General features: G+C 40.3%; 1 pseudogene; it reads right to left on the reverse strand.

The window, feature by feature from the left end:
* Window positions 1–33,336: 33,336 nt before the first annotated feature.
* On the reverse strand, window positions 33,337–33,740 carry LOC100152412 (large ribosomal subunit protein eL32 pseudogene; annotated as a pseudogene).
* Between the last annotated feature and the right edge of the window lie 38,349 nt (window positions 33,741–72,089).

Below are 72,089 nucleotides of genomic sequence, written 5' to 3' on the forward strand. Positions count from 1 at the left end.
AATAAAATTGACCAGTTAAAAAAGAAAAGAATATAATCCAAACAAATTTGGTGTCTGTGACTTCAATGGAATCTTAACGCAAGTTCCTTGATGCATGGAAAACATAATTTTGGTTTTGATTTTTAACAATAAAGCAATTTTTACTCAAATGGTCACACTTCTGAAAGGCTAGCAAAGCCACGAAGGATCTATCACCTGTGCTGTTGAAGTCAGAAGAGCACTACCTATGGGCATGAATTTTGTTTCTTTGCTGTCCACCTACCTGGTTGGATAGTGATTGAATTTAAAGAAAAAGTAGGATAAAGGCAAACACAAGAATTGTTGGACCGTATATTAGGAAATTTGAATTCATACTTTTTCTAATTTGTAAGCTTCGTAGATTAAGAAAAGCCCTTGCTAGTCTCTTTCTCACTTTGAATGCCACGCTCTGCCCACCTTCTGTGCCTGGCTCTGGGACCTTCCATCTCAGGAATGCTCCCTGATGAAGAGATACAATTATGAATACACAGAGGTATGCATAGAGCTCTCTGATATTCTTTTTTTTCTCTTCTTGGTCTTTTTAGGGCTGCACCCTTGGCATAGGGAGGTTCCCAGGCTAGGGGTCAAATCAGAGCTGCAGCTGCCTGCCCACACCATAGTCACAGCAACACCAGATCTGAGCCATGTCTGCAACCTACACCACAGCTCATGGCAACATTGGATCCTTAATCCACTGAGTGAGGCCAGAGATCGAACCCGCATCCTTATGGATACTAGTCAGATTTGTTTCCACAGAGCCACAATATAAACTCCTCTCTGATATTCTCATTGAGAGAAAAGCTCCCTCACAACTTGAGTTCCTAGGTTTCAATCCAGTGTTAGCTCTCCAGCTGGTCCACAGGTGAGGACTACAGGTCTTCATTCCCAAATTTCAGAGAAGCTTAATAAAAAATTTTAAAAATCAGCAGAAATTTCATCATCTGAGACCTAGAGATCATCACATTAAGTGAAGTCAGGCAGAGAAAGACAAGTATCATATGATACCACTCATATGTAAATCTAAATCTAAAATATGATACAAATGAACTTATTTACAAAAACAGAAACGGACTCACACACATACAAAAAAAAACTTACAGTTACCAAAAGGAAAGGGGGGGGGATAAATTGGGAGTTTGGGAACAACACATATGAACTACTATATAATATATATAAGGTAGATAATCAACAAAGACTTACTGTATAGAACAGGATATTCTACTCAATATTCTGTAATAACCTATAAGAAAAGAATCTGAAAAAAGGAGATGTATATTCTATACACAGGAAACTAAACCAACATGTAAATCAACTATATTTCAATAAAATTGTTTTTAAAAGTTAAAAAATAAAGTCCATCATCTGGAGAGGACCACTGCTAACATTTGCGAGTCCCAAAGGTTAATAATTTTTTTTTTATCTTTTAACTATTTATTACCAAAAGTAATACATGTAGGGTTGCCTTGACAAAATAAAAGATGTCTGGGGGTTCCCGTCATGGGTCAGTGGTTAGCGAACTCAACTAGGATCCATGAGGATGCGGATTCCATCCCTGGCCTCTCTCAGTGGGTTAAGGATCCGGTATGGTTATGGCTGTGGCTGTGGCTGTAGGCTGACAGCTGCCTGGGAACCTCTACATGCCATGGGTGCAGCCCTAAAAGACAAAAAGAACAACAACAACAAAAAAAGTCTACTTAAATTTGAATTTCAGATAAACAGTGAATAATTTTTTTGTGCCCTATGTCCCACGCAATCTTTTTCTGAATTTTATTTTTTTATTTATAATGATTTTTATTTTTTCCATTATAGCTGGTTTACAGTGCTCTGTCAATTTTCTACTGTATATCAAAGTGGCCCAGTTACAGATACATATATACATTCTTTTTTTCTCACATTATCATGCTCCATCATAAGTTTTTTGGGACATACTTATAAAGAAATTTATTCATTGTTTAAAAATCAAATTTAACTGAATAGCCTCTACTTTTATTTGCTAAATCTGGCAACCCTACATGCATTATTGCATAAAAGCAAAAAGAAAGAAACATTAAATCACCAAGATTCTCACATTCTTGATTCTTTTCCTGATCCCTAAATATACTTGGAACTAATCTGGGTGTTTCCCAACCAGATTATTATAAATTAAAATGTATTTTCCATAAATAATATCAGCTTCTTTAACCTCTTTTGGTTTTTTCTTCTTCTCCTGGGGTTGTCTTGTTAAGAAAAATGAAGAAGGAAGAAGCCCAGAGTAACGAAACAAGGAGTTCCCTGGTGGCCTTAGTGGTTAAGGACCTGGCATTGTCACTGCTATGGCATGGGTTTAATCCCTCACCTGGGAACTTCTGCATGCTGTGAGTGGAGTCAAAAAAAAAAAAAAAAAAAAAAAAGAAAGAAAAAAAAAGCAGAAATACCACTAGTTGCCACTATTCATGCTGTTAGGAACCTGCTAGGAAAGCCCAGGTTACAGATAACATATGACCTCATCTTTGGCAGAGGAAGAAAGGCGAGGGCAGGGTGGCAGGCACTCACTGAAGGACAAGAGTGTGCTGGTGTGCATTTATGTCCTTTTACCTGAAATATAATTGACAGAGTGAAAATAAAAAACATACTGTAGCCCCCAAACTTGAGCAAATTTCCCTCATTTCCTTTTTTTGGTGGGGGATTTATCGAAGGAGGTTATCAGTTCACTCTGCTAAGACAAAATGCGAGATTGGGCATCGACTTTCCAAAGGATTTTCAGGCTGTTTCTGATACCAGCATGCTTATATGAGTGGTGAATTGTGTGTGTGTATAAGTGTGAATATGTATGTGGATGAGTGGGTATAGTGTGTAAGCGTGAGCAGGTGGGGGGAAGTACACGCATGGGTGTGTGAATATGTGTGCATGCATGGGTGTGAGAAGTGTGTGAAGGGGCGGGCAGAGAATAACTTGCCGGGTAAAGATGGCTCCTTGGGAAAAAGCAGACCTCCTACACTGTTGGTAGGAAGCTAAATTTCTGCAGCCACTATGGAGAACAGTACAGAGGTTCCTCAAAAAACTAAAAACAGAGCTACCATATATGTGATCCAGCAATCCCACTCCTGGGCATCTATCTGAGCAAAACTATAGTTCAAAAAGATACATGCACCCCAATGTTCACTGTGGCACAATTCACAACAGCCAAGACCTGGAAGCAACCTAAATGCATATGATTCAACTACTAAGCTTTTTTCCTTATCTGCTGACAACTACTCTGGGAACAGCACTGAAAAGACAGACATGGGGAGAGCACAGATCAGTGTGCCTGGAGCAGAAGGAGCGATACATAAACAGGACTCTGGGGACAAGGTGGGGCCAATCATGGGAGCTTAGTGAGCTTTGCTAAAGGGCTTGAGGTTTATACTGAGAACCTTGGCAAGACACTGAAGAATCTGCAGAGACTGTTAAACCCGACTTTGGAAAGATGTCATTGGCAACATCATGGGTGACTAGATGAGGCATAAACAGAAGCAAGAAGATCAATCAGAGGAAACAAGAAATGAACAAAGGTAGTGATAATGAGGGCAGATACAAACATGTCTGTCAGCAGAATTTAGGAGTAAATGATGGGGTGGGATGGTGGGGATCACGGCAGCTCCTTCCCAAGTTTCTGCTGTGTATCCTGGGATGGATGGTGATGCCATTTGCTAACAAAGAAAAAAAAAAGGAGGAAGGACAGACTTTGAGTTAAGTTTTGCTATTCCCCTTGTGGTACTAAAGGAGACAGGCTGGAGGGTGGGGAAGGATGGACTGAGGGTTTGGGATGGAAATGGTCTAAATTAGGTTGTGATGATGGCTGTACAACTACAGATACAATAAAATTCACTGAATTTAAAAAAAAGTTTTGCTATTCTGAGTTTATGGAATTGTCAAGGAAGGCACCTTCTGGGGGGAAAAACAGCTATTTATTGTTGGGTTTTTTTGCTTTTTGTTTTTGTTTTGAAGAACAGCCAACTACATAGGGATTGTGTTGGTCAGAGATGATGGTTTTAGGTCCAAGCTCCCCTAGCGGGTTGGTCACAGATCCCTTGAATTACCAAGAGTGATTGTTTCTCATGTGGGGACTTATTAAAGTCTTTTTAGGTGTTAGGAATCTCTGTGAGGAAAAAAGACCTGATCATTCTATTACAATAGTCCCAAGGAGGATAATAAGGAATTGAATTATGGACATTGAACAAAATCAAAGGTAAGAAAGAGATAGAAATACTAGTGGATTTTGCATTGGAAAGGATCTCAGTGGAAGAATTCATGGGCTCCTGACAATTACACCAACTGAGATAAATTATTAATCATAATTCAATATAATAAAGGCATTATGGTCTCATGTATTTATATATTATCTATGAGCAGAAATTTATTAACCAAAATGTTCAGTGATAGAGAAGTGAGGATGTCAACTATGGCGAGAATGAAAAGTATCCTCTAATGATCTGACTACCTACCTAGACATAGGAAAACCAAAATTTTGTCGTGGAACCCGAGATCCACTCCTTTGTTGAGTTCATGTGATTGGCATTGGTATAGTGCCAAATCCACTAAGATGTCTATCTCTTTCTCCCCTTTGATTTTGTTCAATGTCCGTAATTCTTTATCTTCCTTGGGACTATTGTAATAGAATGATCAGGTCATTTCTCCTTAAAGAGATTCTTAACATCTAAAAAGACTTCTAAAAATCCCCACAGAAGAAATGATCACTCTTGCTAATTCAGGGCATCCATGACTAATCCACTACGGGAGCTTGGACCTAAAGACCATCAACCCTGACAAACACAATCCCTGTGTATCTTGCTCTTCTTCAAAACAAAAACAAAGCCAAAAGCCAAACAAACCAACAACAAACAGCTATTTTTTTCCCCCAAGAAGTTGCCTTCCTAGACAATTCCATAAGCATGAGTCTAAGTAGAGTCAAGTATCTGTGGATTTCCTAGTTTGGTTTGTGTAGCTGAAGTTCCAGACACATCTGATTAGAAGTAATCTCCTCTTGGAGTTCCTGCTGTGGTGCAACGGGATCAGTGGCATCCCTACAGTACCAGGACCTAGGTTCAATCCCTGGCCTGGCAGCATGGGTTAAATGATCTGGCATTGCCGCAGCTTTGATGCAGGTTGCAAGTGCAGCTTGGATCTAATCCCTGGCTCAGGAACTCCATATACCACAGGATGCCCCCCCCCCAAAAAAAGTTCTCTCCCCTACAGGAGGATAGGATGAAGAAGTGCTCCTTTGGGCCAGGTCTTTTAACCACCCAACATCTACTTAGGGCTATCTGACCCCCCCAAATAGCCAAGATAAGGAAACAACCCAAATGTCTATCAACTGATAAATAGATTAAGAAGATGTGGTATACTTATACAATTGAACACTACTCAGCCATAAAAAAAGGACAAAATAATGCTATTTGCAGTAACATGGAGTTAACCAGAGATCTGCATACTAAGTGAAGTAAGTCAGAAAGATAAAGACAAATACCATATGATATGCTTATATGTGGAATCTAAAATACGGCACAAATGAACCTATCTACAAAACAGAAACAGATTCACAGACATAGAGAACAGACTTGTGGTGACCAAGGCGGAGGGGGAAGAAGTGGGATGGATTGGGAGTTTGGGGTTGGTAGATCCAAACTATTACATTTAGAATGGATAAGCAATAGGTCCTACTGTATAGCACAGGGAACTATATACAGTTTCTTGGGACATACTATCTTGATGGAAGATAGTATGAGAAAAAGAATGTATGTATGTGTATGACTGGGTCACTATGTTGTACAGCAGAAATTGACACAATGCTGCAAATCGACTACACCTTAATAAAAATAAAAAAATTTTTAAAAAACAATCAATAAATAGGCAGAAGATCTAGATATTTCTCCAAAGAAGACATACAATGGCCAAAAGGCACATGGAAGGATGCTCAACATCGCTAATTATTAGAGAAATGCAAATCAAAACTGCAATGAGGTATCACCTTACACCAATCAGAATGGCCATCACTGAAAAGTCTACAAATAGTAAATGCTGAAGAGGATGTGGAAAAAAAGGAAGACTCCTACACTGTTGGTAGGAATGTAAATTGGTGCAGCCACCATGAGAACAGCATAGAGGTTCCCAAAAAAACTGAAAATAGAGCTACTATATGATTCTGCAGTCCTACTCCTGGGCTCATATCCAGAGAAAACCATAATTTGAAAATATACATGCACCCATGTATTCATAGCGGCACTATTTATAATATTTATAATCCAAGACATGGAAGCAACCTAAATGTCTAATGACAGAAGAACAGACTAAGAAGATATGGTATATAGATACAATGGAATATTAGCCATAAAAAGAATGAAATAATGCCATTTGCAGCAACATGGATGGACACAGAGATTATTATACTAAGTGAAGTTAGACAAAGACAAATATCGTATTTTATAACTTATATGTGGAATGTGAGAGACAATAATACAAATGAACTATATACAAAACAGAAATGGACCCACAGGCATAGAAAACAAACTTATGTTACCAAAGGGGAAGTAGGGGGAATAAATTAGGAGTTTGGGATTAACATATACACACTACATGTATAAAATAGATAACCACAAAGGACATACTGTATAACACAGGTAACTCTCTCTTACTCAATATTTTATAATAACATATAAAGGAAAATAATCTGAAAAAATAGACATATGTGTGTATAGCTGAATCACTTTGCTATATACTTGAAATTAAAACACTGTAAATCAACTACAATTTAAAAAGATATGCCTCTTTGATCTGTCATTGAATGTTTTGACTCAATTAGGAAATCATGTCAAAAAACACTTTACCAGTGAGTTAAGGCTATTCTGGGATTGTCAGAATGTTAACAGATACCATTATTAGAAGAAATGGATGATTGATGAAAAGCACTGAGCTAGAGTTAAAAACAACTTTTCAAAAAAGTTGTGTCAAACCCCAGACAATTACATTCAGTATTTACAAGGTCACTGTGGTTAGACGCTGTATCTGTTTGCAAGAATGTAATGGTATTTTATAGATGCTGTAGATTTTAGCACAGTAGCATAGCTGATAAGGGAACCTATAACCAATATCTTTTTAAAAAAATGTATTAACAGCTAAATTTAAACTGTCACTACTTCCAGTGACCTAATGGTGCTGAGGTGATGTATGATCACCTAAGAAGTTGTTGGTTTTTTTTTTTTTTTTTTTTTTTTTCTTTTTAGGGCCACACCCAAGACCTATGGAAGCTTCCAGGCAAGGGCTTGAATTGGAACTACAGCTGCCGACCTGCACCACAACTCAGGCAACACCAGATCCCCAACCCACTGAGTGAGGCCAGGGATCAAACCCGCTTCCTCATGGATACTAGTCAGATTTGTTTCTGATGTACCACAGCAAGAACTCCCCTAAGAAGTTATTCTAAAGGAAGATGTTACACCTTTCTAAATATTTCACATCAAAGACAGGTTTCTATGATAGGCCACATCAGAGAAAGGTAAAAATTACAAGATGTACAGAGCTCAAATGAAATAGAACCATAAAACAAATAAATTCACCATGTCCACATTGCTAATTATGAGAGAAACACAAATCAAAACCATAGCCAAGTACCACTTCACACCAGTCAGAATGGCCATCATCAAAAAGTCTACAAATAATTAATGTCAGAGAGGGTGTGGAGAAAAGGGAACCCTCCTACAGTGTTGGTGGAAATGTAAATTGCTACAGCCACTGTAGTGGCTGGTTCCTGAAAAACCTTCTTTCAGTATGGAGTTTCCTGAAAAAAAATGAAAATAGAGCTACCGTATGATTCTCCAATCCCACTCCTGGGCACACATCCAAATAAAACTCTAATTTTAAAAGGCACATGCACCCTGGAGTTCCCATTGCAGCACAGCAGAAACAAATCTGGCTGGTAACCATGAGGTTGAGGGTTTGATCCCTGGCCTCACTCAGTGGGTTAAGTGTCCGGCGTTGCCATGAGCTGTGTGTAGGTCACAGATGTGGCTCCGAGCTTGCATTGCAGTGGCTGTGGTATAGGCTGGCAGGTGTAGCTCCAATTCAACAACTAACCTGGGAGCCTCCATATACCATGGGTGTGGCCCTAAAGACAAAAGACAAAAAAATTAAAAAAATAAAGAGTAAAACAAATAAATAAAAAAAAGAATGAAATAGTGCCATTTTCAACAACATGGGTGCAATTAGAAATGGTCATACTAAGTGAAGTCAGATAGAGAAAGACAAATACCATATGATATCACTAATATGTGGAATCTAAAAAAAATGATACAAATGAATTGGTTTACAAAACAGAAACAGACTCACAGACATAGAAAATGAACTTATGGTTACCAAAGCGGGGGAGAAGGATAAAATTGGGAGTTTGGGATTAACAGATTCATGCTACTAAATATAAAATAGATAAATTGGTCCTATTGCAGAGCACAGGGAACTATATTCAATACCTTATAAGAATGCATATATCCATACATATGTGTATATATATACATATATATATATATATATATATATAAAATCGATTTTTTTTGGTCTTTCCTAGAGCCACACAGATCTCTTGCAGCAGCACCTTTATTTATTTATTTATTTATTAATTATTATTATTATTATTATTTTTCTTTTTAGGGCCATATCCGTGGCACATGGAGGTTCCCAGGCTAGGGGTCTAATTAGAGCTGTAGCCAATGGCCTATGCCACAGCCACAGCAACGCGGCATCCAAGCCGTGTCTGTGACCTACACCGCAGCTCACGGCAATACCAGATCCTTAACCCGCTGAGTGAGGCCAGGGATTGAACCCGAAACCTCATGGTTCCTAGTTGGATTCATTTACCACTGAGACACGATGGGAACTCCTGTGTATATATATATATAATTGAATTACCTTGCTCTATACCTGAAACTAACACAACATTGTAAATCAACTACACTTCAATTAAAAAAAAGTAAATATAGCCCTTCACATACTTTTGCTCCTGCCAAACTGGAGTTGATCCTCTCCTTGCTTTTGCTCCAAGGGTTCTCTTTGCTTGAAATGTCTTTCTTTGCATGACCTCAGTCTCTGGAATACCTGACACCCTGCAGGCCCAGTTCTAAAGCCCTTGTCTTTAGAAAGTTTGCCCTGAACTTCCTTTGTCCTTCCAACCAGCAATGGCAGAATACCCGGGAGCTCCATTCTGAAATCAGAAAGCCAGAGAGGAGAATGCAAAGGGAAACATTTTTAGAAACTTCAGCCATAAGCCAACACCCTAGGTTCCAGGACTCAGTGGAGGAAGCAGTGCCAAGACAGAGAGGTGGAGGGAACATGATCTCTTGCAAAGTAGATGTGGATTTGAACCTTGGCTCAGGTGTGTGGCTTTGGTCAGTTGAGGGGTCCTTGGGCCCCTCACCTGATAAGTGTGGTGAGATGAGTGCATCAGTGAGGGACTGTGTTTGGTTCAAATTATCCAAAGGGCAGTGGCTGAAACACGTAGGTCTAGAAGAAGCAGCCTGGCAACGGGGCAGAGGTTCCATCTGTCTGCCTTGCCCCCTAACCCCTTTTGGCTGGGTGTCTCTTCCTCAAGATTGGAACTGGGCTCCTTTACCTCCAACATAGTGCCTTTAAGAAAGAAGTGGGGACGGGGGAGGTAAAGGCTGCTGAATTTAAGCAGGGTTTCCCAGGGTCCCACTATCAACCACCACTCACATGCCACTGGAGAGAATTGTGTCACTTGGACGCCCTGAGCCTCAAGGAAGCCTGGAAATACAGGGTGTGTGTTCGGCCTGGACACACTGTTTTCCCCAGGCAAAATTAAGTTGCCATCAGTAAGAGGAGGAAATAAATACTGCATAGCAGTGTCTGACACAATGACAGTCATATGGTCCCTTGAGGATGTGGAAATAAGAGTACACAGAAGCCTTTGACTTTTGTTCCTCAACCTTCTCAGTTACTTTGTAACTCAACTTTCTCCTCTATTTCACATTACTTTATATACACTGAGTGACCAGAAAACATCACCACTTCAAATCATATCCCCTTTCCCATAAAGGATGGTGACTTGTTTGAAATTTTCCATGCAAAGTGTGTAAGGCAGAACCATTATGGAGCTTTTGTGCTATTTTTCAGAGTCGTTTTCCTCTAAAATAAAATGAGTTTTTGTTAAGTAACTTGGAAACAGCTTAATCATCAAGTAGGACAAAACTCTGCTTAGTAGTTGTGTTTAGGGGCCACTGAGCCCAGGCTGGAGTGGGTGACATGGCTCAGGGACTCCAGTATTTTCCTACTGACATTCCTGGTGGGGATGGATGAATTCCACCGACTCTTAGCTCTGGATCAGCTGTGGGAGGCCACGAGCCCTGGTGCAAAGGTAGTTGAGGCATCATTATTATGCTTTTTCCTTCCTGGTTCCTCCTTCTACCCTGATGTTCCATCTCTTATCCTTCAATGAAGAAGGTACCAGATCAGGTGCCCCAGAGAAAAAGTGAATCTAAGGATGTTTTAGGGGGATGGGAAGTCAAAGGAGGAAAGAGGGTCAGCCTCAGAACCTCTACTGTGAAGCTGGAGAAGGCTCGGCAGAAACCACAATGGTTGACTTCACAGTGACCTCTGCCCGGGAACCTGCAATAAAGGAAAAACTCTTGTCTGAACCACAGTCATCCGCCCCCTTCAAATTGTATCGTGTTATTTTTAGTTTAACCATAGTCTTTGTGGTGATGGTTTCCCAAAGTTATTTCTAGCTCTAGCTGATAGTGTTTATGGTTGGAAAATTCAGACCTACTCTATCCTCACTGATTTCCCTTCAGATATCATTATGGGATTAACAGCGAATTCCTGTAAAAAGATTACACCTACAAGAGAGAAGGAAAAAAAGGAAAGTACGAATCACATCACATGCCTATTTGAGACACTCTCCTCTGGGAAATGTTAATTCTCATTTAGAATGCAGCAATTTGGCTCCTGCATTCTATGAAAAAAAAATCAGTTTCTATTTCGAAGTTAATTAGAATTTGAAGAATGAATAGAGTCTATTTTCATACAAAGTCAACTTTGCCTAGATACTAACATTAAATAAGCCATTAGGAAAATATTTTCTGTTCCACAGTTTACACTGAAGCCTGAGCAAGAGTTGAAAAAAATCAAAGTGGGTGATAGTTCCACTGAGGATCTCTTCTGAGCTCCTCATGTATTCATTCATGCACAAGAATTCATTCCACGAACATCCTTGAGTATCCAGCCCTTAAGGTGACAATTCCTATTGCTGGTTCTGCAGCTCAGAAGTGGAGGCCCTGAGGGGTGTAATGTTTACTTTCGTCCCTAGAGGGCGATGGCATGGCTGGCCTGAGATCACAAAGGCCATTGAGCAGACACTAGGTCTTTGTATGAATGGGTTCAGTGAACCATGGCCATGGAACTTATTTCCAATGTTAATCACAAGTGAATGTGATATTGTGCCTTCTTTCTGAAGATGGCTGCTAGATTCCATGAAGCTCAAAGTGAGAAAATTGTAGAAAACCACACTCTATCACAGCTCCAAACTTTCACATCTAATTGTGATGAAGGTTTTTCTTTGCCAAGTATGTCACTTTAGGACTGTTTGGTCCACAAGCCAATAAAACAAAGTCTTCTTTTTATTTCATGAAAAAATATAGCCTGAAGAGTAAGAGTGTTTTTGTTCTTGGAAATGATTTTGCCTAATATTTTTGAGTTTGTGGCATTATTGATTTGCCCATCCATAACTTAAATGTAAGCATTTTTAGTTTAAATAGTTTAACTTTGAGAAGGGGTATCACAAGACATAAGCTCATACTAAGACACCCAAGATGACAATTTATGAAAGTGGCTGTAGAACAAGCTTTGACAGACTCTAGCCATGGACCCAGTCTAGACTGTGACCTGTTTTGGTTACAGCTTACAAACAAATAACAGTTTTTAATTTAAAAAAATAGTTTTTACTTAAAGATTGCTAGTGGGCTGCCAAAGCGATGAGAAGGAAGTAGGATTGGGCAGAGGGAGAAACTGAACTACAGTGCCATCATCTGCTAACCCTGTGGGGAGCTCTGGCCTTTCAGAGTCTTCTTGAGTAGGGATGAGTTGTTGTGAACATAAGCTGACTCTGAAGGAGGTGTAACTTTGAGTAGAGAAGCTCTCTCAGCTAAGGCAATAGGAATGATGATTGAAGATCATCTTTCAGCTCTCCCAGCAACTAGCAGAACAAATCCTTCTCTCCCGAGGTTCCAGACTGGCCTAGGGCCTTCCTTAAGAGTTGGCCCACAGTAGGCACATGAAAAGATGCTCATAATCACTAATTATTAACGAAATGCAAATAACCACAATGAGGTACCAGCTCATACCAGTCAGAATGGCCATCATTAAAAAGACCACAAATAAATGCTGGAGAGGGTATGGAGAAAAGGGAACACTTTTACACTGTTGGGAATGTAAATTGGTATAACCACTATGGAAAACAGTATGGGAGTTTCCTCAGAAAACTAAATATAGAACTACCATAGGATCCAGCAATCCCATTCCTGGGCATATATCCAGATAAAATATAATTTGAAAAGATACATGCACCCATATATTCACAGCAGCACTATTTACATCAGATGAATGAATTAAGAAGATTAATTCATATATATATATATATATATATATATATATATATATACACACACACTACTCAGCATAAAAAAGAATGAAATAATGCCATTTGCAGCAACATGGATGCAACTAGAGATTCTCATATTAAGTAAAGTAAGTCAGAAAGAGAAGGACAAATACCATATATCACATATGTGGAATTGAAAATATGGCACAAATGAACCTATCTACAAAACAGAAACAGATTCACGGACACAAAGAACAGATTTGGGGTTGCCAAGGGGGAGGGGGTAGGGAGTGGGACAAACTGGGAGTTTGGGGTTGGTATATGCCAACTATTCCATTTGAAAAGGATAGACAATAATGTCCTACTGGGAGTGCTATCCAATCTCCTGGGATAGACCATGATGGAAAATAATATATAAAAAACAAATATATATATATGTATGACTGAGTTACTTTGCTGTACAGCAGAAATTGGCACAACATTGTAAATAAACTATAATTAAAAAAAAAAAAGATTTGGCCCAGCACAACTTCTGGTGCCTTTTTTCTAGTTCTGCCCTATAGTCCTCTGGTTTCATGACATGAGGCAGCATAGAAAGGAACACCTAAGGAAGAAAACATCTAAGAAGGGAAGGGAAGAACATTTCCTGAGAGCTAGAGCTGAGATAGATATTCTCTAGAGCTGGAGCGTCCAAGTCTGTGGAGGGTGCAGACTTTCTGAGAGAGAAAAAAGTGGCTTATACGTGGGATCTAAAAAAAAAAAAAAAAGGATACAAATAAACTTATATACAAAACAGAAACAGACTCACAGACAGAGAAAACAAATTTAGGATTGCTGAAGAGGAAAGGGAGAGATAAATTAGGAATTTGGGTTTAACAGATACACACTACTATATATAAAAGAGATAAAGAACAAGGATCTACTGTGCAGAACAGGAACTCTATTCAGTATCTTGTAATCATCTATATGGGAAAGGAATCTGAAAAAGGATATATATATATACACACACACACACGTGCATAACTGAATCACGGTGCTGTAAGCCTGAAACTAACAAAACATTGTAAATCAACTATACTTCAATTAAAAAAAAATTAAAAATGTGAAAAAAGTGATTGTCAGTCTCAGATGTAGAAGAGTCACAATAAGAACAGATCCACAAAGGGCACAGTGTAGAGCCTCATATGCTTCCCTCATCGTGAGTATTGCATCCTCTGCAGAGGGCTCTGTTAATGCCTGACCCAGTAACCCACTGGGTGAAGTATATACCAGTCAGGAAGGGGAAGTTTGGACTCTCTTTTAAAGCTGACCACTATTTTTTCCCCATTAACACTAACTCTCTTTGACTAACCCTATGGCTTCCGCCCTCAATCTCTTCTGCTAAGAGAAGGATCTTTTCTCATTCGCTGGCAACTATTTCCTCTCCTGCATAACTCATTTCAGAGTTCATCTCATGTGGTTAGTGGTCAAAATCAAGGCTACTCTCATACTAGTACTGGACTGGACTGGCCTCATCTATCTTCTGCCCTCCTGGAGGTTGTGGAGTAAGTTTACAAAGGTAGAGACAGAACCAACCCTGAGGTGCTGTGTTATCTTGCTTTCAGGGATTGTGCTTTGGGTGTAATATACAGTCAGTAAATATTGAACCAGTACAACAAATATGATTCATAGAAAGATGAATGACTCACTGACATGAATCCAGTGATCCATAAAGGTAGACCAGAGATCTTGGTTCAAACCATTCTCCCACAATACCTAGTTATGGTGGTGGTGTTGTTATTGTTATTTTGATTTCTCTCATTCTTTTATCTTTTTAAAGTCAAGAGCATACCTTTATGGGAACATAGATGTCAACATCAATTTTTTCATTTTATTTTTTTAGTCTTTTTTTTTTTTTAACATCAGTTTTGACTAGAAAACGTACTATAGTGCCCACATTTCTAGTTATTCTTTAGTGTTTAAAATCTAACACTCTTACAGTAGTTTCTGATCAATCTAAGTTTTTTTGGTAGGAGAAATTATTACATCTAGGTGCATAAGGAGATAAAAATGAGGGTTGATTTGAAGTTGTTTATACTTATGGCTCCTCTGTAAAGGAAATTACTCCTCTTACAGTGATGTAAACCCTTGGCAGAAAATAAAGGGGAAATGAAGCAGACCCTCAGGAGAACCAGCAAATTTAGTGCTTGAATTAAAGCCTAATTAAAAGAAACACAACTGTTTCAAACACTGAATAAAATGGGATAAAATGCATAGAAAAAATTTGTGAATTATAATTTACTCTGATTTGACAAGGTGCCAAATAAATCAGAGTTTAAAGTTAAGGCCTCAAAGCACACAAAATAACATTTACTTCAGTGTTCCCTTTACATATAGTGATTATTTGTTGGATAGTTCATCCTCTCCATCAGAGGAAAACCACTTGATGTCAGAAGCTGAGTGTTCTTTATTGTTCCTTTCCCTGCAACAACAATGCTTCCTGGCACCCAGTGCTTATAAGTAAGTGGAGGGATTTTCTGATACCATATTTCCATCAGCAAGTAAATCAGTTTCAAACTAAGATTTCACTGGGATGATTTTGATGGATTCACTTTACACTAAAGATAGAAGTAAATATAGTAAAAGTCAACCTTCTCTCCTCATATAACTGTTACCGACCAGGGTTCTTGACCTTCCTTGATCAATAGAAACTGATAAGAGGACAGAAGAGAAATTCTGGCCAGGTTTTACTGGAGCTCCTACTGCAATAGGGTGGAGCAAAAATAAGAAACAGGTTCCCTTGCTTGCTCCTTGAGGTGGGAGGGCCAGCTGGTTCCTGATACTGGGTGAGGGTGGAGGCAGGACCAGGGTCAGGCCAGAGGGGTGGCTTAGGTGGTCTGCCCACACACCTGGTGGAGCTGTGTGCTGGGAAGCACATAAAGCACACCCTGCTTTTTCTCCCAGCTCTTCAGAAGAGGCGCTTGGGTTATTTTTGGTCTTTCTGTATCTTATTGTCCATAATGTGCCCCAACTAAGCATGCATGCAGTTATTTTTAGTCCTTTATAGTTTCTTTGTAGTTTGTTGCTCTAGGAGACATCTGTACAGGTGCAAGCACTGTGGTTAAGGGTCCCAGGACCCAGGTCTTAGCCTGTCTCACAATGAGTCCATTATTTCAAGTTTTATAGATCCTATATTTTCTGTTTGGTGCCCAAAACAGCATCAAATCTGTCCCCATAAAAATTTATATCAATATAATTTATAGGGAGTTTCGTCGTGGCTCAGTGGTAACAAACATGACTAGTATCCATGAAGACATGGGTTTGATCCCTGGCCTCGCTCAGTGGGTTGAGGATCTGGTGTTGCCATCAGCTGTGGTGTAGGTCATAGACGAGGCTCAGATCTGGCATTGCTATGGCTGTGGCGTATGCTGAAAGCCACAGCTCCAATTTGACCCCTATCCTGGGAACTTCTATATGCCATGGGTGTGGCCTTAAAAAAAAAAAGACAAAAAAAATTTATATCTTACTGTTAATCTTTTGTTTAACCCTCTGAGACTAGGTGAGTGGAGATAGCATTTTCATTTTAAATCTTACTGCAAATGGTAAAACCTAAGCTCCTTTTCCTAACAAAAGTAAACAAGAGTAGTAAGTAAATTTGGGGTGATTTTCATGTCATGCAGGTAACCACTTCTTGTGTTTTTGCAAAAGATTGTCTTTAGACCTTGTAACATCTCTGCATGCAGGCAAGGGTAAGTAAGTTGCTTGAAGACAGACTAGCAAAGTTAGGGGGTGGAAAAAGTAAAAGAAATTTTTGGCTATAGAGTAACAAGTTTGAGCAGATGCTATCATTTATATTTACTGTGAACTGTATTGTATTTTAACATTCACAATTGTCTTAATCCAACCAATGACCCATTATTCTTTTAAGATGAAGAACTTGAATTTAGAGAATTATGTGACTTTTGACTGGCCACACATGCAATAATTAAAAAATCAGTGCTTCAGCTAAAGTTTCACTTCAAAGCTCATGGTTTTAATTATTATGCAATCTTCCATTAAGAAACTTTGATGCTAATTAAAAATCTGGCCAAAAAGCCAATTCTTACAACAGGCCATACTTCACAGCAGACTTTCCTGAAGTGACTGTCTCATGCAGAAATGTTTGCCTACTGCCATACCTCGGCTCAAGAAGCTGTACTTGGGAGTTCCCGTCATGGCTCAGCAGTAACAAACCTGACTAGTAATTATGAGGTTGTGTGTTCAATCCCTGGCCTGTGTTAAGAATCTGGCATTGCTGTGAGCTGCCATGTAAGTCACAGACGCAGCTCTGATCTGGCGTTGCTGTGGCTGTGTCATAGGCCGGCAGCTGTAGCTCTGATTCGACCCCTAGCCTGGGAACACCCATATGCTGCAGGTGCAGACCTAAAAAGCAAAAAGCAAAACAAAAAATAAAGAAGCTATTTTTGAATCGGACACTGTTATTCAACCTGGCTATTCAAAGACCATCACCCTCTGGATCCTGCTAGAAGTACCCTCTTTGTCAGAGTCCTGCCTGCTTTGTATGATCTGCCTTCCTTGATAAGAGACTGTCCTCCTTAACCAACTTGGCTGTGGAAAAAAAGTAACACTGTCCTACAGGGGCAATAGAAAATCCAGGGCTTTGACAATAATATTAGGGAAATATTGTCCATGTTAGGACAACCCTTCTGCAGGAGTTAAGACACAATGTCCCTCCCTTACTCTATGATAATTTTCCTCCATACTGGACCTGTCCGGAGAAATAAAGATTTGGCTTTACGAAAGAAAGATACTAGTAAGGTATTACATTAGAAAAACTAATGTATTTAATTTGAGGCCTGAAGACCTGGGTCTAAGTATTCAGACCTAGAACAAATTGCTTAGATTCCCTAGGCCTTGACTTCCTCTTCTGTGATGTAGAGGCAATAATGTTGACTTTTCGATGTGGCTCAAGGCTGGGGTGCAATGACATAGGTGTTTTTAATTTTTGTGTGTGTGTGTGTTTTAGGGCCACACCTGCGGCATATGGAGGTTTCCAGACTTGGGGTCAAATTGGAGCTGCAGCTGCCAGCCTACACTACAGCCACAGCAACACCAGATCCAAGCTGCATCTGTGACCTACACCACAGCTCATGGCAACGCCGGAGCTTTAACCCACTGAGCAAGGCCAGGGATCGAACCTGCGTTCTCATGGATGTTAGTCAGATTTGCTTCCACTGAGCCATGATGGGAACTCCTAATTCTTTAATTTTTTCTTTTTTTTTTTTTTTTTTTTTTTTTTTTTTGGCTTTTAGGGCCACACCCTCAGCACATGGAGGTATCCAGGCTAGAGGTCAAATCAGAGCTGTAGCTGTCAGCCTACACTATGGCCACAGCAACACAGGATCTGAGCCGTGTCTGTAAACTACACCACAGTTCACGGCAACACCGGATCCTTAACCCACTGAGCAAGGCCAGGGATCAAACCTGCATCCTTATGGATGCCAGTCAGATTCATTAACCACTGAGCCATGACGGGAACACCTCAAAAATTTTTTTAAAATTAAAAAAAGTTTTACTGAAGTATAGCTTATTTACAAAGTTGTGATAATTTCTGCTGTACAACAAAGTGATTCAGTCATTCATATATACACAGCCATCCTCTCTCAGATTCTTTTCCCACATAGATGATTACAGAATACTGGGTAGAGGTCTCTATTCCATATAGCAGGTCCCCATTGGCTAATCATTCTATATACTTCAGTGTGCACATGCCAATCCCAAACCACCAGTCCATTCCTCCCAACTCCTCTCCCCTGACCTGTCCCCTTTGGTAACTATACGTTTTTCAAAGTCTGTGAGTCTGTTTCTGTTCTGCAAATAAGTTCATCTGTATCCTTTTTTTATAGATTCCACATATAAGTGAAGGTGTTTTTAAATGGTACAGAACTAAGCAAATGTTTTACCACTGCAGATAAAAACTTTTATGAGTATATTATTCCCAACCATACTTTACAAATGCACTCCAAAGTATTGTTCTGCTTTGGGAATATATTTAACAAATACTGTGAATTCCAACCAATCATTTCTTAATCTCTTCAAAATTGAGCAGGCTTTGGGTGTGTACCAAAGAACACTTTATTTTTCCATAATTTCCACATTTGGAAAAATCACAAAGATTTATGGAAAACTGGAGATCACATGCTGAGTTTTAAACTAAAATGTCTGACAGAAATGAAATAAATGCAAAACAGTTGTCAGGTTGCCCTGTTTAGATAGAAATTAAGATGTTCAGTCTTAAAAGCAAGACTGAACACAGACTCAGATGCAGCTCTAGATATTTACCTCAATTTTCATTGGTAGTTGAAAATATTAATTTTCTTAATTCATAATAATCACTAATATCTGTAGTCTTATACAGTTGGTTACAGTACTGAATAATTTAAACTGAATATATATATATACAAAGTTATTTTATAATATTTCAGATGCCCCCTAACCTGTTACATTAAATATTCTTTTCCCACCTGTAACATCTGGTTGAGATTCCATAATTTCCTGTCACTTTTCAGTTATTTAAAAGCTCAATCTGGTCAGACCTCAATATAAACCTCTAGTTTCAAATCCAATTTAAAGCTTATCTCTTCCTGATCTCCCAGGCATGCCTATCCCAGGCAAGTCTCCAAAGAAGGCCTTTAATGAACTATGGCCTTGGTTGTCCCTCCTGTATTGTATCTGAGCTGGTCCTCTAACTCCTATTAACCAGTGGAAAGGCTGCTGTACTGGTTTTGAGCCTAAGTCATAAGAGGGCCTGGCAACTTCTGATTTTGCACTTTTGGAAGCCCTGAAATCTGGCACATTAACATGTCATGTGGAGAGGCTACATGGAGAGGGAGGGAGGCTCAGTCTTGCAGCCATCTCTGCCCAGGGGCCAAACATGTGAATGGATCATCCTGGGCAGGAAAGCCTAGTCAAGGCACCAGACTACAGCTCCAGTAGCAGCTCAGGGATCAGAAGAACCACCCAGATAAGCCCAGCTGACCGTCTGAAGCAAGACAGAAAAGCCACTACATCCATCCTGGGTAGTTTATTACACTGCAATGGACAACTGGAATGTTTCCCACTACTATCTCTATCTGGCCAGGGAAGAGGGGGTGTGATTTTTCCTTTCTCTTCTCCACCTTCCTCTTCTGCTTCTAGATTTTGGTGTTGGGACTGGTAAGAGGGATGGTCTTGGCTCTTATCTGCTCCATGGGCTGGAGTTGGCCTATACCAGGTTGTTCGAGCTATTAAACTTTCAGGAATTTTATGGGCCAATTGTTAAATATACCACCATTAAAAATGAGATTACACAACATTATAATGAAAGAAAAAGAAAAAATAAAAATAATTTAATAATAGTAATTTTTAGATTCAGCAGTAAATTTTATTTATTTTTTTATTTTTTATTTTTTTGTCTTTTTGCCATTTCTTGGGCTGCTCCTGCAGCATATGGAGGTTCACAGGCTAGGGGTCTAATCGGAGCTGTAGCCACCAGCCTACACCAGAGCCACAGCAACACGGGATCCGAGCCATGTCTGCAACCTACACCACAGCTCACGGCAACACCGGATCCTCAACCCACCGAGCAAGGACAGGGATGGTACCCGCAACCTCATGGTTCCTAGTTGGATTCGTTAACCACTGTGCCACAACGGAACTCCAGTAATAAATTTTAAAAAGTAATAAATACTCAAAACTTGTCACTTCCTATTCTATTGTATTTTACTCTTATCCTCTTGAGGTTTTTTACCTATTTTGCACCTGTGCAGTGGAGATAACACGGGGTGGTATGCTACTATGTGTTCTTTCCAACTTTACAATCAATAATGTCATGTTAGGAGCTTAGAATCAGCCATAGTGGGAATCTCTACACCATGGAAATGAGCAAACTTTAGAAATCAATGTTATTCTCCCCTCTGGATTGAGTTGGTTGTTCGCTTTGCCAACACACCTCTACCCTCAGGTCTTCTGTTGTACATGTATCATCTTTGGTCCATCCTGGGTAGAGGGTGAGGACTTCTTTGGAGTAGTCATGAAAAGTTGGCCCCCTTAAGGGGGACATGCATGAATTTTTGAAGGTATCCAGTGAGACCTCCTATTACCCCAGCTCCTAACATGGGAAGCTCCTGCTCCACCCACAAAATGAAGTTAATGAAGGATGGTTTTGACAATTAAGGATGGTAGTCCATGCAAAACACTTAGTCTAATGCCGCAGTTATATTTTCAGCGTCAAAAGAGTCCAGAGTTTTTCAAGGTTTACAACCTAGTGAAGATGACATGTGCGCCCTGTTTTGGAAAGAACAAGACCCACAGTTATTCCTTTTGAAGCTTATCTGGATTTTGTTCCATTCCTAGCACAGGGCCATTGTGGTGCTTTTCATTTTGTCTTTCCTTTCTTAATTTTTCTCTCCTAGGATCTTATTTTCAAGGCGCCTAAAGTCTTATTTTCCAGGCTCCCAGAGCTGCTTCTCTGATCATCTGGGTTTTTGGCCCAGCTAATATGATAATGCTTTTTTTTGTTTGTTTGGATTTTCATGACTTGGTGGTTTCTATGCCAATTATCTGATTAGGGCTATATTAACTACCTTCCCTTTAGCTTATCAACAGACAAATTCTGAGTTTTTCTATTTACAAGATCATCCTAGTAATTAGTTAGACATTCTTGAGCCTGAGGCAAAGATTTTAGATCCCTGAACTCATTTTATCTCTGGCTAAATTCAAAATAAGGAGAGCTGCCTCTTGGCAGCACAGTGGCTCTTTGGCTCAAGTTTCTACTGTGGGAGTCTCTTCCTGTATGGGGTTGTTGCTTGCTCTTTTGACAGGCTACTATCACATGACCAAGTCGTTTCTAAACTGAAGAGGTGACCTTGACCAAACCTGTGCTCTGAGGCCACTTGGAGGTTCAGCCAGGCCCTGGGGACCATCCTCCTGGGCATCACTGGTGCCACTGCGCCTGCTCCCTGCTCAGAAGGGCTCCAGGCTTGGGTTTAATGTTCTGTGGTCATGGTCTCAAAATCCTTCAGAATTTTATCCTTGCGTCTATGTTTTGTAAATGAAACCTGCGGGGGCCACAGAGCCTGCGGTGCAGCTTTGGAACCTGTCTCCCACCTGTCCTTCTTCTTGCCATGTGGCTGCCTCCCTAGGACAAGTTCTTGGCTGCCCACTCCCCATCCTGGATCCAACCACCACTTTCTTCCTCTGGCCTCCAGTGGGACGGGATGGGGGCAGGTTTAAGGGTAGTTGGAGGTAATCCCATGTGCTGAGCTGGGGGGAAAGGGTTGGGGAGCTCCATCACGATGAAGGTCTGTACTTGCCCAGCGAGTATCCCTGTGACCAAGAGAGTGCTCCCTTAAATAGCACAAATCAAAACAAACCAATGGAGTTCCCATCGTGGCTCAGCAGTTTAAGAACCCGACCGACATAGTATCCATGAGGATATAGGTTTGATCCCTGGCCTCATTCAGTGGGTTAAGGATCCAGTGTCCATCCAGCTGCAGTGTAGGTTGCAGATGGGGCTCAGATCCCATGTTGTGCTGTGGTTGTGGCATAGGTGGCAACTGTAGTTCCAATTTAATCCCTAGGCAGGGAACTTCCAAATGCTGCAGGTATGGCCATAAGAGGAAAACAAACAAACAAACCAGGAACATAAAAATAGAAAGCACCACAACAGATTGAGAAAGAGATCTCAGAAAAAGAAGGGAAAAAGCTATTTTCTTGCTTTGTGAACAAAAAGCCCTGTGCTTTCTTCTTTCACTGCAAATTATGGAGCTGGTTCTGCAGGTATTCGGGGGTGGGGAGGTAGGGTGCAGTGTTTTACACATCCTGCCATGTGTGCAGTACTCTGAGTGCCCCCATCCTAACAGGCAGAACCTGAGAGCTGGTCAGGGGTCCTAGGGCCTCTGGAGGCTGTGGTGGGAACAGGTCTCTCTCAGCTTTGGTAAGTGGCCCTCAGTTGCTTTTTGACCCGGCCTCTCTCCAGTCCCCTCAAGAAGCTAGTTATGCAGTATAAGCAGTTTCTAACACTGTTCCTCATTCTGAATGCAGGGGAAAGGCAGACATGTCTTTACAGTATTTCTCCAGAAAAGCTGGATTCCAAGAGAATATCCAGTATTATAATAGCAGAGAGAAAAAAAAAAAAAAACTGAAATGTTCGCTGGCATGTTTCTAGATAATTTTCCATGTATTTTCTATGCTAGCTCTATATAAATGGCAACTTACTACTAAGTCAAAACCTCGACTTGCCATTTCAATGAAGAGGTGTGGTGACTGCTTCCAAGAGGTGACTGTTCTGCTCTCTGGAGCAGGGTGGTAAGCCCCACAGGCGGGGGGCCCTTATCCCTCTTCAGATGCTTATAGGTAAATATTTGTGTTCAATTTCATGCAGGTTCTCCCCAGGGAAGTCAAGCTGGGTGGCCGAGTCCAGTTCCCGTGGGAGGGTGTTATCATGAACCTTGGCTTGCTTCTCCTTCTTAAGAAAATAGTTGCCCTGGACAGTTTCAGTGGAGGTTGCTAACACTTCCCCCCTGAGTGAAAAGTGCCATTCTGCTCCATGTAGAAGCTTTTAACTTCACACAATCTCTCCCAAAGAAATTAAAAAGCAAGCTGGTCTCATTCTGAATTTTACCCAATTGGTTCGTCTTACAAAACATTACCTAATGTCTATTCACCAGCCCTAGGAAAGGTTTCCAAAAGAAGGTCACAAAGCCAGTGTGGCACCTGGGTCCCCCCATGCTTGGTTCAGAAAACCTGGGTTCTAAGCCGTGCCCTGTTTATAAGTTGTGGAGAGGAAAAGGTGACGCATGAGAAAGAAACTGGTAGAGTCTGGGGCCAAGGACATATCTAACACATACTTATGGTTAAAGAGATTAAAATCCCTTCTTGCACTTAAAAAAAATCTCACTTAAATTCCTATTATCTACCAGAATGGAAGACGCACGTTTACCTTATAATTTTTTTTTTTTTAATCTTTTTGTCTTTTTTAGGGCCGCACCCACGGCATATGGAGGTTCCCAGGCTAGGGGTCTAATTGGAGCTACAGATGCGGGCCAACACCACAGCCACAGCAATGCCAGATACGAGCCGCATCTGCAACCTACACCACAGCTCAAGGCAACGCCGGGATCTTAACCCACTGAGCGAGGCCAGGGATCTAACCTGCAACCTCATGGTTCCTAGTTGAATTTGTTTCTGCTGCGCCATGACGGGAACTCCAAGGTTACCTTATAATTTGAACAAGATCATATTTAGGATGAGAACTTGAACTCAAGTCAATTTACTTGCTGTGGAATGCTGGTACCCATTGTGCCATTCTCTGTACAAATGTCACAGGTGGAACAAAGGAGAGTGGGACTTCCCACAGCTAAGTTCAGGTCAGCTGTGTGTCTGAGCCTCTTTCTTGCCTTGACTGTGGGGTCCCCATGGCTCCTAAGGAAGCTCTAGGCCTCCGCACCAGCTGTGATTCTTGCCCTGTCATTCGGCAGCAAGCAGAGGTGTTAAACTCAGTGTACACTGACACCAGGGGTCAGGGAGGTCACAAAACGGAGTCAGAACGTGAACATGGCTTCTTTTAGGAAAGGCATTAGGGGTTCCAGGTCTTAAGTGTTTTAGGCACTAGGTGGTTATATATAATCAAAGTATCCAAGTTTGGAGTTCCCATTGTGGTGCGGTGGAAACGAATCCAACTAGGAACCATGAGGTTGCAGGTTTGATCCCTGGCCTTGCTCAGTGGGTTAAGGATCTGGCGTTGCCGTGAGCTGTGGTGTAGGTTGCAGGTGTAGCTTAGATCTGGTGTTGGTGTTGCTGTGGCGTAGGCCGGCAGCTGTAGCTCCAATTAGACCCCTAGCCTGGGGACCTCCATATGCTTCAGGTGGGGCCCTAAAAAAAGACAAAAGACAAAGCATCCAAGCTAAAATTGCTAATATATGGAAGCGACCTAATTGTCCATCAACAGATGATTGGATAAAGGTGTGAAATATATTTTATACACACACACACACACACACACACACAGAATACTACTTAGCCATAAAAAAGAATGAAACAAAACCATTTGCAGCAATATAGATGGACCCAGAGATTATCATCCTAAGTGAAGTCAGACAAAAACAAATTTCATATGATATCACACTTATATGTAGAATCTAAAAAACCAAACATTCAGAAATCATAGGCACAAACATAGGTAACACTATTAACCTGTCTTTAAATGATTAAAAAATTTAAAAAAAAACCAGTGAACATAACAAAAAAGAAATAGACTCACAGATATTGAGAACAAACTAGTGGTTACCAGTGGGGAGATGGGGCAAGAGCGTGGTAGGGGATTAAGAGGTGCAAACTACTATATATAAAATAAGTAAGCTACAAGAATATATTGCAGAGCATAGGGAATACAGTCAGTATTTTCTAATAACTATAAATGGAATACAGTCTTTGAAAATTGTCGAGTCATTATTTTGTACACTTGAAACTTACATAATATTGTAAATCAACTATACCTCAATAAAAAAGAAAAAAAATCAGAAGAAAACCAGTATCCAAGTAAAGCTTCTCATAAAAATTGAGTGTTAATAATAATAAACATCCCACATGTTAAATTGGAACTCTATTAATGTATAGTAGATTAAATAAGATTCTGTTTCTGACCTAAAAAATAGTAGATTGTTATAAGTCTATGATTCTAACATGCACACACTTTTACCAAATAACAATTGGTTTTGCTAATCCCATGTATCAACTGAACCCAAGTATTCATAGTTTTAGTATGATTTTAGTATGAATTACATCCTTGGACAGTAAGTATGCCATTGACTTTTGGGCTGCACTTTGATACCTAGTATTTTTTGCTCACAGGAGGCGTTCAAATCACACTAGTCATTGATTAGCTGAAATGGTTTACAATTTGAAATCCTCATATGGAATTAAGTGCTAACTCCCTCTTATATCTAGAATACTGTCTGTAATTTGGCCAGAACCCTCATTGCCTTGCCTTGCCTTGCCAAATAAGGGATGTTTAGAGAGCTGAAAAGTTCTAAATCCTCAGTGTTTTGAAATGTTCCCAGAGTGATGATTACTTAGCTAAGGGCCAGCTGATTTGAGGCTACACATAAAGCTATTTCCACTTGACTTTGCTACTGATTAAAGAGCCAGGAAAAATGCCACCCATTATCAAAGAATCATGGCCCCATTAGCCAAAAAAAAGCATTGATGGTTTTCAGGATGTTATCCAGGCTCGGGACCCAAAGCAATCTTTGTTTTCTGCCTCTGACATTTCCTTATAGAGACAGTAAATCTTCAACTTCTCTTCCATGCTCAAGTGCATGTCATTCTTCATCCCAAATACTGTGCTGATGTTATCAGTAAGGTTGAAAGAAACTGACAGATGATTTAGCTTCAACTGTTACTCTGGACCAACCATCTGGTTACACAGAGATGAATGACTGTGCTGTTTCATCTGGAAATGGACATATTACATTGTTATTTGTATTGGGAGGTGCATGATAAAAGCTTATATTCCAAAGGAAACAAGAAGAGTTCCTGCCTGCCAGCTTCAGGGAATATGGTCCCCTTTACCCTTTGCTTTCTGTGGCTTGGCTGTCACCAAATGTCTGACCTTGCTCAGTGGGTTAAGGATCCGGCGTTGCCATGAGCTGTGGTGTAGGTTGCAGACGTGGCTTGGATCCCGCGTTGCTGTGGCTCTGGTGTAGGCTGGCGGCTACAGCTCCGATTGGACCCCTAGCCTGGGGACCTCCATATGCCGCGAGTGCGGCCCTAGAAAATGCAAAAAGACAAACAACAACAACAACAACAACTCATTTTAGCCAATTCACGATTACAAAGCTGAATTAAGGAAGTCAATTTCTAACTTTCATCCTGCTAGTTAACAGACCACTATTGTCTATTGATGGAATCTGAGCCTCAGCTGAGACCTACCATGCAGCTGTGGCAGTGTGGGATCCTTTAACCCACTGTGCTGTCCTGGGCTATTTCTGATGCGCACATGGAAACATACAAAACATTGATTACAGAAGAGGATACAGATCTCTCACAGCAGCACATTTATCTATTTATCTATTTATTTATTTGTCTTTTTAGGGCCACACCTGCAGCACATGGAGGTTCCCAGGCTAGGGGTCCAACTGGATCTGGAGCCGCTGGCCTACGCCACAGCCATAGCAACACCAGATCTGAGCCACGTCTGTGACCTACATACATCACAGCTCCTGGCAATGCAGGATCCTTAACCCACTGAGCGAGGCTAGGGATTGAACCTGCAACCTCAAGGTTCCTAGTCAGATTCGTTTCAGTGTGCCATGATGGGAACTCCGCAGCAGCACCTTTTGATTATGGGCTTCCGGATCAGAACATCAGTGTGTCATCCAACCTTGATTAAGGTTTGGTTATGGTGTGGCCTAAATAATTCTCTATGTCACATTGCATATGCTGAAGTATTCACACTAAATTAGAGATGTTGAAAACTGCCTGTTTAGAAAACATATGCTCTGTGTGGTTTGTGTCTCGGCTTGCAAGCTTCTAGAGTTCTACTAACTTTTGTATATGAGTCCTATATTTATCAATTCACAATGGCATTTATGTTTTATATGAAAAAGCATGAAAACATCCAATGATCTTTTAGAAAGGTGGATGATGATTCATCAGTTATTAAAGGGCACCATACCAAACTTTGGACAGGGAATCTATTTTAAAGAACATATCATGCCCTTCTCCAAGGAGGATCTGTTATTATTTCCAAGTATATTTTATATATACCTGTGTGTATTGGGGGCATGGTGGTGAAGGGGGAAGTGGCTGGAGAAAGAAAGATAGTAGAGAAATACCTATTTGAGAAGTGAGACAGTTAAAATTTCATGAGCCAGAAAGGAACATCACAGGAAAAGGAGGAGGGTAGATAGAAAGCCAGGAGATTTCACTGATGCAGAAACAGGCAAATTTTTTTTTAAATAAACTGGAATAGTTTAGACCAGATATATGCATTCATTAGAGATGAATATGTAAGATATTGAAGCTAGAACAGTATGTGGCTGTGTCTGGGACACATGGAAATTCCCAGGGTAGGGACTGAATTCGAGCCTCAAGCTTGCTGTGGCGATGTGGGGTCCTTTAATCCACTGTGCTGGGCTGGGCCAGGGGTCAAACCTACCCTTCTGTAGCGACCCAAGCCTCTGCAGTGGGGTTCTTAACCCACTGCACCACAGTGGGAACTCCATCTCTCTCTTTATTGGCAAGAAATCATCTGGGGGTTTTTTAGAAGCTGCTGGTCATATGATGGAAAGACATGTATCTTATAAATTTACAGAGGCTTATTTCATTATACAATACAAATCATTAAGCCTTTAATTTCATTACAGGCTCTTTGGATTTTATTTTGAAATTCCCATTTCATGTGCAGCAAATCAATATCAACCTCCAATCAAGATCACTTCTTTGCGTGTGAATCCATCATATTATCTTCAAACTGAAACCACTTCATTGTGTGAGAACCCATCCTTTTGTTCCTAAATCAAAATCACTTCTTTCTATGTGACCCCAGCCTATTTACAGAACTCCACACATAGAGAAAACATTCTAACATAACTAGCATCAGCAGCCCACAGAAGGCATGATGGACTTTTCTGAAAGATGTGGGCTGGTACAACTGAGTCACTGACTTGAGCAGAAAACACAGGCTTCACTTCTGGTCCCCAGAGGTGAGTCACAACAGATAAACAGGTGGCCCTGCCAGTCTGACCCTGGGAGTTGACTGTACCTTAGACACAGGTCTGGCGCAAGCAGAGCTAATCTTAGCCAGGAAAATCAATACCCACGAACTTCTCATCTCTTTCACATACAGGAAACTTTAAGCCAAAAGGAGAATATTGGGGAGGTAAACACATGCCAAGCTTTTTCAACCCTTCAACGGTCCTGTTCACAGCTCAGTCCTCTCCCTAAACAGGCAGAAACCTTCAAGCTGGTCCTGGCCACATCCCCTGGTGGGGTTTTCTCACTCTCCTGCTCCCACTCGCCAGGCCAAGGCAGCAGTCATCTCCCAAGTGACTTTCCCAAGATGGTTCTATGCAGGGTTGTTGGCCCAAGGTCAGGACAGATGAGCTCTAACATGTACTTCGCTAGTAAATAAGAATCATAAACATCTAAACAAGTTTACAGTCCCAGTTTCTTCTCTCCAATGAGCACAACTTTCTGCCCAAGGGCAGGTCACCTGAGGCTGTAGGAGCAGAAGTTACCCTCTCAGCAAGGGGGATGGTGCTGGTACCTGCACCAATAGACCAAACAAACACCAGCAGCGCCTACGAACAAACATCTCTAACCGGAAACAGATTCTTAAAGAAGAACTTCTGTGCTGGGAAGGAGATTAAGTAGAAAAGCAGAGCCCAGAACTGACAGCACTTAATTCAGAGACACATGCCCAGCAGGTGTTTCCAAAAATGCCAGCTTCCTTCCTGAAGACAGTAAGGAACACGAACAAGTGATGCCTCCGGGCTGGACAGGGTCCCTGCGGATCTGGGGCTGCGCAGCCAGGGCCGAGCCGCCCCTTTACCGAAAAGGGGCAAGGTTCCCGCTGGCAGAGCAGCTTGGAGAGCAAACCATCAGCCCCAGGCTCCCTCATGTCTGGCCGCTGAGACGAGAGAAACAGAAAGACACCTACCTCTCAGGCCAGGGGTGCTGTGTGGGTGACGACAGTATTGCTGAAAGCAGCTGCCACGGTGGGGGCCCCTTCCTGGCATTCACCCCATGACTCGCCAAGGGCTCTCCTGGGCCAGCCATCCGTTTGGTTCTGGGACCAGCAAATCCCGCGAGAGCACGCTGGTTAAATTAATAAAACCTGGCCTAGCTTCTGACCACCAGCTGCTCTTTGCTGCCTGTGCTGCGGAAGATGCGGTGGCCTGGCCCGTACAAGTGTGAACAATCTCACATCCAGGTACCGGTACAACACAGAGGGCGGGTGAGGCAGCTAATCACCCAGCCAACAACTGACTATTGGGAAGCCTGACCTGAGGCAGTGGAACTGGCAATCAGCACGTGTAACTAATGGAAGCAAATCAACCATTGGCTCCTTCCCCTGGGGACCTTACAAACAGTCAGTGGAGGTCTCCCAGGCCCCCACACTGGGAAGGTCGCCGCACAGTTCAGGTGGGGGGGTCTTCAAATTCCTAGAGAACCAGGGATGTTTCAAGAAAAGATTTTTGATGTGGTTTTGGAGAGTCCAAACTGAGAACACAAGGCAGCAGAGCGCTGCGTGCGATTCCGGCCCGGTGCTCTTGCTCACGACACGGACCATGAGGCTCTCCTGGTGACAGCAGGGAGGGTGGCTCCAGGTTCTGCACCAGATCACTGGGCAGACTTCCATAGGAAAAACCTCGAAGCTCCCATCCCATTGTCTCTCTCAAAGTGATAGCTTTCTCCAAGCTCAAACTCAATTATGTTTTTAAAGAGACTTTATTTCGAGAGGATACTTAGAGTATTTACAGGAGGGGCACTCCATGAAGAGGCTGGGTTTTGTTGTTGTAGTTTAATTTCTGAAGGTGATGTTGTGGTTTTGGTAGTGTCTTATTAAACTACACCATAGATTCACAGGAATGAGTAGTTGTCAAAGTTTTGTGCTTGGAGTTCCCTTCGTGGCTCAGTGGTAAGAAGTCAGCTAATATCCCTGAGGATGCACTTTCAATCCCTGGCCTTGCTCAGTTGGTTAAGGATCCAGCATTGCCCTAAGCTGTAGTAGACCTGGCTCAGATCCTGTGTTGCAGTGGCTGTGGCATAGGCCGGGCAGCTGTATCTCCTGATCGACCTCTAGCCTGGGAACTTCCATGTGCCACAGGAGCTTCCCTCCCAAATTAAAGTTTTATGCTTTTATTTTAGAAACAAACAAATAATGCTTCAAAAATAATTATGGTTTCTGGGATAGAAAGAGAATTTTTTTGTGTGCAAAATATTTACCAAACAATTTCTTAACAGTAAAAGCAAATAAAATTTCTAATAATGTACTTTCTGTGTCCTTGGTCTTTCTGTCCTATGACCACATTTTGAATTTGGAGAGAGGAAGAGGCAAGGACAAATATTTATTTTCATTTGGATTAATTTAACAATCTGTTGTGGGAGATAGTTATTAAAATGAAACTATTAAGATTATAAAGAAGCTTTGGCATGTATCTTTAGCCTTAGCCCCAGCCTAAATATCCCTTAATCAAAAATTAAGCTATTGTTTTACAAGACCTAAGGCCATGGGCCTTGGTTTTAATTTTTAGGCATACTTAAGAAACATTCTTTTGCTAAACTTGACCCATTGAACTAAAATGTTTTCCTTTCATTTCCTGCTTCCCTCCCTTCCTTCTTTCCTCCTTCCCTCTTTCCCTTTCTTTTTTCCCTCTTTCCTTTTTTTTTCCTCTCTCATTCCTGCACCCCCCCTTCTCCTCCTAGATCTTCAGGTCATGAGGCTATCAAAGTAGAAAGGGAAACATCCTTTAATTAACTTATCAAAATTATTATTATATTTGGATTAGAAAAAAAATTATGTGGTTCCATATTCTAATATATATATTCCTATATATTCTTATAATATATAATATATATATTCCTATAGGTTCTACAACAGCTGTTGGAGTTCTAGAGTGGAAAATAAAAGAGTTATTTATCTGAGTTATTAGTTCTATGACAATTTTATTGTATAAGGCATCATGAGAAAATGATTAAAATAATAAATTATAAATTAAAAAGAAATACAACACATAATGGTTTTGTGTGGTGATTTAAGATCCTTCAACCTTGCTAAATTCACTTATTCATGAATTTCTTAAAAGGAAATAAACTCATACATATCTACTTATTAGAGATTTTTTCTTTCTTTCCAAGCTATATGCTTTTTTAAAATCTTTATTACAGCTGCACGTGTGGCATATGGAAATTCCTGGACTAGAGGTCGAATCAGAGCTGTAGCTGCAAGCCTAAGCCACAGCCACTGCAACAACGGATCTGAGAGGCATCTTCAACCTACATCACAACTTGTAGCAAAGCTGAATCCTTAACCCACTGAGCTAGGCCAGGGATTGAACCTGCATCCTCATGGAGCTATATCAGGTACTTAACTTGCTAAACTATAACAGGAACTCTCAAGCTACATGCTTTTTATTTGTTTTTCTGCCTTATTATAGTGGTCCTCCTTTATTTTTGTTGAGAAGTTGTCTAATAATCATATTTTACTCTCTTCAATGTAATGGGTCTTTTTTTTTTTCTCCTGCTGCTTTCAAGATGTTTTCTCTTTTTTCTCTTTCAGCAGTTTGGCTATTATATATGCCAAAGTATATTTTTGCTCTATTTAGGGTTTATTGAGCTCTCTGGATCTGTAATTTAAGTTTTTCATGAATATTGGGAATATTTGGTCATGATTTCATTAAATATTTTTCTGCCCCTTTTCGTCTTTCCTTTCTTTCTAGAATTCTAATTATACATATATTTGATATTTGATCTTGGCCCATAAGTTTCTGAGGCTTTGTTGTTTTTTTTTTCAATTTTAGTTCTATTTTCTAGAGTATATAATATTTGTTGATCTTTCCTTAAGTTTATTGATTCTTTTATCATTTCAAACTTGTGATTAAACATACCTGCTAAACATTTCACTTCAGTTATTGTACTTTACTATAGAATTCCTTTTTGGTTCTTTCTTCTATTGTTTCAGTTTCTCTGTTGACATTACCTATCTGTTTCTTCATTAATACTATATTTTCCTTTAATCCTTTTAATACATTTATAATAGCTGCTTTGAGGTCTGTTTGTTAAATCCAACATTTGGGCCCAGTCACTACTGACTATTTTTTTCCCTAAGAATGGGACATGCTTTATTATGCTTTTGCATACCTGGTAATTTTTCTTTGAAAAGTAGACATTATAAATAATGTGCTACACTTTGAAAACAAATTTATGATTACCAAAGGGGAAAGGTGGGAGGGAGGAGGGATTGGAAGTTTGGAACTGGCATATGCACACCATTGTGTGTGGAATGGACAGTCAACAGGGACCTGATGTATAGCACAGGGAACTCTACCCAGTATTCTGTGGTAATCTATATGGGAAAAGAATCTGAAAAAGAATGGATATGTGTATATGTATAACTACATTACTTTGCTGTAAAGCAGAAATTATCACAACATTGTAAATCAAACTTCAATCAATTATTAACAAATGGAAGAAAAATAATATTAAAAAGACAAAAATTAATGTCTGTCAGTAAAGTTTTTTATATTCTTCTGAGGGTTTTTGGATTTTTTTCTATAATCAGTAGTTACCTTGCTTGTATTCAGACTGTGAGTGTTGACTCCAATGAGGTATGCAGTAGGTGCAGTCTTCGCTCAGTTTTTCTTTTTTCTTTTCTTTTTTTTTGGGGGGGGGTGCTGCACCCATTGCATATGGAAATTCCAAGGCCAGGGATCTAATATGAGCCACAGCTGTGACTTACACCACTGCTGTGGCAACACTGAATCCTTAACCCACTGTGCTGGTCTGGGGATTAAACCTGTGCCACCACAGAGATAATGCTGGATCTTAACCCATTGTGTCATAGTAAGAATGCTCTGCTCAGTTTTTCTTTGATTTGCCATAGCTGTTATTATTTTTTTTTCAAGTTTCATGGTTTATAATACAGATACAATGTGCACATTAGCCATCTGTTCATTTCAACTCAGGATCCAAGCCATCCTGACATTGGGATTGGTGACCCTGATGGCCAGCTGGGCCGCTGTCTCCACAATGGCTTTGCGGTTCTTGGAAGAGATGTTGTGAGCATCTCAACACAATAAGATTTATTGCACATCAGTAGCACTTCAAGCTCCTTTACATGGTGTACCAGAAACTTCCAGAAGTCACTGGGCAGCATGTGCTTTGTTTTCTTGTTGCTCCCATAGCAAATGTTAGGCATCAAGATCTGGCCCTTGAACTTTCTATACATCCTGTTGTCAGTGTCTCTGAATTTCCACCAGTTCTGCTGAATTTTGACATATTGGTCTGACTGGTGCCATATGAACTTCTTGGTCCTCTTTTTGATGATCTTGGGCTTCACAACAGGTTCGAGATCGGCCATGATGCCAAGTGGGAGATGACCGCCACTTCTGCAGGCAGCTCCAAGGAAGAGAGGAGGAATAGCTGTTATTGTAGAATGGTCTCCATGGATGTCTCTGCTGCACCTGTGTAGTTCACCAGCCCCAAATGGATCTGAGCAAATTTTATACTCAGATTTTAGATGTCATTCTTTACAATTCTCATGCTTTAAAAATTTACCCCTTAAATGTGTAGCTGCTTTGTTGCTCTTAACTCTGTCATCTGCCACCTCTAGCCAAGGTGTAGTTTTCTGTGTCGAGTTGGGGATGCATCACTCAGAAGCACCCTCCAGGTGAGAAAGCCACAAATTCAGTTATTATGCAACACAGTAACACTCCTCAATGAGTAAATTCTTTTTATGTTTCTATCTACTTTTGGTCATTTCCCCCTACCCTGAAATAGTTTAATATCCATTCCCAGTTTAAATAATTGTTATCTTCAGGAGGAATTTCTCAAGTTCTTTATGCCTCTATTACCTAAAATCCAAATTCTTTTTTTTTTTTTTTTGTCTTTGCCTTTTCTGGGGCTGCTCCCGCAGAATGTGGAGGTTCCCAGGCTAGGGGTCTAATCGGACCTGTAGCTGCTGGCCTATTCCAGTGCCACAGCAACGCCAGATCCGAGCCAAATCTGTGACCATAGCTCATGGTGACACTGGATCCTTAACCCACTGAGTGAGACAAGGGGTCGAACCCTCAACCTCATGGTTCCTAGTTGGATTCATTAACCACTGAACCAAGATGGCAACTCCTAAAATCCAAATTCTTAATGGCGGTTTATTCCCTTTTAAAAATGGACATGATATACTATCTACTTTATTGGGTTCTTAGAAGAATTAAATGATATAATATATGCACAGAGCTTAACATGTTATCTGTTACATGAAAGGCATTTGATAAATGTGATAAATTTGCCTTCTCTGGGGCTGCTCCCATGGCATATGGAGCTTCCCAGGCTAGGGGTCTAATCAGAGCTGTAGCTGCGATTGTTGAATGTTTTTCTTATCATTCATGTATTTATCCAAAGCCATACACAACTAATTCTTGAACCCAAGTTTTTGATTTCAAGTCCAAGGCTCTTTATATCAAAGAGTTACTTGTTAAAGTAGCAGAGTTTCTAATGCTTTGGTCGCTTAGGTGGCATTGATTATAATATAGATTGTGAAATATGAATCTGACAGTAAGCTTGAGTAATTACTTCTCTTAGTGATGCCTTAAAATAATTCATTCAATGGATAAATTGACTAATTGTCATCTTATCTTAGATAACATCCTTCCACTGATTTTTTTATCCCTGTAAGAAATATGTACTGAGAACCCTCTAACTAGAAGTTGCTGTAGTTAGTGTGGGGACTCATAGTGCCTTAATGAGTGCACTTAATACCACATATTATAGGAAGTCCTAAGATACATTAGACACCAAGTTTGGCTCAGTGGCTCAAGAGTCTCATCGCAGCTCAGATTCTTTTTATATCTCCACTCTGCCATGCCTCATGAAGACCTCTTCCCCCAGCTAATGGCACAATGGCTGTCACATTCCACACATGATAGCCAAGAAAGGATGGGTAAACTTTTCTGTGTTTGTCTCTTAGAGGGAAGGCAGTGGTCCTCTTGTCTTTCTCTCTTGTGTCACTGATGGGAATTGAATAAGGATGGTAAAATGAATATCAGGGTGTTGGTCATGAGCAACTCTCTCAACCAACAAATAAGACAGCTAGGAATGCTTAATCGGAAAGGCCATATATATACTTGATTAAAATAAAAATTCAGTTAACATATGTTTTTCCTCAGTAATCTTGAATAATGATTCATGTACCTTATAATGCATTGCATCTTTATTTTCATCTGTCTTTTATAATTTGGTTTGTTTTTATTCCTTCTTTAAAATAGAAGTCTTGGGCGTTTCCTTCATGGCTCACTGGTTAACACAAACCTGACTATGATCCATGAGGATGTGGGTTCAATCCCTAGCCTTGCTCAATGGGTTAAGGATCCTTCATTGCTGTGAGCTGTGGTGTAGGTTGCAGATACGGCTCGGATCCTGCATTACTGCAGCTGTGGCATAGGCCAGCAGTTGTAGCTCCGATTCGATCCCTAGCCTGGGAACTTCCACATGCCACAAGTACAACCCTAAAAAAAAAAAAGCAAAAAAAAAAAAAAAAAGTCTTAAAAACACATAATATACACCTGTTTCTGGGTGGGATATAGTAGGTTTTGGCAGGCTACTCTCTTACTGAAATTAGTGGCAAAAATACTACTTTTTTTTGGTCTTTTTAGGGCAGCACCTGCAGCATATGGAAGTTCCCAGGGTAGGGGTTGAATCAGAGCTGCAGCTGCTGGCCTACACCATGGCCACAGCAATGTAGGATTCAAGCCACATCAGCAATTTACACCACAGCTCATGGCAACGCCAGATCCTTAACCCACGGAGTGAGGCAAGTGATTGAACCTGCGTCCTCATGGATAGTAGTTGGGTTCATTACCACTGAACCATGATGGGAACTCCTCCAAAAATAATACTTTTAATGACACTGAAAAGCTGTCAAAGTAATCAAGACTAGGTAAATAAAATCCAGAGAGGAAGAAACTCTTCTGAGATGCCTAGATGTCTGCTAGCAGTTTTATTCCTAGGAGCATTAACAATTTGCAATGTGGGCTGAGGATCACGTTTTCCTATGCAAAGGAGAGGAACTTTACTGGGGAAAAGAGAAGCCAGCATGGGATTGGCATCACAAATGGAAAAGGAGGGGAGACCAGAACACAGACTTGGTTTTCTTTATAGACCTCTTTCTTAATTCTGGTGGTGATGCAGGAGTCTGTGGCACTGGCCATAAAGACAGAATGAAGACTTCCATTGTCTTATAGTACTAAGGAGACAAAGACCTGCTAGACAGATATTGTAACACAAATGTGAAAGTTTCCCTCCTTAAGGCATTGACCAAGTTTTGAACCTGTGTGGAATGAGAGGCCACTGAACTCATCCTAAACCTCCAGAGGGAAGCCTAGACAAGCAGTAGGAATAGGGACAAACCAGAACTGAATTGAGTCTTATTAAAACTTCAACCTACCTCAAGCTGGCACAATCTCTGACTGAACTGAAGTTATCAGTTCTTTACGGTATTAATCATGTCTTTTATTTTCTGCATTCTTGTAGCCTTGCTAACCTTTGAGGGACTGCCCCTTCCAGAGTTAGCCAGCTCCTAAGCTAGTGAAAACTCATTCAGGAGGATACCTTTCCAAAGCAAACTAACCAAGCCAGAGTCCAGGCTCCCCAGCCATCTTCTTTAATGGACCCTGAGCCACTATCCATCTGTCCTAGTCACCCCAGGACCAGATACTGACAACTCAGAGCAACTTCTATGCCCCACAGCCAGCTAAAATTACTCATACCAGCCAATCCTAAGCAAGTTTACTCTGCCTCACCAGTTCCCTCCAACAGAAACCACAGTAAAGGCTCTTGCCCACAATTTCCCCTCCATTCTTCCTCCTGGCTAACCTGGAACTTCCTTGTGTGGCCCCCAATGGTGGTGATTTCCCCCCTTCTCTTGACATCTCTGAGTATAACAAACTGTCTTTCATCTGATGTCTTCCTTGCCGCACCTAAATCATAATACAACTCATATTTTAAAACTCCTTATCTAACAGAGCAAAGAGTAAATCTTCTCTGGGGGAAAATAACATCATCTGTAGCCCCTGCAGTGTTTTTACATACAAAGTATCACATACAATAAACATAAGTAGGCTATAAAGAAGCAGAAAACTGTGATTTGTAGAGTATTAATCACAGAATAACTCATTGGATGGGATTATCAGCAGATTGAATAAATAAGAATATAGAATAAATAAAGAAGAAGGTAGAATAGATAAATCAAAGATAAATCCATAGAAAATATCCAACTGAAGCACAAAGAGGCAAAAACTATAAGGACAGAGTATAAGAGACATGTGGGACCCAATCAAAAAATCAATAAGCATGTAATTGGAATCCAGAACAGAGAAGATATTGGAAGAGATAATGGCCAAGACTTTTTCCCCAAAGTGGTGAAAGACTCATCAGTGAGGCTCAACAATAAAACTTTATTAACAGTGGAATGGATAAATTAATTGTTGTATATTGATGTAGTAATAAAAAGAATAAGCTATTGTTGCACATAACAATACGGATGAATCGCATAGATAGAGTGATAAGTGAAATATACCTCAGATTCCATTTATAGGAAGTTCAGGAATAGGCAAGATTAATCTATGGTGGTAGAAGTCAGATTAATCATTAACTCTGGGGAGTATTTACTAAAAAGGGGTATAAAATATCTTTCTGGGGTATTAGAAATATTCAATATCTTGATCTGGATGGTGGTTACATTTGTGTGTGTGTTTATATGCATATACATGTATATATGTTTATTGATATGTATGCTTAAAATTTGTGCACTTCATGAATTTTGTATTGCAATAAAAACAAAACAAAATGAAAAGCTGAAACATATTGTCTGTGTTGATTTAGGGTTGTGGTAGAAAACCTGCTGCAAATAATACATATGGAAGAATTATATATTCCTTTTGAAACAGATGGTGAATTGAATAAATGTGATTCTTCAAATAAAAAGAAGATTGGAAATGAATTCATTTTAAAAAGCCTTCTGGAGCTGAATTAAACATTGTTTGTTGGGCCAAGGACTTTCATTTTAAAGATAGGTAAGTGAATTATGAATAATTTTAGCAACATCATAACTTAATTTGTTGTTCCATAGATAAGCAATAATGTAAACCATATTACAACTAGAATGTAAACAAAAGCTCATCTATAAACTTTTATATTGTTGTTGAAGATTCTAGGTGGAAAGTAGGTCAAGTTTGAGGTTGGCACGGTATGTTTGGGCAAAGAGAGTGCCAAATGATTTTACCTGTGCTGTTTAAAGGGTTTGTTTTTATAAAGATGATCTCAGAATATTTAGCTGTTTGTAGAGTAATGAACTGGAGGAAATTTTCAAATGAGTGTGAGCAATAATCAACAGAAAAGGTCAAGAATCACAGTCACTGAATGGGTTTCCTTTGCTAGTAGTTTGGTCAGGAGCAGTTTTTGTTTTTTTAGAAATTTCTCTTCCTTCTTTTGAGAGTTGTTGGTATTTGTGTTCACTGACGGACACTTAAAATCAGACAACCACAAATAATCTGAGAAAGATTTGACTCTGTATTTTTTTTGAAATATATATCATTTGCACCCTTTAAATGAGTAGGGCCATAATTTTTAGTGCCCAGTACTAAATAAAATGCAGGGCTTCTTGTTCAATAATGTGAAATTTCAAGATGGTTCCACCAAGCTTGGAGATCCTCTGAAGAAAGGGTCCCTGCATGGCAGCACAGAACTCATGCACATGAAACTGGCTGTCTGCTTCTAAACAATACATTGAAACCCTCTATGACCTCTAGAGCAGCCTCATCAGCTACCTTCTACCCACATCTCCAGCCACAACATTTGGCTTGCCATTCCTAAGATGCTTTATGTTGGTTCATGTCTTCATCCATATGGTTCATTTGCTTTCCAGAATGTTCTTTCCCCTAAGTCTGATACGTTCTAGCCATTATCACCTACTAATTCCTTGAGAAAACTTCTCACTCCTTCCTTGAGCCATCTCTGATTTTGTGAAATATCTATTCCTATTTTTGGGGATGAGGGGGGCCTGCACTCATGTCACATGGAGGTTCCCAGGCTAGGGGTCCAATCAGAGCTATAGCTGCCGGCCTATGCCACAGCCATGGCAATGCAGGATCTGAACTGCATCTGTGACCTACACCACGCTCACGGCAATGCTGGATCCTTCACCAACCGAGCAAGGCCAGGGATCAAACCTGCATCGTTATGGATACTAGCCGGATTTGTTAAGCACTGAGCCACAATGGGGACTCCTGAAATACCTATTTTTTAATACTCTACCTATTTTTTTATACTCTACCTATTTTATTGCCATTTTTGCTTACTTGTTTGCCTTCTAAAGCCCACTGCAGTCAGTTATTTTGTGTTGCTTATATTATTGCATTGCATAAAATGGATATTTAATAAAATATTTGTTTGTAAATGGGCAAAAAAAAAGGAGTTTAAAGATGCAAAATGGAGAAAGTCCAGCTACATTTAAAGTAATAGCTACAACTATTTTTCCCAATTGAAATAACATAGGAAGTACTTTAAAAAATAAATGTAAAAAACATGAAGAATGACTGGACCTAATCTTTTCAGTTCTTCTTATTACCTATTTAATCTTTAAGAATTTTGATATTCAGATTGGTAAAATAATCACATTCCTACACTCTGATTTAATCTATTTTACTTTCACATTGTTGTTGTTTGGTGCTAGGATTAGTAAGTCTATTTCACATAAATAAGATGACAAAAGGGCTATTAGGAGTAATGTTTTGAAATCAACTTTTCCCAAAGAGATTATTAAATCCTAAACATCTAAATGATCCAATGACTGAACTCTACTAGTAGCTGGACAGTAATAATTGCTTTCCTTAACTTTTTACATAAGGAATAAATCTTTTATTGCTATTTCCATACAACATGGCCAAATTCTTTCTTGTCTCTTCATAATAATTTCCACCAACCGCTGGAAAATTAGCAGGTATGAGCTGAAATATAAACTGTAGATTCTCTGAAGTTTTATTCTGCCTTTTCACTCAGTGAGACATTACTTTCCAGCCCCAAGGGTCAAGACATGAATCATTTTATTTCCTTTTTTTTTTTTTTTTTCAGAAAAAGTAATTCATCTGAGAGGACTGACAAGGTCTGGGTACTATAAAAAACTCTGTTTAATAGCAGGGAAGATGAAGGAAGGAGGAGACACCCTTCGTTGAGTAAAGGATAGACTTAGGAGCTTTCTGGCCTTGACTGTGTTCTGGAGTAAGAGAGAGAAACAGAAGCAAGTGGAAATATAAGAAGAAATAAGCATCATTCAGGCAGCCGTAACCTGGAATAAGGATAGTCACATAGAGAGTCTTAGTTCTCCCAGTAAGACTGTTTCAAATCATGTTTATTGGACACCCACAATTTTCAGAAGACATGGTCTCAGACCTGTTAGTGCCTAAATTCTAAGAAAACAGAGTGACTATGACATGGTGTCTTTTCACACTGATTTCATCCTCTAGCCTGCGATGGGGAAGGTATACTGAGTGTGGTTATGATAGGTGGGGATATTCTTTTGCTTTCAACTTCTTCAAGGTAAATCCCATGAGCATTGAAGTAGTTTTTGAAGAAAAAGAGACTGGGGAGGATTATGATGAGCAGGGTGGTTGGCAAGTGGATATGTGTTTCTTTCCTTATATAATGTTTTCCATGTTTAATTCAAAGGCTTTTTACATGTGAGTCAGGATTTGAATAAAAATCGAAATACTAGGATAGAAGGAAAATGATGTCAGTAGGAGGATAGCCTGGAAAGACAGGGAAAACTAATATTCATTCATTCATTCATCCGTGAGATTGTCTAATGTTTGCCTGGCAAATAGATCCTACTGGCCTGTGTTCTTATTTTTTAATGAAATGGTAAGAAGCTAGAGCTATTCTTAACTTCATTACCATAACAATTAGTTTATTACTATTTCTCAGCCATGTTACATTTCTTTCTTTTTTCAACTGCACCAGGGTTTATAGGCTGGCAATCTAAAATCAAGACGAGATATATAATTAAATACATAAAAATACATCACATATTTTATATATTTGTAATATATACATATGTAATTAGCCAGTATATAATTAAAAGTATATGTGTGTAGTGAGGAATAAAAAGAAAAGTATATCTCATCATTTTCATGAAATTTTCTATATACTATCATAAGTATTTGGATGACTAATTTCCCCTGGAACTTAGGAAAATTTACTTAAAAATACAAAATATTCCTAATGCATCTGGAAGTAACATAACTATTACAGATGGTATGATAGTCATAGTAATAGCTCATGTATATCGTGTACTTGGTATGGATTGGGTACTATTCCAAATACTTAATCCAGGCAACTTTATAAGAGAAGCGCTGTTGTTTTTGTTTCCTAAGCTGAGGAAACTGAGGCATGTGGTGTTTGAATTCCTGCCTCAGAGATAAGGAGGAGCTTGGATTTAAATGTCGTCTGGTTGTCTGGAGAACTCCAATCCTAAACTCCCACACGGAGCTGAACACACAGTGTTAGCAATTTAGCCAAACACTGAAGAGATGTGTAACTTTGCCAGAATGTGATGCTACTTCACGTCAATTCATCACTAGGCCTCCACAGCAGATAGATTTATCTTGTGCATTACCACACAGAAAAGTGGAAAAACAAACTACTCCATTCTTCTTGATCTTTCAACTCAAGTCACTTAGGAATTTTACCATTTCCTTCTCTGGTCTGTGGACCATTGTTATTTTTCATCCTTAAAATTCTCATTCCCAAGGGAACAGTAGGAGGAGGTTTTTCTTTTCCCTGGTAGACAGCCAGACAGCTGACAGGAAATGCTAGAAGGAAACCCAAGAATTTGAAGAAACAATTTCCAAAGTTACCTAGCATTCCTTTCATTTAATTCTTTTTTTTTTTTTTTTTTTTCTGTCTCCCTTCTCTTCTCTTTTGGTTTTCCTTCTCTCTCTCTTTCCTTTTTCCATCCCCCTTTCCCCTCAATTTAAGGCTCATGGGCGATTCTTCCTCTCTCAACTTCCATCTCTCTCAAGTCCATCCCCTTAGTTAATCCTGAATATCTTCCGTAATATTTCAAAGGAAACACAAATTTGCTCCGTGTGGTGTATTGGTGTATATAACATGGCAACGTTTCTCTCTCTCTCTCGTTTTTTTAATGAGAGTTGCAATGTTTATTTCAGGTCCTCTTTCTTCCTTCCTTCTTCTTTCTTTCTTTCTTTCGCTGCACCCACAGCATGCGTAAGTTCTTGGGCCAGAGATCGAACCCGAACCTGCTCCACAGTCGCCACCAGAGCCACAGCAGCGAAAATGCTAGGCCATCAGAGAACTCCCCATTTCTCCTCTTTCAAACTTCGGATGCCTTTAAGAGTGAGTGACTGAGCCACAGGGTATCTTAGGTCCAGTTGTGTGAGGGTAGTGGATCCAGGCTTCATTCACAGACTCCCATAAATGTAGCCTAGGTGCCGTGGAGCGAACTTGGGGGCTGGCTGTCTCTACAGCGTGCACTCACCTCCCACAGAGCCCAGTCAGCCATGCATATTGTGCCCCTCTCCTCCTGCACTTCATCATGAGGTCTACTTTCTCTTTTGAGTTGTGAGTTCCCTTTGATGTTTTCTTTTGCAGCACAGCACCATCCATCCCCCTCCCCCAGCCCACCTCTCCATCTGTTGATTCCTCTGCAAGTTGCCACTCTGATCCCAAGGGCCAAAAGTGCTGAATAACGTTGGTTACTTCCCTTGTAAGAGGAAGGTCAGTGAAGACTGGCTATAGCAGGTGGGTGACTTGCTCAAAGCTGCACAGCTGTGAGCTCTATGATTGGACAGAAGCCACGTGGGCGGCTTGAGTGGCCCTCTGAATTTGGATTTAAAAAAAAAAAATGGATGCAGATGTCAGTCCTTTGAGGGATATGGAGCCAGAGGATTTCTAAATTCTTCAACATTACTTTCAAGGTTGTCAAAACATCTTTTGTTACTTTTCCCAGTGAATGGAGTTTATCTTAACCCCCTCCTAAGAGCCATGTTTTCTCCACTTCTGCTTGAGGCTACTTTCATAAATTTTATTTTAAAATTAACACTCATAAATTTTACATATTTTACATATGTAAAATTACATATGTAATATCACATATTTATATTTACATATAAATTTTACATACTATTCATAAATTTTATAGCCTCAGCCATAGATTAGATGACTTCTGGTAGAGCTGGAGGTCCTCTCTGCACGTGCTCGTGAGATGCATCTTTCAGAAACAGGTGTAGGATAGGTTTTCAGTGCTGTGGGTCACAGATCCTGTCTGAGAGCCCTCGTTTCAAAGTGGGGTGCAGACCATCATCGCTGTGGAGTGATCTCAATTACGGTGTGGATGGGAAATGCAAGTTCCAGTTCTGCTTTTACTTTGGAGTATTTCTGCTTTTTTGGTTTCCATTTAAATACCAAACTTCTTAAATGCCAAACACAAGCAGATTTGTTCCCCCCCGCCCCCGCAACATACCTTATTTCATACTTAACTGTTTTACCACTGAGTTACCTTCACTAAGTAGTAAACTATTACTGGATAAAGGTGCTGCTTAATGAACTTGGATCAGATTTTATTACCTGATGCTCTTTTTACCCTGCTCAGGTCGGTACTTTGAAATTTAGCAGGCAGAATAAAATTTTGCTTTATTTATTTCTAATTGGTTTTCTGAAAGAAATTTTAAGTAGTTGATATTGATTCTTGTCAATAAAATCTTATACTAATGTTATTATTTTAGAGAATTCTGAGCAGTGCTAAACAGCTATATTAAGGATGGACTTGCAACATCTGGGGAGCTGTGCTGCAGCTGGGTAACAGCACAGAAAGAACTTGACTCCAGGCTCAGAATGCTAATTGAGAAAGAGCCTGGTGTTTAGCTCCAAAGCCAAGGGGAAAGCCATGTGGGAGGTCATTATTCAATTTGGGATATTGCTTGAGTGAAAGAGTTACTGTGTTAATAAAAACATAATGAGGTCTGGTTGCTTGGGGCTGTTGTTTATTTTTGCATATCTCCCCAGGAAATATTTCCAGGTGTGAGATGGCTCAGGGAGACCCTGTTTTATCCTTGGCACTGACTCAATTAAAAGATGGGCGTCTACTTCCTGAAAAACAGTGAACACAAGGCCCACATGACACAGGGAAAGTAAATCATGTCCAAGTAACAGAAAATAATCCTTCCATTATTCCTGGCATTGGTGAGGCTTTAACATCAGATTTAGGTTGAAGCATTATATTTTGAGAGGGATGAGTTGATAAGAATAAAAGAATGAAAGTAACTGCAGATTATACGATGGGAGAGGAAAGGGCCTTAGAGCACAGTGTTGCGGATGGGAGGAAGAGCTGTCTGCCTGTACAACCTTTTGCTTGAAGGGAAAGTGTGTTCATGAATCAGATGAGAATCACCCCTGTTTGCCCACCCATTCTTCTCCATTGTCTTTCTCTTCTCAATGGCTACCATCAGCAAACATACGTGATGCTTTTCCTTTCAATTTCAGAAGCCCTTTCTTTGAGCCTCCTTCCCCTAGCTGCTGTCTCACTGCTTTGCTCCCCTTTGTGTTAAAAATCCTCCTAAAGACTTTTCATGTGGTCTCCAAATCCTCCTTCTTAACCCCCTCTTAAGCCCACTTCAGCCTGCCTTATGCCCCTAAAATTTCACCAGGACTGCTCTTGTCAAGTTACTGGTGAGCTCCGTGTTGCTAGAACCACTGAATAATTCTCAGTTCTCATCTTGTCCCAATCATGCCCTTGACACAGGTTAGTCATTCCTTCCTCCTTGACATACTTCCTTTACCTTCCAGGATACCATTAAAAAAAATTTCTTCCTGTTTTATCAATGACTCCTTGGTTTCCTTTACCTGTTTTACTGCTCCCCATTTCTCCCAATACTAGAGTTTCCCAAGTTCTGTTCTTAGTCCTCTTTTTCTTCTATACTTACTCTCTTGTTGATCACACCTAGTTCCACAGTATTGAATATCACCTGTATGCTGACGTGCCCTAACTAATACGTCCAGCCGATACTCTCTCCTGAACTTCAGATTTTTATATATAACTGCATTCCTGACATCTCCACTTGGATATTTAATAGAAGCCTCAAGTTCAACATACCCAAGAGAATTTAACTTGCTCTTCCTGCCCTACCCTCCCGCCCCACCCCCCAAATCTGTTCTACCTTCTACCTTTCCCATTTCAGTCAAAGACAACTCCATTTTTCTATTTGCTTACATCCAGAACCTTGGAGTCATCTTTGGCACTTCATTTTCTCTCATATTCCAGGTCCAATCTTTGAAGACATTCTGTTCTCTCTACCTTGAAAATATATCCAGAATCTAACTACTCCTTGTCCTCCACACTGCTGCAATGTTGGCCCATGCTATCATTTTCTTTTGCTTGTATGAGCCTGACAACTGGTTTCCTGACTTCTACTCTTGCGCATCCTTATAATTTATTTTCAACCTAGTAGTTCATCATCTTTTTAAAAATGCAAGCTAGATCATGTTGCTTCTCTGCTCTAAACTGGCCCCCATTTCTCCCTCAATTAAAATACAAAATCCTTACAATGTCCTAGAAGGTCTGTATTAGGTTCTTAGGGCTACTGTAACAAATTTGATGGCCACAGCAACAGAGATTTTTTTCTTCCACAGTGCTGGAGGCCAGAGAATGAAATCAGGGTTTCAGCACACCCTCCCTGAAGATTCTAAGGGGAGCATCCTCCTCTGCCTCTTCCAGTTTCTGGTGGCTCCAGGTGTACCTTGGTTTGTGGCTGCATCATAAGCTAAGAGACTCTGCCTCTGTCTTCATATGAGCTTCTTGTCTCCTTTTACTTATAAGAACACCTGTTATTGTATTTAAGCCCACCCAGATAATCCAGGATGATCTCATCTTGAGATCATTAACTTAATGGCATTGGCAAGACTTTTTTTCCAAATAAGTTCACACTTACAGAGTCCAGAGGTTCGAATGTGGGCATTTATCTTGGGTTGGGGGACACTATTCAACCTGCTCTGGAACCCAATGTATTATAGACAATTGTTATGTCTTGGATTTCTGTTTCTTCTGCTCTTCTTATTAATCACCTTGTCGTAATTGTACTGGAGTCCTTGATTTTTTTCTTTTCAACCTGTTAGGTATTCATGGATTAGGGCCTTTCCACTGGCCAGTCCCTTTCTCCAGATTGTAACATGGGTCACTCCCTCAAGTTACTTTCTCCTGAGTCTCTCCTGGTCACTCCAGTGGTAATTTTAGTGCTCACCTTTCATCTTAACCTGCCTGCACTTCCCATTTTTCTCCCATTTTGGTTGAATGGGCAATTCTTCTGTTCCATGGGGAATGGTTGGGGTACTAGGATGGTATGAAGATCCAAATGGCCTCAGACATATGACTTGAACTCGTGGCTGGCTTCCAGATATGAGTTTAGTTAAAGCTGTTAGCACAGCGTCTTGGTTCTCCTCCATGAGGCCTCTCTATGTAGTTGCTTGGGCTTCCTTACTCGTTGGTGGCTGAATTCTAATGAGCAGCCTTCTAAGATGAAGAAAGGAGGAACTGTTTGTTAAAGTTTGGGCTCAGAAGTATCAGAATATTACTTCTACTGGATTCTCTTAGCCAGAGTAGGTGCATGGGTAGTTTAGATTCAAGTTGAGGAAAAATAAAACTACACCTCTCAGTTGGGGGTAGGGGCATGTTTGTACTGGGATGGGAACAACCATCTCTGGAGACTCTCTACAGAAAGGACTTTCTTGAGTCTTTGATATCATACCATGGCTGCCTGAAATGGATAACTTTAACTTTGTGTTCATTCTCTTCTTAATCTGTCACTATGTTATTAAGGAGTTTCTATAATCTTAAAAATAAGAAAGTAGAAATACTTAAAGATTTAAAAATTTGAAACATATAAATAAATCAGCCGATTGGCAATCTTCAAAATTTTTTTGCATTTAAGCTTAGGAAAATTTCTTTATGTGCAGTGAGGAGAGGGCAATGCATTGTTAAGCCTTAATAATTGATGTTTTATATAGTTTGCCTAAGTTTCACAGACAAAAAAATTACTCCTTGACGTTACTACTGTGAATTGATAGAGATCTGATTTATAGTCATGCAGAAGAGGTGATCATTATTATAAATACTATTTTGAAGGTCTCAAACCATTCCAATAATAGTCTTAGACTATCCTGATATCTTCGAATATCCTAGTGGATTTGGGTAAGATTTTTTCTCTTAGCTGATAAAAATTAGTGTTAAGTAAGACCCATATCCAGTGGAATCTAAAGTTTACTGCTTCTTGAAAAGATTATGCTACTTCCACTATGAAACGATATTCCCTAAGATTGAAAGTAGGGGGATAGACTTCCTGCTGTGGCTCAGCTAAGGTTAACAAACCCGACTAGAATCCATGAGGATGCAGGTTCCATCCCTAGCCTCGCTCAGTGGGTTAAGGGTTTGGCTTTGCCGTGAGCTGTGGTGTAGATCTGAAAGTCAGAAATCAAGGTCCTATTCTGATGAAAGCCTTCTCCTTGTCTTGCACATAGTCACCTTCTCCCTTTGTGTTCATTTGTTAGAGAGAAAGATGGCAGGCCCTGTGGTGTCTCTTCCTATATGGGCAGCAATCCCATCATGAGCCTTCATGTCCTCATCTAAGTCCAAATAACTCCCCAAAGCTCCATCTCCAAATACCACCACATTCACCACATTGGGAGTTCAGGTTCCAGCATTTTTTTTTTTTTTTTGCTTTTTAGGGCCGCACCGGAGGCACGTGGAAGTTCCAAGGCTAGGGGTCAAATTGGAGCTACAGCTGATGGCCTACACCACAGCATGGCAACACCAGATCCCCTATCCACTGGGCAAGGCCAGGGATCGAACCCGCAACCTCATGGTTCCTAGTTAGATTCGTTTCCACTGCGCCATGACAGGAACTCCAGGTTCCAGCATATTAATCATCTAGGGCATTGACTCATTCCTTTTCTCTCTCCATGGAGGCTCTTTTCGTAGATTAGAGTAACAGCATTTTCCAGTTTAAGTTGTGTGAAATTGATTTGTCCCTTGGCACATTTTATTCATTTGAAATACTTTTTGGGAAGATTATTCCTTTCAATAGAGGAAATTATTGTTCAGCTGGGAATATATAGGGTTGGCCTGATAGAAAGAATAATGGCCTCCTCAAAGATACCTACATCCTACTCCCGGGAATTTATGAATATGTTTCCTTCTCCTGTACAAGGCACTTTGCAGCTGTGATTAAGGGTGGAGACCTCGAGCTGGGGAAATGGTCCTGGATTACCCAAGTGTCTCAATATAACCACATGAGTCTTTAAAAGTGGAAGAGGATAGAAGAAGTGCAGGGCTGAGAGATGCAATGTTAGAAGGACTCAATCTGTACTGCTGCCTTTGAAGATGTAGAAAGGAGACACTAGAAGTTGGGAATGGCCCCCAGCTGACAGCTAGCAAAGAAACAAGGACCGTAGTATTCAACCTAGAGCTACAAGGATTAAAGTAAGCCAACAACTCAAGTAAGCGGGAAACTGATTCTCCAGATGGGAGGTTAGCTAGGCTCCAGAAAGGCACAGAGCTTCCCAACACCTTAACTTTAGTGCATTGATACTCGTGTTGGACTTTTGACCTCTAAAACGCCAAGACAGTAAGTTTGTGTTGTTTTAAGCTACTAAGCTTGTGATCATTTATCATGGCAGCAATAGAAAACTTGGTCATGAATTAGAGCTCTCAGTCTCCAAGTTCTAAATATCACCCAAATATGGAAGAATTCTTCACCTCTTACTAAAGAGAATTGATAACCTCTGTTTTAGCAACTATTCTTGAACCGTCATAAACACTTTAGAATCGCTATAGCTCTTTGGTCTTTAAAAGCAATTATAGGGAGTTCCTGTTGTGGTGTAGTGGACACAAACTTGACTAGTATCCATGAAGATAGGGGTCCTATCCCTGGCCCCACTCAATGGGTTAAGGATTCAGTGTTGCCATGAGCTGTAGTGTAGGTCACAGGTGAGGCTTGGATATGGTATTGCTGTGGCTGTGCTGTAGGCCAGCAGCTGCAGCTGCTGGGCAACTCCATATGCCACACCTGTGGCCCTAAAAAACAAAAAAATTAATAATAATGAAATTAAAAAAAATAAAAACAAATTACATCTTTTTGATGAACTGTGACTTTTGTCATATTTCTGTGGCAGGCTTTGACAAATATAATGGCTGGATCAGGAAAGTAGTTAGGTCATTTCAGCAACAGGGTGTAGAAGTTGGTGGGGGCATGTGGAAAATTCAGTAGTTGTACAGAGACTCAATCACATAGTTCTGCTATAATATTCTCTATTAAACCCAGATGGCTCTGGGTTTTAGAGCTATAATAGAAGAGGCTCATAACCTTTGTTTTTAAACTCCATCAGGCCTTGTGCTTGTCTGCATGGCTGAAAGACATCTGAAATGCTGTGTTTTGGTTAAGTGTGTGAAAGAACCTTGAAGTCTCACTTTCCTGTGAATTTGTCCTGGAGAACGTGGTACAGAGCCAATATTTATTGGGGCATGCTGCCTGCCCATTTAGTGATCCCTCTTGACAGTGACTAAATTAGTAGCCTCAGTGGTGATGAGATATTTTAACAATATAAAATTTCCTGCTGTGTTTCAAAGTAAATCCCTTTTCATTTACGACATTTTTTTTTTTTTTTTTTTAGTTTTGTTTTTTTAGGTCCACACCTGCGGCATATGGAGGTTCCCAGCATAGGGGTCGAATTGGAGCTGCAGCTGCCGGCCTACGCCACAGCCATCGCAACACCAGATCCGAGCTGCGTCTGCCACCTATACCACAGCTCACAGCAATGTTGGCTCCTTCACCCATTGAGCGAGACCAGGGATTGAACCCACATCCTCATGGATCCTAGTTGGGTTCGTTAACCGCTGAGCCACAAAGGGAACTCCCTCATTTATTATTATTCAGTGGAAGCAGGAATGGGTATTTTTTGCGCAGAGAAAAGCTAATGGAAATTTTAAGTAACAATATGAAAGGAATCATCCATTTATTCTACCAGTCACTTATACGTAAAGCCTCTCTCACCATAGTCTTGTTTGTTTATGTTTCTCAACTGATAAAGCTGAACTTCATCCATCACTAAAAGGCCAAAGATGGTGATTATTAAAACATATTTCATGAGTAATTTCTTTCCCTTTCTTTTTTTTTTTCGTTTTTTGCTTTTTAGGTCCACACATACGGCACATGGACGTTCCTGGGCTAGGGATTGAATCAGAGCTACAGTTGCTGACCTACACCACAGCTCATGGCAACACCAGATCCTTAACCCACTGAGCGAGGCTAGGGATTGAACCACATCCTCATGGATACTAGTTGGATTCATTTCCGCTGAGCCACAATGGGAACTGCAGTAATTTCTTTGATGATGATGATGATGATAATAATAATAATAATAACATAGTCACTCACCCCCCAAACACTATTTTTTTAAAAAGGGAGGATTCTTCCTGTGCTAACACTTTAATGACTGCTGAGTCTTAAACTACAGAATAAGGACAAACATGATAAATTGGGGATCCTTTTTGTAGATCTGCCAGTAGCTCATGTCAGTCTAGAGCCCAAGAATAAAGCCACTATCTGATGTATTTACTTCATCTCCTTTCTCCTTTTTCATATTTTGTGACCAGGAAGATGTACTATCTTGAAAAGCTAACCAGGGATTTCCTATGGTGGCACAGTGGGTTAGGGATCTGGCATTGTCTGTGTGGTGGCACGGGTTGCTGCTGAGGTACAGGCTCCATCCATGGCCTGGTGCAGTGGGTTAAGGATGGAGCATTGCCACAGCTGTGGTGTCATAGGTCACATCTGTGGCTTGGATTTCAGCACTGGGCCAGGAACTTCCATATGCCACAGGTGCGGTCAAAAAAAAAAAAAAAAAAAAAAAAAGGCTAACCAGCTTGCCACTCAGGCTTTTCTGCTTTGTGACACTCATCACTTATTTATTTAGCTTTTTCTCATGTATTCTGCTTTTCATCTATTTGTCCATCTCTTCCATTAGCACAGATGTGGTGTTTTAAAGTTTTTATTTTTCTAGTTTTGTGTCTCTCCAAGATATTTGGTTGTAAAGGGAATATTCAGAGCAGGCCCTGGACAGACTTAAAGTTTGGTTCTTGCTTTGTAACACCTAGAAAAGTTACAAAACATCATTGAGGATTCATGTCTCTCACGTAGCCCTTTCTTACATCTCTGACTTTCAGGAGGAAGGCACCAAGCACCAAATCAAAGGTGACCCAGGTATTAAGAGTTGTTTTAATTAATAGGGACCAAAGATAAGCAACCCCAAGTGAACTCATTTTAAACACACTGAAGAGTTTCAGGTAGGTTTCTTCAGACTAAAAACTAAAAAAAAAAAAAATTTATATCAGCCAAAAAAATATGTAAAAAAGAAAAAAATTTTCCAATGAATCTTTTGTGCTATGCAACACGAAAGCACTTCAGCTTTTGGTAAATGGAAGGGGGAGGAAACTAGAATCATGAGGGGTACAATTCATTCCAGGCAGATCATTAAGGGCACAGGAGAAATTAAAATAAGACCATTTCCTGAGTAGTAGTATAATACCTTAATGCTCCATCAAGTTTTCATCTAGGCTGTGCTAAATTACTGTATTTTGAGATCATGGACACATGCAACCTCTCTGAGCTTTATTTTCCTTGTCTATAAAATGAGAATAATAACAGTAATATTCGTTCTACCGAACAGAGTTGGCTCAGGGAGAAATACTGTGTGTGAAAGTAGAAATTATTTCACTAAACATAAAGCATCAGATATACCAAAACATAATTATCGGCACAAAAAACTTCTCAGTTTATTGTTTAGCATAATGAAAGCAATTATTACACCTCTTCAAGAAAAATATTCTGTACTGAACAAAATGTACTGTTGTACAATTTTTGGTACAAATAGGAGAAAGTGTTTCAAAGAAGATGCTTTCTCAGTTACAAAGGGATCAATTAAAAAAGAAATGCACATGTTATCAATTATAGCTTACAGAATTCTCTGTGGACTGAAAGGGTTTTCATGAACATGAAAGTTAGTGTCCAATTTGTTTTATTATCCTTTTTTAAGAGCAGCAAAAATACAGAAGAACACTCTAATTATAGACATACAACTTAGTAGTTTCACCTACCAAATGAACCGCTTTTGTAAGTGACAGCCAGATCAAAAATCAGAATATTGCCAGCACTCAGAAGCCCTCTCAAGTGCCTGCTCCCTCACTCCTGGGAGGAATCGCTTCTTTTTAATACTTTATATCACTGGAATAATACAGTATACACTCTTATGTGTCTGGGTTGTTTCACTCAGAATTATGTTTGTGAGAGTCACCACGCGGTTATGCAGAGGCGCAGAGTGATCATTCTCATGACTGCATAGTATTTTTTGTGTGAGTATACTATAGCTTGCTTGTTCATTTCATTGCCAGTGGGCATTCGAGTAGTTTCTAGTTTGGGGTTATTTTCCTTACGGCTCCTCTGAGCATTCTGGAATTGTTTTTGGTGAGCATATGCACACATTTCTGTTGATGTAGGCATGCTTGTGTCCAAGCTTAACAGATCCTGCCTGTTTTCCAGCCAGTTAACAGTCCCATCAATAGGATGTGTAAGTTCCTGCAATTCTGTCCCTCCACCAATACTTGCTATTTCCCTTTCGGGTTATTTTAGTCATTCCACAGACACAGCAATAGCAGATCCAAGCTGCTTCTGCAACCTACAGCACAGCTCGTGGCAATGCTGGATCCTTAACCCACTGAGCGAGGCCAGGGATCGAATCCGCAACCTCATCATTCCTAGTTGAACTGTTTCTGCTGCGCCACAACAGGAACTCCTCCATTTTAGTTATTCTTGTTTGCGTCTCGTCATAGCTCATCATAGTTTTACTTTGCATTTCCCCAAGGTTTAGTGAGATGGAGCATCTGTTTATTAATTGTCCATTTGGATATTCTGCTTTTGTGACATCTGTTCAAGTTTTTACCCATTTTCTCTACTTTTGAGTTGTCTTTTTGGTGATGATTTGTAGAAATTCTTCATGAAATACAAACATCTTTCACTTGCAGTTTAATTTTTTAAAGATTTTTTATTTTTAAAATTAATATTATAGTTGATTTACAATGTTGTGCCAACTTCTGCACTATAGCAAAGTGACTCAGTCTTACATATATATACATTCTTTTAAAATATTTTTTCCATAATGGTCTATCACAGGAGATTGGATATAGTCCCTGTGCTATACAGTAGAATCTCATTGCTTATCCATTCTAAATGTAATAGTCTGTATCTATTCATCCCAAAATCCCTGACCCTCCCATTCCCTCTCCTTTCCCCCTTGGCAACCAAAAGTCTGTTCTCTATGTCTGTTTCTGTTCTGTAGATAGGTTATTTTATGCCACATTTTAGCTTCCACATGTAAGTGATATCATATGGTATTTGTCTTTCTCTTTCTGACTTTGCTTAGTATGAGAATTTCTAGTTATGCAGTTTAGTTTTTCTGCACACTGTACTATTCATGTCTTCTTTTTTTGGTATACAGTTGGCCCTCTGTGGCCACATGTTCCACATCCACAGACTGAACCAGCATGGATCATATCCTATGTTTATAATCCACGACTGGTTGAACCCTTGGATGTGGAATCCTCATATACTTAGGGCTGACTATGGATTTGAGCATCCACAGACTTTGGTATCCACGATGGGTCCTGAAACCAATCCCCAGCAGATACTGAGGGAGGACTATACCATTGAGAAAGGATCCCCTAACCCCCACAACTGCAAGGAGTTAATTAACACATGCATCGCCTACATATTTACCCTTTTTTAAAAAAGAACATTTAAGTTCTACTCTTAGTGAATTTCTTTCTTTGTTTCTTTGTTTGTTTGTTTGTTTTTTTTGTCTTTATAGGGCTGCACCCTCAGCGTATGGAGGTTCCCAGGCTAGGGGTCAAATCAGAGCTGCAGCTGCACGCCTACACAACAGCCATAGCAACGTGGGATCCAAGCCGCATCTGTGACCTACACCACAGCTCACCGCAAAGCTGGATCCTTAACCCACTGAGCAAGGCCAGGGATGCTAGTCGGATTCGTTTCTGCTGAGCCACAATGGGAACGCCTCTCAGTGAATTTCAACTGTACAATACAGTGTTATCAACTACAGTCACCATGTTATATATTAGATCCTCAGACATTATCTTTTTTTCCATCAACCTCTCCCTCATTTTAATATTTCCTATTTATTTTTTTCTTCAATAATGTTTTTTGATTACTCTTTGCTGAAGTTGTAGTCATGGATAGTCTCTTACCCATGAAGTTGTTTAATAACTGGAAGTCAGTACCAACCCAGCAATATAACTATACAAAAGAAAAAACACTTTCAGCTTGGTTAATTAAGTGCAATTAAGCAAATGACTGACTAAGCAAATATACAAGTGAATCTTTTAGCTTTGTAGTCAGTCATTTTAAATCAAGTCAATTTTTTAGGGTGAAATAACAAGCCTGTTTTTTCTTTCTTTATATTTCATTTCAGAAACATCAGGAAATTTCCTGTGATGAGAGGCTTCATCCTTTTCTACATGCCACTTCAAAAAAAAAAAAAAAAAAAGAATGTGTACATGTATGTGTAACTGGGTCACCATGCTGTATAGTAGAAAACAAATTGTTTAAAAAAAAGGCTTTTATATGATTGTAGAGGACATAACTTTGTAAACCAGATAGTGTGAGGGATTTCAAATAGGAATTGAGACACAAAAAGAAAATGTTGAGTGTGGTTTGTGACCTAAGCTTTTGGCAGGTGTACATACATTAGCAAAAGTCAATATAACTTACTTCCCCGTTTTCATCCATTGACACTTCTGGAAAGTGTGTGAAGTCAGGGCAATTGCCTTTTTGTGTACAGGGCTTCCTTCTTTGAATGTCTAATATCCTTAAACACCAGACAAAGCAGCTTTCCCCATCAATCTCCCCTTGACCAGTGAAGCTAGAAGCTAATATTTTGCCAAAGAAATAGACTTAGCAGATGTGATCATTTTTTTTTTTTTCTGCTCCTGTAAAGCAATCAAAGCACCTAAAGTCGATTCAAAGCATTTGTGGTAAATGCAAAAAAGATTTGGGAGGGGTAATGTAATTTCTTTGAATAAGGACTTAAGTTTAGATGGGAGCAAAAGTTACTTGTGATTTATATGAGAGCCCTCAGAAACTACAATGTGCTTTTGGTTTTTAGGGACTTTTCAAGGATGGGAGTTGGGTATAAAATGTTCAAGGGTTCTATATAAAAGAATGAAGACCTTAATCAGACTTTTTAATGAAGTTGTTGAATGACTCTGGTTCACCTAGTTACACAGTTGGCCTCTCTGGTTCCCATGAGTTGAGACTGGGAGGAGCTAAATGCCTTCAGAGAAATCATCCCTTCCAGGACTTGGTACCTACCACTTGGGACAAGCCCCTGTCTCTCTGGGTCATGGCAGTTGGTTTGTCCTGTTTATTACCTGTTCTTTATCTATAATTAATGCCCTCCCAAGATTTGGGAGGATCATTTTATGTTTGCCTTGAGGGGTTAGTCTGATTTTGTTTCTGTTAATTTTTTTCCTAAGCCTTTAGATCAAGGAAGCAAAGTTAAATGACTTCCACACAGTTTAAGGAAGAATCTAGGAAATCAGAGTGGTCTCTGAGGGCTGTTAAGTTTTCCTGATCCATTTTCATACTTGGTCTTTCTGGAAGAGTCCTAAATGGGAACAGACCCTGGGGGCTTCCCCACAGTGCCTTTTAAAGAACCAAATCTGAGTTGTACAACTCATATTATAGCCTTCTTTCTAACCACTTCTTAACTCACTGTGTCCTCAAAAGTCTGGAATTAAAGCAGATTATTAAAAAAAATCCTTATTGTGATAGTAGACAAACATTAGGATTTGCATTTTTAAGAAATTTAGATTGTGGAAGGAGTTGGGTTGCTGGAGGAAAGCAACCATCATAGAACTTTCACTGGGGGTGTTGAGAAATAAAATAAAACAAGGTAAAAATATAATTTTGTATACAAAAATAATTTTGTATACAATATACAAAAAATATACAAAATTATTTTTTATACAAAAAATACAATATTTTTTGTATTTTTTAATAAAAATTCATTCTTAATTATTTTATGGGGAAGGAATTTTAAGTGAATTCCTCCAGTCAGCATTTGCTTTTTTTTTTTGCTTTTTAGGGCACACCTGTGGCATATGGTGGTTCCCAGGCTAGGGTCCAATCAGAGCTGTAGCTGCTGGCCTACACCACAGCCCCAGCAATGTGGGATTCAAGCCACATCTGCAACCTACACCATAGCTCACGGCAATGCCAGATCCCTAACCCACTGAGCAAGACCAGGGATCGAATCTGAAACCTCATGGTTTCTAGTCAGATTTGTCTCCACTGCTCCATGATGGGAACACAGCATTTGTTCCCAGCATTTGCTTTTACCTCAATGAAGAACAAAGACCTCAAGACTCCTTGGAGCAAAGGGTTTGGGGGGAGGAGGTGAGGCACTGCTGAGTTATACTGTGAGCATGTATTTGTGGGAGTCTTCATACTTCCTCCCCTTACCCTTCTTTATGGAAAATTCTTGGAAATGGATCAGAAACAATAATATACACCAACAAGTGGAACAATACATGCAGAACATCTACTGAACACCGGCAGAAGACATCAGATTTCTGAAAATGCAAGAAAACTCCCACAAGGCTGAGTTAGATAAGAGAGAAAAGAAAGGAGAACACAGAAAAGGTGGGGGGAGAGAATGGGAGGGGGGAGAAGGAGAGAGAGAGAGAGAAACTGAGATGGGATATGCACCCCAGGGAGGCAGCTGTGCGGGAGAAAAAGTTCTTACACCCTGGGAAGCCCTCTCACTGATGGGGAGATCAGGCTGAACAGAAGGGGAGTTTTGTAGCCTAAAAGAAAAGAGCAGCAGGCAGTTTGCAAGGGGTGAAACAGAGAGTAAGCTGTGCGTTCCCAGCCTCACCCCCCAGAGCAGGGGCTGCTGGGAGCTGAAACTCAGGATTCAGAAGTCAGACTCAGGGAGATGACATAGACAGCCTAAAGAGGCTGGACAGTGACACTGCAAGGTGTACCCAGAAGAAACCATGTCCTGCCAAAGAGGGAAGTTACCAATGTTGGGTGTTGGAGGAGAAGGGCAGGGCTTCCATTAGAGCTTCCTACTCTGTGAGCTCTCAGGCAATAGGACCCTGCCTCCAGATGTCTCAGGAGTACAGTGAGTTGCAGATACCCCATGAAATCTGCTAGCTGTCCTGGGAGTTTGTGAGGCACAGATACCCCATGAAATCTGTGAGCAGGCTCCAGACTAAGCCCTGGCTGTCCTTAGAGTACAGAGAACTGCAGATGCTCTATGAAACCTGCGAGTGGGCACTGGACCCTGCCACTGCTGTACCAAGAGTGCGGATTGAGGCCCATGTGCCAGATTGCCATCCCATCCGCCTCCCTTCTAGATAAGTTCCTGTACACTCACTGCCTTTGGAGTGGGTTGCCCATACTCAGAGGTAGGGGCTGTAAACACAGCTGAGCCTCAAGGGTCCTGCAACTAAGGAAGCTGACATCTCTTCTCCTGGCTGTGGGGACCACAGATTTACACCTCTGCTGCTGACTTTGTAAATCCAGCACTCGTGAAACAGCCCAACAGACAACAAATGCTCCCACATCTGAGACGGGTCTGGCTTTAATTTTTTTTTTGTTTTTTGGTCTTTTTGCCATTTCTTGGGCTGCTTCTGCGGCATATGGAGGTTCCCAGGCTGGGGGTCTAATCTGAGCTGTAGCCACCAGCGTACGCCAGAGCTACAGCAACGTGGGATCCGAGCCACGTCTGCAATTTACACCACAGCTCACGGCAACGCCGGATCCTTAACCCACTGAGCAAGGCCAGGGATCGAACCCGCAACTTCATGGTTCTTAGTCGGATTCATTAACCACTGAGCCATGACGGGAACTCCAAGAGATGGGTCTGGCTTTAACATCTGTGGGCTCTGTGGGCACATACACATGGGGACTGGACCAGGCCAGAGTCTAAGCTCCCACAGATAGCAGCACAAAGGCACAACTATCACAGTCCCGGGACCTGAACTCATCACATCAATGCTGATGGCTTGGAGAAAACAACACCTGAGAGATACCAGGCCCAGTTGCTCCTGCTAACAATAGCAGTGCCAACAATAGTGTATTTTTGGAAAGCACAAAACAGATGAAAAGTGACAATAGAGCACACTCACAGGTGAACAGCTCTAGCAGAAGAATACTCAGGGGCTTCTCTTCTAGTGGGAACACTGAATGCAATCCTACCTATCCCACACAACAGAGCATAAACACAGCTCAAAAACATATCTGGTGGCTCCTACCCCAACAACTAGGAAGAAGACCCTGTTGCTGACAAGGCAGGGACAACCAAAGAGCAAAGAGGAGTCCCTACTCAATGTCCAGTGCAGGCTCTGGTCACCACAACATCAGTTTCATGTCCTGTCAGGCAGGAAATGGCCAGCATACAATTTGGAAAGAAGTGGCAGGTGCCCATGTTAAAAACAGCCCTTGCATCAAAAAATATTACACCCAGATAGTCTAAAGTCATCTTGAACTCACAGACACTTCTAAATATACTTCTTGACATGGCCCTAACCATCAGAGGGACAAGATTCAGCTCCACCCAACAGTGGACAGACACCAGTCTCTCCCACCAGGAAGCCTGCACAAGTCCCTGGATGAGCTTCATCCACCAGGGGGCAAACACCAGAAGCAAGAGGAATTATAATCCTGCAGCCTGCAGAATGGAGATTAGAAACACAGAAAATTAGACAAAATGAGACAACAGAAAAGTATGTCTCAGATGAAGGAATAAGATAACCCCTTCCACACACACACAAAACCTAAAGGAAGAGAAAATAAGCAATCTACCTGAAAAAGGATTCAGAGTAATGATACTAAGGATGATCCTTGATCTGAAGACACAGATCAAGAAGCTACAAGAAATGTTTAACAAAGAGCAGGAAGATTTAAAGAAAAGCAAATGAAGATGAGTAACATAATATCTGGAATGAAAAATACATTAGAAGGAATCAATAGCAGGGAATCAGAGGCAGAAGAACAAATAAATTAGGTGGAAGACAGAATTGTGGTAATCACTATCACAGAAAAGAATAAAGAATGAAAAGAATTGAGGACAGTCTAAAAGACCTCTGGTACAACATTAAATGCACCAACATTCATATCATAGGGGTCCCAGAAAGATAGGAGAGAGAGAAAGGGCTAGAGAAAATATTTGAAAAGATTATAGCTGAAAACTTCCCTAGTTCGTGAAAGGAAACACTTAAATTGAGGAAGCACAGAGAACCCCATACAGGATAAACCCAGGAAGGAAATACATTCTAATAGACACTGAGAACATACTACTCAAACTGACAAAAATTAAATATAAAAAAAAATATTAAAAGCAACAAGGGTTGGGGATCCGATGTTTCTGTGAGCTGTGGTGCAGGTCACAGACATGGCTTGGATCCTGCATTGCTGTGGCTGTGGTGTAGGCTGGCAGCTGTAGCTCCAATTTGACCCCTAGCCTGGAAAACTCTATACGCCATGGGTGTCATCCTAAAAAGACAAAAAAAAAAAAAAAGGCAAACTAAAAATATTTCACCCAATTTCATATTGTGAGCTGTACCACTCTCAGTAACCCCAGCCCCCTTTGCCCTGCCTTATATATATATATATTTTTTAATTTAAATTGATTCTTTGTTTAAACACAATAACCATGAAGTGTACAATATATAACATTTTTAAAAGACAATAGTGGCACAGAAATCTGGTTGGGAGAAAAAAGTACTATTTTAAGATATCCACAATATAAATTAAGTATGCCGTCATTCAAAAGTAGACTGTTAAGTTACATAAGTATACTTAAACTGTACAGCAAGATTGAGCAAAATAAAGAGGGCTGATTTGCTTCTGAAAGAGAGAAAATGGAAAGTTTCCTTAAAAATTCAGTTAGAGAGTTTCTGTCATGGTGTAGAGGAAGCAAATCTGATTAGGAACCACACAAAAGTATAGTTGATTTAAAAAAAGTATAGTTGATTTACAATGTTGTGCCAATTGCTATACAGCAAAGTGAGCCATCATACATATACATACATTCTTTTTAAAATGTTATTTTCCATCATGGTCTATCCCAGGAGATCGGATAGAGTTACCTGCTATATACAGTAGGATCTCCTTGCTTATCCATTCTAAAAATAACAGTTTTCACCTACCAACCCCAACCCCCTAGTCCTTCCTTCCCCCTGGGCAACCACCAGTCTGTTCTCCATGTTTGTGAGTCTGTTTCTGCTTGGTACATAGATTCATTTGTGCCATATTTTAGATTCCACATAGGAGTGATATCACATGGTATTTGCCTTTCTCTTTCTGACTTCCTTCATTTAGTATGATATCTCTAGTTGCCTCCAGCTACCTTACTTTTCTTTTTGCAGAACTTCTTACTCTGAACCACGACATTTAATTTATTTCTTATGTTCATTATTGATGACCCAACTGCCCACTTGGGAACTCTACCCTCTTGAGGACCAGTCTTCACCTGCTTCATTCACTAATTTATCTCAAGTTTCTGGAACAGTTCCTAGAGTGTATTTGTGCTCAATAAGTGTGTGTGTGTGTGTGTGTGTGTGTGTGTGTGTGTGTGTATTTTATGGCCGCACCCATAGTATATGGAGATTCCCAGGCTAGGGGTCTAATCAGAACTATAGCTGCCGGCCTACCCCACAGCCACAGCAATGTGGAATCTGAGCCACGTCTGCAACCTATACCACAGCTCACAGCAACAACAGATCCTTAACCCACTGAGTGAGGCCAGGGATCGAACCCGTAAACCTCATGGTTCCTAGTTGGATTCGTTTCCACTGTGTCATGATGGGAACTCCAATAAGTATATTTTGAAAAAACATTTAAAGGCTCTTCTCTCTGTGCAAGGCAAAGTGAGTGATTTTGTATGTAGGGATAAATAATGAATCAAGACATTTCAATGAATGTGTAGGTATACATTCATTGATACAAAGGGTTATATATCTGTACATGTAAATATGTGTTAAAATTTAAAATGTTAAATACTTAAAGCTATTTATATGTATGTGTATTAAAGGGATTTGCCCATCAAAAGTGCTGTGTCTATTTTGATCAAAGTGTGTCTTTTCTTTTTTGGCTGCACCTGTGGCATTCGGCTAGGGATCAGTTCTGAGCCACAGCTGTGGCAGTGCTGGATCCTTTAACCCACTGTACTGGGCCAGGGATTGAACCAGTGTCCTGGTGCTGCAGAGACACCCCTAATCCTGTTGTACCACAGCAGGAGCTCCCAAAGTGCATCTTTGTTCCCTGTGTCTCCCTACCGTGTGGTGTGCTCTGGGTGTGCAGGTCACCTCCGCAGGGTCTCACCCAGCCTGCCACATACCCCCCTCGTTCCCCCCGCCTCCCTGTGCCTTAGAATGCAGCTCACAAACTCCAAGCCCCACAGAGTAGCATCTGGCAGGCATATGTGCATTTCTGGGCTTGCCAGGGACTTGACAATTCTTTAAGACAATTGCCAACATTTAAAAATCTGGAGAATTCTCATAAACGTCCAGATTTCCGACTTCCCTTGCAAAGCCACAGAGTGTCTGTTGATACAGGGCTGGCATCCCTATATGAACTTGCTTGGCTGGGGCTGAGAAGCTGAGGTGCATGCCTTCCTAGTGACAAGTGTCCCCACTGGGCTCATCCCACACACCCATGTCCCTGACTGGCCCTGGAGGGGGCTGAGTTTGCAGTCCCTGATTTAACTTAAGACTGCCCTCTCCCCTCTCCCCAGTACTGCTGCAAGCTTTCAGAAAGATGGGAAGATATAATAATGCTCAACTCACCCTAGAGGTAGCTTCATACTCTTTTTACAGCTAGCGTCTGGCCAATGTGTAAATAAATGGGCACACACACACACACACACACACATATTTTGATGTATGTATATATATATACTTTTTACAAATATATATATAACATATATGTGTGTGTGTATATATATATATGTATGTGTGTGTATATATATATATATACTTTGAACATGTACTTAGCTCTGACTGTGACTGAAATGTCTCATTGAACCATTATGTCTTCTGAATTCTTCCTCCACCGTGAATATGCATATAGCAGCACACCAAGATCATCAGGGCTCAGTTTCTTCTCCCACTTTGGACCCAAGTCTCCATCCTGGCCTAGGAGAAGTGTTTTGCCGTCAGCTTCCTTCCACCAGGCATTTGCAGTTCCTCACTGCCCCTCAATGCAATGTGCTCATTAACCAACCGGCCTCGGAAACAGCGTTATTTTGCTTTGAGGAAAGACGCGTTCTTAGGGATAAAGGCTCAGCATGTTGCAAAATATCTTCCGGAGGATTTTCCTTTTCTAAAAGACAAGCCTGCCACTTGACCTTGTCCAAGTTCGTCTATTAGGCAAGTGAGCCTTTTTTTGCTTTTAAAATAATCCCCCTTCTATGTCACTTTGGGCAAAAATAGCACCTTAGCTGTGCCAGTTTATCACAGAGGGGTTGTCATCTGATGTATAAATACAACAAAAGGCAGCCCAGGCACACTTGTTTACATCCAAATGAAAACACATCAAAAGACAGCAGACATCTTAATGTTAGTGGGTGAAATGGTACCACTCGTCTTGCCTCTCCACCCTGAAAGGAGAAAACATGATGGGAGGAAATCTCTTTTAGTTACATCTCTATTGTTTTTCCTTCCTGCTCTTCATGCTGACAAGGTTAGAAAAGCTGTGTGTGAGAGCTAATTAGTGTCAGGTGGTACTAAGCCAGCTGCAGGAGAGCGTGGCAGTGAATGTATATTTTTCATTGCTTTGAAACATAGCTAAGCAATTAAAATGTTGTCACTGACACTGCTACGGCAGTTTAAATAACCCTGTGCTCAGTAGGGAGTAGCTGGTTTTAAGTAAAAGAGGAAAGCAAATGGCTCAAAACATCTGATGGAAAATAAGTAACATGCAAATGTGCAGTGAGCCAAAGGCTGGGGTGTTTGCAATGGGCTGGTGGGGAAAGAGGGCCTATGGGACCAGGGTGCATCAAAGTTAGAAGAAACTGTCCTAGGAATGATTTTTTTTTTTTTTAATTTTATGGCCACACCTGTGGCATAGGGAAGTTTCTGGGCTAGCAGTTGAATCAGAGCTCCGGCTGCCGGCCTACACCACAGCTGGATCCTTAACCCATTAAACAAGGCCAGGGATTGAACTTGCATCCTCATGGATACTAGTTGGATTCTTAACCCACTGAACCACAGTGGGAACTCCGTAGGCTTGATTCTTGATGAAGGTGGCCCCAGGCCAGTGTCAAAGATAGGCCTGGTGATTTCAGCATCTGGAAGAATCTTATCTGGTAGGTGGGTTGACATAGTTGAAATTTCCAAGAAATGTCATGGGCAGATGGGCACAGCAGCTCATAGAGTCTAGTGGTCCTGAAAAAAGGGGACCCCTGGCAGAGCAGGGCTGAGTGTTAGGCCCTAGCTGAGGAGTTTAGGTGGAACAGGATTCTAAGTGTTGGATGGGAAGCAAAATCACGAGTCAGGAACCTGAGGGAGCCCAGCCTTCCAGCCCTAGGTATTGCACAAACTTAACAAGGACTGGGGAGGTGGGAGCCCCAGATTCTCACATGAGCCCCAGTCTCATCTTGGCCACAGTAGTGAGATGAGTTCCAGATCCAGACAGCTGATGGGAGCTGTGTCTGCTGTTATATTACTAGTACTGACTCCACAGGGGTCAGGAAAAGGCTGGGGCAGGACTGAGAAGCCAGGAACCTATAAGCACTATCACCAGCAAGGATCTCTGAACAAACACACACACACACACCCCACCTATGGGAAGAGTATATTCAAAATGTTCATGGTTATTATCATTAGGTGGTGGAAATACCTTAGAGTTCTTTGTTGCTTTTAAAAAATTTTTCTGTTCCCTTAAATTTTGAACATAAAAATAAGAATTATGAAAACTTTGGTGGTAAGGAAAAAAAGGTTCTTTATGCTTCATTTTAATTCAACTTATACTTGAAAATAGGTTTAAAAGTGGGCCACTGGAAAACAAAAAACTAACAAAAAGAATGGTGAAGTTTTTTTTTTTTTTCTTCACCTTATAATCTAATCTTAATTATATACCACCCTCTAACCTTCTCTCTTTATCCTTACAGGGTGGAGTGGGGATAAGGGGGTAAAAGAAGAGAGAGGGTAAAAGAAATCATTTTATCCCTCTGGTGTGGCCTTGAAATATTAATTTGGGTAATGAAAGCTGCCAAAATAAGAATAGGAGTGCTTGGGAGTTCTTGTTGTGGCTTAGCAAGTTAAGAACCTGACAGAGTGTCCATGAGTATGCAAGTTCAATCCCTGGCCTTGCTCAGAGAGTTAAGGATCTGACGTTGCTGTGGCTATGGTGTAAGCTGGCAGCTGCAGCTCCGATTTGACCCCTAGTCCAAGAACTTCCATATGCTGTAGGTATGACACTAAAGAAAAAAAAAAAACAAAAAAAAACGCATGTACTTGGATTAAAAGCAAAATCTTATCAGTTAATATTTTAGTCTCTACTTTCAAGAATATGTACAGTCTTCCTTTTAGTCACATACTTATCCATAGCTATTTAATTTAAGGGATTGAGTCTTTTTGTAACATCTTAGCAATGTAACATCCAGCTTTCAGGAAATATCTGCTTATGCTTCTTTACTGATTTGTATTCTGAAGGAGGCAGAAAGATGCAAATCTATATCCCCTGGGGTCTCCAGCCCATTTCTTTCTATTCCTACTCTTGCTAGAATTGCAGTGTTCAGTTACAGAGATGGCAATCATTACTCATAACTGTGCTTCTTGTATGCAAGGATTGATTTCAGATGTTGTGAACACAACTCAGGGTCTCAGTAGCAGCTCATTGTCAAGGTTGACTATTATAATTTGTTTGTGACATTCAGTTTATGTGAGGAGACTGGTTGCGTGGTTAGCTTTTTCAAAGGGAGCAAAATCTGCCTTATACTTTGGATACAGGGTAATTCCAGGAAAGTTGCTCAATCTCTTGGCATCAACATCTTAAAATGTAAAATAGGTTGGATTGAGCGATCTCTATAAATCCCCTCTACTTTCAAGAACATGTGGACTTTATTTAAAAAATTTTTTATTAGAGTTGATTTACAGTGTTGTGTCAATTTCTGTTATAAAAACATATTGACTTTAATTGGCCAACTCTGAAATAATCTGGGGGTGGGAATGAGATATCTTTTCAAAAGCAGGTAGTGCAACTCGTATATGATGTCAGAAGGAAATACAAGAACCAAGAAAAGGTTTGATTGATAGAGAGGCATTAGATCTCAGTTGACAATATTTCTCTTGCTACCATCATTGCTACTCTACCATATCCCTCTCCTGGATTTGTCCAATAGGAAAAGATTTGTGAGGAAAAGTGGAAGCAGGGCATGGGTGATTCACAGAAAGGATTCCATTCAAAAGAAGCGGTGTCCAAGGCCAAGGAAATAAAATAAAAAATAAACAAATGGGAACTAATCAAACTTAAAAAGCTTTTGCACAGCAAAGGAAACCATCAACAAAATGAAAAGACAACCTACAGAATGGGAGAAAAGATTTGCAAATGAGGCAACCCAAAGGGGTTAATTTTAATTTCCAAAATATGCGCATAGTTCATATAACTCAACATCAAAAACAACATTAACAAGGAGTTCCCGTTGTGGCGCAGTGGTTAACGAATCCGACTAGGACGCATGAGGTTGCCGGTTCGATCCCCGGCCTTGCTCAGCGGGTTAAGGATCCGGCATTGCCTTGAGCTGTGGCGTAGGTTGCAAACGCAACTCGGATCCTGTGTTGCTGTGGCTGTGGCGTAGGCCAACGGCTATGGCTCCGATTCGACCCCTAGCCTGGGAATCTCCATGTGCCACAGGACCGGCCCTAGAAAAGGCAAAAAGACACACACACACACACACACACACAAAACAACATAAACAACAAACGATCAACCCATCAAAGATGGGCAGAAGATCTAAATAGACATTTCCCCCAAGAACACAGATGGTCAACAGGTACATGAAAAAATGCTTAACATTGCTAATTATTAGAGAAATGCAAATCAAAACCACAATGAGATATCACCTCACATCAGTCAGAATGTCCATCATCAAAAAGTCTACAAATAATAAATGCTAGAGAGGCAGGGGAGAAAAGGAGACCCTCCTACACAGTTGGTGGGAATGTAAATTGTGCAGCCACTTTGGAGGTTTCTTATAAAACTGAAAATAGAGCTACATATTATCCTGCAATCCCACTCCTGGGCATACATCCAGAAAAGATGAAAACTCTAATTCTGAAAGATATGTGCACCCCAATGTTCACAGCAGCACTATTTACAATAATCAAGATATGGAAGCAATCCAAGTGTCTATTGGCAGACGATCAGTTTAAGATGTGGTATATATACTCAATGGCATATTACTCAGCCCTAAAAATGAATATTTCCATTTGCGGTGATATGGATTGACTTATAGAATATCATACTAAGTGATGTAAGTCAGTCAAAGACAAATGTGATATCACTTGGATATGGAATCTAAAAAATAATACAAATGATTCTACATACAAAACAGATACAGACTCACAGACTTCAAAAACAAACTCATGGTTACCAAAGGGGAAAGGGAATAGGTGGAAGGATAAATTAGGAGTATGGGATTATTAAACTGCTATACATAAAATAGATAAGCAATAACACAGGGAACTATACTCAATACCTTTTAAAAACCTATAATGGAAAATAGTCTGAAAAATATCTATGAAAGAAAAACAACAACAAAAGTATGTATTTCCTTTTCTAACTCTAGACCTGCTGTTGATTAGTTCCTGATCCTTTCTTCTTTCTAGACATTGAGGATTGACTTTGCCTCTTTATGGACTTGTCAAGAGTAAACTATTTCACCCATGTGCTGGGTAAAGGAAACTCTTACTTGAAAAGATGCTCTTTATTTATTTGTTTTGTTTTGTTTTTGTCTTTTTAGGGCCACACCTACGGCATATGGAAGTTCCCAAGCTAGGGGCCAAATTGGAGATACAGCTGCCAGCCTATGCCACAGCCACAATGATGCAAGATCTGAGCTGTGTCTGAGACCTACATGACAGCTCACGGCAACACTGGATCCTAACCCACTGAGTGAGGCCAGGGATGCCAGGAATCGAAGCCATAGCCTCATGGAAACTAGTGAGGTTCATTACTGCTGAGCCACAACAGGAACTCTGAAAAGATGCTCTTTAGAACACAGGCCCTATATAAGTTGTATAAAGCTCAAGTGTTCTGAACACCTCCTATTCTCACTACTTCACAGCCACAGTGGACTGACAGCCAACTCCAAGAGCTGCCCCCAATGCGGGCTCCTTAACCCACTGCACTGGACCAGGGATCAAACTGCACCCCTGCAGGGACCCAAGTGGCTGCAGTTGGATTTTTAACCCACTGTACCACAGTGGGAGCTCCTATAGCGGATTTTTTGATGCCACGTTAAGGGTCTTCATGGAAGGAGTCTAGATGGTCATGACTACAAAGAGTAACAGTACAAATTAGCATTTTTCCAGATGAAGAGCTCTAGATCTTTCCTCTCTGAAAAGGACCAAGTAGTGACAAGAAATATTGACATTTGTGCTGGTGTGAGTCCCTCAAATGAGGAATAACTTAGAATCATTTTTAGGTAAACTTGCAGGGGAGGGGCTTAAGAGGTTTTCCTTAGGCTTGTGTTCCAAGGCCCACAGACATTATGCCACATGGAGGCCTTCCCTAATATTAAGACACCACAACCCTCACAGTTGATACAGATCTTTCCGTCTTATAACATCAAGCTCTTTCCTGCCTTTATACTTTTACCCATGTTACAACCTCTGTCTAGTGGTTCTCTCACCCCCCTACTTTGTCTTCCCAGCAAACTCTTATTTACCTTTCAAGACTCATCTCTAAATTTTATTTATCTGCCATGTCTTCCCTGGCCTTTAAAAAACTACATTAAATTTAACATCTAAACCTTTCTTGCTTGCCTGCTTGCTGTGTCCGAGGCATACGGACATTCCTGGGCCAGGGATCATATCATAATCTGTTGTGCCACAAGGGAACTCCCATCTAGCCAGTTTTATAATCACATTGTTGTGCAATAATCCAGAACTCCTTCATCCTGCACAACTGAAACTCTGTATATACCCACTAAATACTAGTTCTCCCTCCTCATTCTCTCCAGCCCCGATAATCACTTTTCTACTTTGGTTTTATGTTTTTGATTAGATACGTCATCTGAGTGGAATCATACAGGATTTGTCTCTTTGTGACTGGCTTGTTTTGCTCAGCATAACATCTGCAAGATTCATTCACATTGTAGCATGTGACTGGATTTCCTTATCTTTAAGGCCATGTATTACTACCATTGTCTGTAACATCAGATTTTAAAAATCTGCCCTGTTCTTCAGATTTTAAATCTTTCCATCTTATAACATCAAGCTCTTTCCTGCCTTTATACTTTTACCTATGTTACAACCTCTGTCTAGTGGTTCTCTCACCCCCCTACCTTGTCTTCCCAGCCAACTCTTATTTGAGATTTTTTTTTTTTGTCTTTTGTCTTTTTTGTTGTTGTTTTGTTGTTGTTGTTGTTGTTGTTGCTATTTCTTGGGCCGCTCCCGTGGCATATGGAGGTTCCCAGGCTAGGGGTTGAATCGGAGCTGTAGCCACCGGCCTACGCCAGAGCCACAGCAACGCAGGATCCGAGCCGCTTCTGCAACCTACACCTCAGCTCACGGCAACGCCGGATCGTTAACCCACTGAGCAGGGGCAGGGATCGAACCCGCAACCTCATGGTTCCTAGTCGGATTCGTTAACCACTGCGCCACGACGGGAACTCCTGAGATTTTTTTTTTCAACATCTTCTCTGTTCCCCATTGATAGGCTAAGGGCTCTAAAGTATTAATCATATTCTACCTCCTCTAAGGTGGACAGACTTGCTTTTTTCCTTAGTCTTAACAGCAGTGTAGGCTGAAGGCAAATTCAAAAGTAGCCTCTTTTCTTAGAAAGTTTACAATCTGACTGTGGAAATTAAGAACAAACACATATAAATATCACTCACTGTACTATGCTCTAATTATAGGTGATATGTTTATTACGAGTCACAGACATTCTTGAGATGGCTGTTATAATTTGAGAAGGAATGTTATGAACAGCTCTAGAACAGTAAAATCGGACAACTGCAATGAAGTGGAAATACTCCTTGAAAATTCAACTGACCAAACTAATGTAAGAAATTTAAATAATGTGAAAAGTTCCATACATGTTAAATTGGGTTTGTTATTAAAAAAACTCACAAAGAAAAGGCCCAGATGGTTTTGCTGCTCAAATCTAATAGTTTAATATGGAAATATTACCCATTTATACAAAAATCTTTCAGAAAATAGTGATGGAGTACTTTCCATATTGTTCTATGAGACCATCGTTACCCTCTTACCAAAACTAGACAAAAATATTGCAAGCAAATAAAAGACTTCAATATCCCTCCTCATATAGACACAAAAATTCTTACCAAAGTATCAGCAAATAGGATCCAGCTATATATGTTTGTTTGTGTGTGTGTGTGTGTGTGTGTGTATATAATTTCCATTTATGATTGAGAAACTAAGCAAATTAAGAATAGAAAGGAATTTACTCATTCTGATAAAGAATACCTACTAAAAACCAACAGCTAACATCATATTTAGTAATGAAACTGATTACTTTCCCCCTGAGATTGAGAACAATGAGAGAATGTTTGCTCTTCCCATTTCTTTTGTACTTGAGGGACTACCTCGTGCAAAAAGATAAGAATAAAGAAGTAAAAGTCACCAAGATCATATGAGAATTAAAACTGATTTTGGGTTTTTTTTTAAAGTTTGTTTTTTGGCCATACCAGTGGCATGCAGAAGTTCCAAGGCCAGGGATTGAACTTGTGCCATTGCAGTAACCAGATCCACAGCAGTGACAAGGCAAGATGCTTAACACACTGAGCTACAAGAAAACTCCATAAAACTGTTTTTATTCATAGGAGCAATCATTGTTTACAGAGATAATCCTAAGGGATCTACAAAAAAACTACTAGAATTAATAAGTGAATTTAGGAAGGATTCAGTAGAGAAGATCAATATTAAACATTCTATATGTTAGTAGTAAACAAGTAGAAAGGAAAATAATTTTATTGATAAGGCATTAAAAACAAAATTCTTAGGAATAAACTTTTTTTTTGGCTGTGCCTGTGGCATGCAGAATTCCCTGGGCCAGGGATTGAACCTATGCCACAGCAGCGACCCAAGGTGCTGCAGTGACAACACCAGATCTTTACCCACTGTACCACAAGGGAACTCCAGGAATAAACTTAAAATATGTGCAAGACCTCAACACTGAAAACTATAAGATATTACTGAAAGAAATTAAAGAAGACCTAAATAAATAGTAAGATGTACAGTATTCATGGATTGAAAATTCAATATAAAGATATGAAGTTTCTCCCCAAATTTAAGTATAGATTGAAAGTAATATCAGCCAAAATATCACCTTTTTTTTTTTCCCCCTGTCCTGCAACATAAGGAGTTCCCAGGCCAGGGATCAGATCCAAGCCACAGTTGTGATCTATACTGTATCAACGCTGGATCTTTTTAATCCACTCTCCCAGGCCAGGGATGGAACCTGTGACCTGGTGCTGCAGAGACACTGCTAATTCCATTATGCCACAGCAGGAACCCCCAGTAGGTTTTTTTTTTAATGTAGAAATTGAGAAGTTGTATCTAGATTTATATGTGACATCAACAGACCTAGAATGGTCAAAACCGTCTTGCAAAAAAAAAAAAAAAAAAAAAAAAAAAAGCAATGTAGAGGCTTCACTTTATGGTACTCAAGAAAACTAGGTATAAGGAGAGGTAGATTAAAAAAAAATCAACAGAACAGAATAGGGAGCTCATAAATAGACCCCTATACATGTGGTCAGTGGATTTCTTCCAAAGGCACCAAGGCTACATAAGGGGAAAGGAAAGTCTTTTCAACAAATAGTGCTGCAATAAATGTATAATTTTATGGAAGAAAAAGTATATCAACACTACTTCATGGTATGATAAAAAATCTGAGGGAGTTCTCTTCTCATCGTGGTTCAGCGGTTAACGAACCCACCCGACTAGCATCCATGAGGACACAGCTTCCATCCCTGGCCTCCCTTAGTGGGTTAAGAATCCTGCATTGCTTGCTGTGAGCTGTGGTGTAGGTCGCAGATTCAGCTCAGATCCTGAGTTGCTGTGGCTCTGGTATAGGACGGGGGCTACAGGTCAGATTCGACCCCAATCCTGGGAACCTCTATTTGCTGCGGGTGAGGTCCTAAAAAGACAAAAGACCAAAAAAAAAAAAAAATTTACATGAACATAGACATAAAAAAGTTAAAACTTGAGCTTCTAAAAAACATAAGAGAATATCTTCACAGATTTGGGGTAGGAATCGATTTTTAAATAGATCAGAAAAAGTAATTATAAATAAAAAAAAAATTTAAACTTCATCAGCATTGAAAACTT

This window comes from Sus scrofa, chromosome 1, assembly GCF_054392235.1.
Source record: "Sus scrofa isolate SSC_HxYL_T2T_F1_AM1 chromosome 1, Sscrofa_HxYL_maternal_Yorkshire_Landrace_v2.0, whole genome shotgun sequence".
NCBI lineage: Eukaryota > Metazoa > Chordata > Mammalia > Artiodactyla > Suidae > Sus > Sus scrofa.